This window comes from Rattus norvegicus, chromosome 13, assembly GCF_036323735.1.
Source record: "Rattus norvegicus strain BN/NHsdMcwi chromosome 13, GRCr8, whole genome shotgun sequence".
Taxonomy (NCBI): Eukaryota; Metazoa; Chordata; class Mammalia; order Rodentia; family Muridae; genus Rattus; species Rattus norvegicus.
This window is the reverse complement of record NC_086031.1, coordinates 88,573,981-88,639,002: the sequence shown is the minus strand read 5'-3', so window position 1 is coordinate 88,639,002 and position 65,022 is coordinate 88,573,981. Positions and strand designations below refer to the sequence as shown.

The 65,022-nt window shown below is 39.1% G+C and overlaps 4 protein-coding genes and 1 pseudogene across 8 annotated transcripts; all 5 read right to left on the bottom strand.

Moving 5' to 3' along the window:
* Nucleotides 1-9,363: 9,363 nt before the first annotated feature.
* Or6n2 (olfactory receptor family 6 subfamily N member 2) lies at nucleotides 9,364-29,808 on the bottom strand. 3 transcript variants are annotated; one of them, XM_039090525.2, is made up of 3 exons: nucleotides 29,751-29,808; nucleotides 23,629-23,709; nucleotides 9,364-20,821 (listed from the first exon to the last, which is right to left on the bottom strand). In XM_039090525.2, the coding sequence occupies exons 2-3, from the start codon at nucleotides 23,632-23,634 to the stop codon at nucleotides 19,862-19,864; spliced, it is 966 nt and encodes a 321-aa protein (XP_038946453.1). In that variant the 5' UTR covers nucleotides 23,635-23,709; nucleotides 29,751-29,808; the 3' UTR covers nucleotides 9,364-19,861. The 3 variants fall into 3 exon arrangements, with proteins under 3 accessions (XP_038946453.1, XP_008768004.1, NP_001000082.1); XM_008769782.4 differs by having other exon boundaries at nucleotides 29,716-29,774; NM_001000082.1 differs by lacking the exons at nucleotides 23,629-23,709; nucleotides 29,751-29,808 and having other exon boundaries at nucleotides 19,862-20,815.
* Nucleotides 29,809-30,172: 364 nt separating this feature from the next.
* Nucleotides 30,173-31,111, bottom strand: Or10aa3 (olfactory receptor family 10 subfamily AA member 3). The gene has a single exon (NM_001000913.1). The coding sequence runs from the start codon at nucleotides 31,109-31,111 to the stop codon at nucleotides 30,173-30,175; it is 939 nt and encodes a 312-aa protein (NP_001000913.1).
* On the bottom strand, nucleotides 42,535-43,073 carry Or10aa1b-ps1 (olfactory receptor family 10 subfamily AA member 1B, pseudogene 1; annotated as a pseudogene).
* On the bottom strand, nucleotides 43,772-59,256 carry Olr1585 (olfactory receptor 1585). Of its 3 annotated transcripts, XM_063272528.1 has the most exons (4): nucleotides 59,135-59,256; nucleotides 54,190-54,303; nucleotides 45,345-49,330; nucleotides 43,772-44,715 (listed from the first exon to the last, which is right to left on the bottom strand). In XM_063272528.1, the coding sequence occupies exons 3-4, from the start codon at nucleotides 45,583-45,585 to the stop codon at nucleotides 43,772-43,774; spliced, it is 1,185 nt and encodes a 394-aa protein (XP_063128598.1). In that variant the 5' UTR covers nucleotides 45,586-49,330; nucleotides 54,190-54,303; nucleotides 59,135-59,256. The 3 variants fall into 3 exon arrangements, with proteins under 3 accessions (XP_063128598.1, XP_038946886.1, NP_001001109.1); XM_039090958.2 differs by lacking the exon at nucleotides 54,190-54,303; NM_001001109.1 differs by lacking the exons at nucleotides 45,345-49,330; nucleotides 54,190-54,303; nucleotides 59,135-59,256 and having other exon boundaries at nucleotides 43,772-44,710.
* Nucleotides 58,236-59,180, bottom strand: Or10aa1 (olfactory receptor family 10 subfamily AA member 1). The gene has a single exon (NM_001000081.1). The coding sequence runs from the start codon at nucleotides 59,178-59,180 to the stop codon at nucleotides 58,236-58,238; it is 945 nt and encodes a 314-aa protein (NP_001000081.1).
* Nucleotides 59,257-65,022: the final 5,766 nt, after the last annotated feature.

The following is a 65,022-nucleotide window of genomic DNA, read 5'->3' as shown; positions in this document are numbered from 1 at the left end:
AGTACAACCAATCTTTATATCACATCCCTCTTTATAACTCATTCCTCCTGCTTACTGTAGGCTTCGATTTCATTGTTCAGGGCGCATTTTACCATGATATAATTCTCACTGAATGGGTAAGATCATCATTTACACTGACAGTGTAAACGGTACCACTGGTAAAGGTGCTGATGGTACATCATTACCATTGATAATATAGCAGACCAAAGGATATTCAGTTCTCATTACATTTCCTGGTTTCTATCATCAACGGGTTTGCTTCTTCAAGCTTCTGGCTTCTGAAAAAAATCAATCCTTTCACCCCTATTTGCTTATGTTCTCTCATAAGAACAAATCTAACACCACCTATCTATGAGCCTATCAGTTAGAATTTTGATCTCTTTTGGACACTACTAAAAATTGCACTGGCGATTAATGTGAGATAAATAAATGAATGAGACTCAGATAGACCAAGAGCAAATCCTATAGCTCCTTTCTCTCCTTTTAAATGCCCACTTCCTCAATCCTCCCAATTCACAATCTTAAATGTGTTTTTCTTATTCATGGGTTGTGTAGATAATAAAGAGTTGTGGTCAATATAACTAAATATTATTGAATACTTTCTAAACATTATAATTAGACTAGATGAAGACTCAAGGCATAAGTAAATTTTAGTGACCAATGTCAAGAAACTACTTGACTTTGTATCTTTCACTTTGTATTTTTCCTTTTTTTAGTTGTTTTTCAAAATTGTATGTATTTGTCATGTATGACATGGTGCTGCAAAGTGAAGAAGGACTAGACACAACTATCTAACTTAAGTATTGTGTTAAATAGCTGTCATTTGTGGTGAATGCACTTGCCATCTATTCTCTTGGTATTTCAAAAAATGCAATATTCTGGCATGATGATGTGGTTCAATAGATAAACCCACTTGGTGCCAAGACTGAAGATCTGAGTTTGATCCAGAGTCTCACATGGTAGAAAAAGAAATGTGACTCCTCAGTGTTTTCCTCTGACTTCCACACCCTTGCCATGGCTCACGCATGCACACACAAACACAAACAAATTAATATGATTCAAAAATATAATATAGTGTTATTAACTAAACTCCACCAAACCATCCACAAAACCTTTGTCCCACAATATGTCCTGCCTACAAGATATGCAGAGGTAAAGGTGGAGCAGAAATTAAGGAAATGGTCAACTAATGACTGGCCCAATTTGAGACCCATACCATGAGAGAGCCCACTCCTTACACTATTAAAGGAATTCTTTTATATTCACAGACAGCAACATAGCGTAACTGTCACTTCAGAGGCTTCACCCAGCAAGTGGCTCATAGTGACTCACAGAGACTGAACCATCAACTAAAGAGCAGATATGGGTTGAACCTCGGACCCCTCTTCATATGTAACAGATATGTAGTATGGTCTTCATGTGGGATTCCTAAGAACTTGAGCAGGGCCTGTCTCTGACTCTATTGCTTGCCTTTGTGTCTCTTTCCCATAAATGGACTGCTTTGTCTAGGCTCAGTAAATGTTCCCAGTACTACAGCAACTTGATTGCCAAGGTAGGTTGATATCCATGGGAGGCCTCCCCTTCTCAAAGTAGCAAGGTTTGGGGTAAGAGGTGGTGATGTGAGAGGGAGTTATTGGAAGGAGCCGGAAGGGGGGGGGCTGCCATTAGGAGGTAAAGTAAATAAATAAGTTAAAAATACAATATGCTGTTATTAACTGAACTCACCCTGTTGCCCAAAGAATTAATTAATTCTAAGAAAATAAATAATTACAATGCTTTCCCAAATTATTTTTCAGCATGTAAATGGCATTAATCTCACTAAACTTACTAAACAAGCATGTCTGCATGCGTGCACGCGCGCGCACACACACACACACAAACACACACACACACAAACACACACACACACACATATACACACACTCATCTTAACCTCCCAGGTCATAATACCTATACAATATTTATATAATTCGATCACTCTTGTGGCTTATATAAATTAAAAAAAACATTTAGAGTTTTCCCCTGACACTGCTGATTTTAAATATTCTATCATTTCTCCTAAATTAATCATTTCTAGCACCAATAAACATTGATACAACTTTGGGAGAAGCTCCAGGACCATCATAAATTTGAATTTCACTGAAGTGCTTGAATTTTTAAATATATCATTTATTCTTATCAATGCACAAAGATGAAAATGCTTTCCACACTACCTAGAAGATGGGACGAGGAAAACAGCAGCATAAATCATCACCCCAAAGACAACATCACCTTTGCTGACTCAGACAAGCAAAGACTCTCATTCACTTATGCATGAGGAAATTCGTGTCCTCCAAAAATCCTACAGATGGGCTCAGACTTTTGTCAGCACTCACAGGGCAAGGTGGTCATATGGCAGCCTTCTTTATTACAGAAATGTTTAGATTGATAAAACTCTTCCATCCGCACAAAATCTGACTTTCAAACACTGCTTTTATTCTATGTAGTAACCCTGCTGTTCTGGTTGTGAGTCATGCTTTAAACTTTATCAGCATCATCATGTTCATTGTGATCATAAAAGTTTCAGTGCTGGTGGCTCTCTGAATTCAATTTTGATTCATCTGTTTGTAATGTTCTTCAGTTAAAATTTTGTTCATGCTAAGTACCCTGAGGATCCTTAAATCTTCATTCACCCCAAGGTCATTTCTTTCTTTAGCCATGCAGGGTAAAATTAACTTTTCTTGCTACTCCCAGTAGTCATGACCTGGAGAAATGTTTCAGGGTGGAAGAACTCTTTCTTTGCAAACTTGAAGCCTTGAGTTTGAATGTCCAGCACTCACTTGAAAAGCAAAGTTTGACTGCTAGTTCCTGTAACCTGATCATTGGGAGGCAAAAATAGGTGGTTTCCAAGAGGTCACTGGGCAGCCATCCTAACTTAAATGTGAAACTTGAGTTTAATGACCTTGTTTCAAGGCATTAAGGCAGAGAGTGATAGAGAAAAATACCCAGCACTCCAAAATCCTGCCCTGGCCTCTTGCCCATCTGCATACACAAACACATACAGAGAGAGAGAGAGAGAGAGAGAGAGAGAGAGAGAGAGAGAGAGAGAGAGAGAGAGAGAGAGAGGCAGGTAGAGACAGAGAGAAACAGAAAAGCAAATACAGACAGAGAGATGAGAGGGGGCAGTCCAAAAGTACCTACCCATGGTCCTTTTATTGTGTCCTATTTCAGGAACTGAAATTATTTTTATCCTTGTATTTTATCATCCCAAAGCAGCTTATAGTTTTGTGAAAATGGTTATTTTTATTACCTTTGGGGTTATCACTTTTTTGTGTATCAGCATATACGTATGTTCATGAGTACAAGTGTCCACAGAGGCCAGATGAATCAGACCTCAAAAAGCAGGAGTGACGAACAACGGTGAACCAGCCAGTGTGAGTGCTGAGAACCTCACTCAGGTTCTCTGAATGAACTACAGCTTCTTAACAGCTTATCTCTCTATCCCAGGTGTGAGCTTTTCAAAATTAATAAATAAATTCCATACTTTACTTACCACCTTGGTAATGCTTGGTACAATGTGATTCATCACAGATGTGATGGCCAAAGGAAACTATGATGGCAGCTAAGACGACTGTCTGGCAAAATCTTTCAGGCAAAATCACCTCCTTTGGTGTCAGGGCTGGGGCGAGTGCTATTGGAAATCCTAGCATATTTACAAATTAGCATTGATCGTGGTTAGGTCCTGTCTCACTTCCCATATTCCAAGGAGCTTTTGGCATTAGTGCCTTTCACTGCATTCTCTTCTCCACATGCCTACACTGTTTCTGGCCTATGTCTATGGAGGCTTAAGTCCAAGTAGTTACAACTTAAGAGATCAACTCAATGTCTCCATTTTACAAAGAAACAAGTGGAGATCAAGTAAAAAGAGTGTTAAACTAGGTTAAAACCATACCCAAATTGCTAATCCTGAGATGAGACCCTTCACAGTAACATTTACGAAGGAGACCACATGCCTGGTGTGGTGGCTCACACTTGAAATCCTGGCACATTCTGGACTATAAAATGAGAATCTATATCAAACGGAATGTATGTGTGACAGCATGAATATAAAGTTTTTCAACTGCATTATTGTTCTAAATAATATGTCCATCTCTGGAACCTGAATTATTCCGTACACCTAGTATTTCTGAATATTCTTGTTCTTTTCCTAATGGCCAGCCTAGAGAGAAACATGGTAAAGTGTCTGCCTGACACATTCTTACCTGCAGCTTGAGAATGAGGATAACTTTAGGGCGTGACCCTGGGGCCACCTCTGAGTCTAGAGGTAGATGAGAACTCCCTGATCTCCTCCTATTTTTTTTTCATTGATTTGCCGCATTATGTGTTGCCACTCAGGGCTGCTGCACGAGTTGAGCTTTCTCACTTTGAGAAAACCTGTGGGAGTAAATCAAACCGTAAAACATTCCTCTCCCATGATCTATATTTTTGATTGGGCAGAGGTTTCTGGGCCTTTGGAGCAAACCCCTGAGGTTGCTAAGGTGTTCCTTTGGGAAGAGAACTGTCATCCATGCTGTTCATTACCCTGGAGCTCTTTGCCTCTTACCAGTTCTTTTCTGCAATTATTACCTGTCCAAGTTGTGAAAAGCCTCTCTTATTGCAATGGTTTCCATTAGCGGAAACAATTATCACCATAACGTTCTTGGGTCCCTGGGTAGCATGATTTTAAAGAAGGAAATCATGCACTTCCCCATTACAATATGACTTTTCCAAAATATGACTGAGTTTCCTGATCCATGAGATGTGAAACAGAAATACAAACTGAAAAAATAGATGCTAACAAGGCAGGCCCTAATCAATCTATTGGTAAAACTACCAATAGTCTTTTTCCAGTGTTATCTTGCCCTGAAAATGCCTCTACTGAAGGATTATAGATTTAAATCTAATTGCAACTTTACCTATTCAATTGTTTAATTTCAAACTTTCCCAAAGACTATAGTGTACATATTTCCTCCATAAAGAATTAAGCTTTAAAGATATTGAGTATTCCATTATATATATACATGTATCAAACAATGATGTTTCCTTGTATTTTTTCAACTGAATATATCTATAAAGGATAGGTGTTGTTTTCCTCATGCCAAAGTGATATCCAAGTATGGCAGTGAGTGCAAAAAATTATGAACTCTGAGTTGTATGTGAAGACTTACACAGGTTTTCTACATTCTAATCACAATAATATTTTCAAAGTTTGTTTTATTGGTTATTTTATTATATTTCAAATGTTGCCCCCTTTCTGGTTTCCCCTCTGCAAACCCCTAATCCAATCCTCCATTCCCCTGCCTGGATGAGGGTGTCCCCCCACCCTCCCACTCCTGCCTCACCCCCCTAGAATTCCCCTACTCTGGAGCAACTAGCCTCCACAGGACCAAGACTCTCCCTCCCAGTGATGCTAAATAAGGCATTTGCCTGCTACATATGCGACTGGAGTCATGGGTCCCTCTTTGGTTGCTGGTCCCTGGGAGCTCTGTGGGGTCTGGTTAATTAAGGTTGTTTTGTCCAAGCTGCTGCAATCTCCTTCAGCTCCTTAATTCCTTCTCCTGACTCTTCCATTGGGGTCCCCATGCTCTGTCTGATGGTTAGCTGCGAGTGTCCGCATCTGCATTAGTCAGACTCTGACAGAGTTTCATAGGGGACAGCTATATCAGACTCCTGTCAGCAAGTGCTTTTTGGCATCAGCATCTTGGTGACTACAGATGGGATGGATCCCTAAGTTGGGTGGTCTCTGGATGGCCTTTCCTTCAGTCTTGGCTCCACTCTTTGTCCCTGCATTTCCTTTAGACAGGAACAATTCTGGGTTAAAATTTTTGAAATGTGCCTGCAGAAAGAAACAGGAAAGAGCATATGTCAGCAGCTTGACAGCACACCTAAAAGCTCTAGAACAAAAAGAAGCAAATACACCCAGGAGGAGTAGAAGGCAGGAAATAATCAAACTCAGAGCTGAAATCAACCAAGTAGAAACAAAAAGGACCATAGAAAGAATCAACAGAACCAAAAGTTGGTTCTTTGAGAAAATCAACAAGATAGATAAACCCTTAGCCAGACTAACGAGAGGACACAGAGAGTGCGTCCAAATTAACAAAATCAGAAATGAAAAGGGAGACATAACTACAGATTCAGAGAAAATTCAAAAAATCATCAGATCTTACTATAAAAACCTATATTCAACAAAACTAGAAAATCTTCAGGAAATGGACAATTTCCTAGACAGATACCAGGTATCGAAGTTAAATCAGGAACAGATAAACCAGTTAAACAACCCCATAACTCCTAAGGAAATAGAAGCAGTCATTAAAGGTCTCCCAACCAAAAAGAGCCCAGGTCCAGACGGGTTTAGTGCAGAATTCAATCAAACCTTCATAGAAGACCTCATACCAATATTATCCAAACTATTCCACAAAATTGAAACAGATGGAGCACTACCGAATTCCTTCTACGAAGCCACAATTACTCTTATACCTAAACCACACAAAGACACAACAAAGAAAGAGAACTTCAGACCAATTTCCCTTAGGAATATCGACGCAAAAATACTCAATAAAATTCTGGCAAACCGAATTCAAGAGCACATCAAAACAATCATCCACCATGATCAAGTAGGCTTCATCCCAGGCATGCAGGGATGGTTTACTATACGGAAAACCATCAACGTGATCCATTATATAAACAAACTGAAAGAACAGAACCACATGATCATTTCATTAGATGCTGAGAAAGCATTTGACAAAATTCAACACCCCTTCATGATAAAAGTCCTGGAAAGAACAGGACTTCAAGGCCCATACCTAAACATAGTAAAAGCCATATACAGCAAACCAGTTGCTAACATTAAACTAGATGGAGAGAAACTCGAAGCAATCCCACTAAAATCAGGGACTAGACAAGGCTGCCCACTCTCTCCCTACTTATTCAATATAGTTCTTGAAGTTCTAGCCAGGGCAATAAGACAACAAAAGGAGATCAAGGGGATACAGATCGGAAAAGAAGAAGTCAAAATATCACTATTTGCAGATGACATGATAGTATATTTAAGTGATCCCAAAAGTTCCACCAGAGAACTACTAAAGCTGATAAACAACTTCAGCAAAGTGGCTGGGTATAAAATTAACTCAAATAAATCAGTTGCCTTCCTCTATACAAAAGAGAAACAAGAGAAAGAAATTAGGGAAACGACACCCTTCATAATAGACCCAAATAATATAAAGTACCTCGGTGTGACTTTAACCAAGCAAGTAAAAGATCTGTACAATAAGAACTTCAAGACACTGAGGAAAGAAATTGAAGAAGATCTCAGAAGATGGAAAGATCTCCCATGCTCATGGATTGGCAGGATTAATTTAGTAAAAATGGCCATTTTACCAAAAGCAATCTACAGATTCAATGCAATCCCCATCAAAATACCAATCCAATTCTTCAAAGAGTTAGACAGAACAATTTGCAAATTCATCTGGAATAACAAAAAACCCAGGATAGCTAAAGCTATCCTCAACAATAAAAGGACTTCAGGGGGAATCACTATCCCTGAACTCAAGCAGTATTACAGAGCAATAGTGATAAAAACTGCATGGTATTGGTACAGAGACAGACAGATAGACCAATGGAATAGAATTGAAGACCCAGAAATGAACCCACACACCTATGGTCACTTGATTTTTGACAAAGGAGCCAAAACCATCCAATGGAAAAAAGATAGCATTTTCAGCAAATGGTGCTGGTTCAACTGGAGGGCAACATGTAGAAGAATGCAGATCGATCCATCCTTATCACCCTGTACAAAGCTTAAGTCCAAGTGGATCAAGGACCTCCACATCAAACCAGACACACTCAAACTAATAGAAGAAAAACTAGGGAAGCATCTGGAACACATGGGCACTGGAAAAAATTTCCTGAACAAAACACCAATGGCTTATGCTCTAAAATCAAGAATCGACAAATGGGATCTCATAAAACTGCAAAGCTTCTGTAAGGCAAAGGACACGGTGGTTAGGACAAAACGGCAACCAACAGATTGGGAAAAGATCTTTACCAATCCTACAACAGATAGAGGCCTTATATCCAAAATATACAAAGAACTCAAGAAGTTAGACCGCAGGGAAACAAATAACCCTATTAAAAAATGGGGTTCAGAGCTAAACAAAGAATTCACAGCTGAGGAATGCCGAATGGCTGAGGAACACCTAAAGAAATGTTCAACATCTTTAGTCATAAGGGAAATGCAAATCAAAACAACCCTGAGATTTCACCTCACACCAGTGAGAATGGCTAAGATCAAAGACTCAGGTGACAGCAGATGCTGGCGAGGATGTGGAGAAAGAGGAACACTCCTCCATTGTTGGTGGGGTTGCAGACTGGTAAAACTATTCTGGAAATCAGTCTGGAGGTTCCTCAGAAAATTGGACATTGAACTGCCTGAGGATCCAGCTATACCTCTCTTGGGCATATACCCAAAAGATGCCTCAACATATAAAAGAGACACGTGCTCCACTATGTTCATCGCAGCCTTATTTATAATAGCCAGAAAATGGAAAGAACCCAGATGCCCTTCAACAGAGGAATGGATACAGAAAATGTGGTACATCTACACAATGGAATATTACTCAGCTATCAAAAACAACGAGTTTATGAAATTCGTAGGCAAATGGTTGGAACTGGAAAATATCATCCTGAGTGAGCTAACCCAATCACAGAAAGACATACATGGTATGCACTCACTGATAAGTGGCTATTAGCCCAAATGCTTGAATTACCCTAGATCCCTAGAACAAACGAAACTCAAGACGGATGATCAAAATGTGAATGCTTCACTCCTTCTTTAAATGAGGAAAAAGAATACCCTTGGCAGGGAAGGGAAAGGCAAAGATTAAAACAGAGACTGAAGGAACACCCATTCAGAGCCTGCCCCACATGTGGCCCATACATATACAGCCACCCAATTAGACAAGATGGATGAAGCAAAGAAGTGCAGACCGACAGGAGCCGGATGTAGATCGCTCCTGAGAGACACAGCCAGAATACAGCAAATACAGAGGCGAATGCCAGCAGCAAACCACTGAACTGAGAATAGGACCCCCGTTGAAGGAATCAGAGAAAGAACTGGAAGAGCTTGAAGGGGCTCGAGACCCCAAAAGTATAACAATGCCAAGCAACCAGAGCTTCCATGGACTGAGCCATTACCTAAATACTATACATGGACTGACCCTGGACTCTGACCTCATAGGTAGCAATGAATATCCTAGTAAGAGCACCAGTGGAAGGGGAAGCCCGGGGTCCTGCTAAGACTGAACCCCCAGTGAACTAGACTATGGGGGGAGGGCGGCAATGGGGGGAGGGTTGGGAGGGGAACACCCATAAGGAAGGGGAGGGGGGAGGGGGATATTTGCCCGGAAACCGGGAAAGGGAATAACACTTGAAATGTATATAAGAAATACTCAAGTTAATAAAAAAAAAAAATTTTTTTTTGAAATGGATGGTTAGCCACATCTCACCACCAGGGGTCATGCCTATCCACCAGATATGACTCTACCTCTCCTTTATTGGGTTTTTTGGCTAAAGTCATCTCAATCAAGTACTAGAAACCTCTTGCTTTCCTGTCATCTGGTAATTTCTAGTGGCTATCCCATGTTTCCCATCCCCACTGCTACACATCTCCATTTAATTTCTTGACCCTCTCTGTACTTCTCCCTGTCTCCTCCCACACCTGAAACTCTTCCCCCTTTTTTCCTCCCCCTCCTTTCTCCATCATGGGTCCCTCCCTCCTATGACTACTTTTCCACCTTCTAAGTAGGCCTGGAACATCCTTACGTTGGTCTTCCTTTTTGAGCTTCACGTGGTCTATGAGTTGTTCCCCTTTCTCCACATCCTGGCCATCATCTGATGTCACCTGAGGTTTTGATCATAGCCATTCTGACTGGTGTGAGGTGGAATCTGAGGGTTGCTTTGATGTGCATTTCTCTAATGTCTTAGGATGTTGAACATTTCTTTAGATGCTTCTTGGCCATTAAATATTCCTCGGAGACAGGCAGGTAGATCAGTGGAATGGAATTAAAGACCCAGAAATGGATCCACATGCCTGTGGTCACTTGATCTTTGACAAAGAAACTAAAACCATCCAGTGGAAAAAAAAGACAGCATTTTCAACAAATGGTGCTGGTTCAAGGAGCGGTTGGCATGTAGAAGAATGCAAATTGATCCATTCTTATCTCCTGTGCAAACCTGAAGTCAAGGTGGATCATGTGGACCTCCATATAAAACCAGATATGCTGAATCTAATAGAAGAGAAAGTGGGAAAGAACCTGGAACACATTGGCACAGAAGGAAATTTCCTGAACAGAATACCCATGGCTCAGGCTCTAAGAACAACAATTGACAAATGAGACGTCATAAAATTGAAAATTGTAAGGCAAAGGACACTGTCAATAGGACAAAATGGCAACCTATAGATTGGGAATAGATCTTTACCAACCGTAAATCTGATAGAGGGCTAATATCCAATATATACAAAGAACACAAGAAGGTAGACTCCAGAGAACCAAATTACCCAATTAAAAAATGGGTTACAGTGTCAAATAAAGAATTCTCCACTAAGGAATCTCGAATGGCCAAGATGCATTTTCAAAGTTCTTAATATAAACCTTCTTTTTCTACATCTCCAAACCTCTTACTTGAAGACATTCTCACATTTACTTAAAATGGTTTCTTACCTTTTGCTTGTCCTAGGTATATGTTAAAACTGGTGATACATACTTTTTACTTTGATTTAAATGTTTGGAATTTTTATTTGATCATGACAATTCTCCTTTCCCAGTCTCCCCATTATATTTCAAAGCCATGCCCACTTATTGCATTTATTATGTGTGTATTCATGTATGCACATGTGTCTATTCATAATATAAACTGCTCAATATATATAATGTTACTTGTATGTATGATTTCTGGTCTAACTGTTGGCACTGTACTGCCAATAGGTGTGCTTTTCCCTGGGGAAGACCAAATCTCACTGTCATCTTTCCTTAGTTGCTGATAGTTCTTTGTGTAAGGTATAGGCCTCATGGGCTTTTCTCAGTCTGCTTAGGCATGTCTATTGGTGTCAAGCTTTTTCAGCTTATGTTAGAGCAACTGTATTGGTCATAGCTCTTTATGGTTATACCTTCTGATATCATGAGGAAACACAATCTCACAGAAAAGGACCTGATCCTCTGGCTTTTACAATGCCCTTTGTCTACTCTTCCATATTTCCTGTGTCTTAGGTGTGTGAACATTTTGCAGGTGTATCTAAAACAAATGTATCTAAAGATAGATTGTTATTAGTAGATATGCTGGTTTACTAAAGTCAGGGTGGTAGATTTCTTCCAATTACCATGACTTTATTAACTCCGAATACTTAGTTCTGTTTCCAGTACCAAGTATGGTTTTTCTTTTGTTGATCAGGTCTTGAGTTCAATTACAGACCAATTGGTTACCACCATGACATCTGGCCCACTACTGCACTGTTAGGATTACTAGTCCATACCGGTCTTTTATGTGGTTCATAGGTATTATAGCTGGGTGGGACCTTTGGGTTTTTCATCCTTTGGAAGGATTGTGTTTTCTGGTGTCGTGGAAATTAGTCCTAAGTGGTTAGGGATTCAGATTCATTCTAGCTCAGAAGACTTTGAGCCCAGTGTTTGGAGAACATGATGTCTTCAGCAAGAGAAACTTAACTTCTACCTCTCAGGGCAACCTAGAACAACAGAATTAGGCTATCTATTTTCGGAGTCTGTTGGCAACCCTGGACAGTAATTCAAAAGTAGTTTCCTCACGTCTGAAATTGGGGTTTTTGTTAGGTAGTCTTTGGCTCTTGGAGGGAGATTTTTGAATCAAGGTATTGGATTATATTTTGATTATTATGAAATCAATTTTAATTAGTAATCTACTTTATTCAGATTTTTAAATTCTCTATAAGCCAACTATTAGCTAAGTAACTTTTACCATTTCTTAAGATTTATTTATTTATCTATGATGTGTGTGTGTGTGTGTGTGTGTGTGTGTGTGTGTCTGAACTAAATAGTGTTCAGGTATGTATGCCAGGATACTAGAAGAGGGTATCAAACTCCCTTGGAACTGGGAATCAGTGGGATGCTGGGATCCAAACTCAGGTTCTCATAGATGTATAACAAGCACTCTTAATCACTCGTCCTGCTCTCACCATGTCTCTCATATTTCAATTAAGACATCCACCTACTCCTTACAATCACTTATTTTCTACTACCAAAATGTCCTTAACTGATCATATCCATATCTTCCATTTACTTGACACTATATTTGTACTTCTATTAATAGTTATTTAAAAGCATGAAATTTCCTGGCAAAGATTTTCTGTTTGAACAAACTAGACTCAAGAAAACCATTTTACACACACACACACACACACACACACACACACACACACACGCATGCACACCCATGTGCACACATGTGTGTGGGGGGAGTGGGTGTGTGTGTGTGTGAATTTGTACTCTGTACTTAATATTTAATTTTTTTCAAAGAGGACCTGAAAACCAATGACTCAAAGTATCTTAATCTTTGTGGTTGAGATAGAGTCTAAATGTAGGTCCTTGACAGCAGGCCTAATTGTATTTTCATTGTCTAATCATTTGTTGATTTCTTACTTCCCTTACTAGCATACACTATACAATATGAAAGTGCACTTTTGAGACGCTAAAGTACAACAGTATATGTGTACAGTAGAAAATTCCAGTTAAAGTAGCAACTCAATTCTACATTTGAGAATAAAGCCTAATTGCTTTTTTATGTCAAAAATATTTATTTCAAAGATGAATGAAAGAATTAAAACAGAAATTATGTCGTGAAAGAAATTGGTAGCAAATATACTTTACTTAAAATATGACACTTATGTAATAAAAAGCCTTCATCAAAATCAGAAATCTTTGAATGCTTCAAAGAACACATTCTCCAGAAGGTCAAATGGTTTACAATTATCTACCTGCTATACAAATTGTATCTTGATTATATAAAAAATATATTTGCAACTGAATAATGGAAAGATGAAAATGAATATTATGAGATTGCTCATTGGTTAATATCACCTGATGTTCTTGCAGAAGACACCAGTATGATTACAACACTCACAAAGTGGCACAACACCATCTATGATTACAGTTAAAGAGAAGCTGACACTCTGTTCTGGCCGCATAGTACATCAGCATGCAAGTGGTATGCAGACCTGCATGCAGGCAAAACATCCATACATATAACATAAGAAAAGAAAAGATAAATAATTCAGTAGAATGATAATGAATGAATAATTAAGAGCAAAGGAATGAAATTAAATAAAAGAAGTACTTCATTTATAAAAGAATGTTTTCTTTTGTATTTTGTTGTTTTAAGTAAAATAGATAATACAAATTTCCTATTCCACTATGGTATTAATAAAAAGTTTCATTGTTAACAAAAAATCATCAGTAGTTATAGACAACATATTTGATGATGTAGAAGCCCAAAATGTTGCAAAATCTAGAGAACCAAATGGCTAACTGAATACATTTAGAGTCCTAAACAGACATGGTCAGAGAAGAATTTCTCCATGGCCAAGGTACCAAACACACAAAGAAGGATGACAAGATCTCTCTGCAGGTAAAGGCCCTTACTGTATAGCTGGACACACTGAGTTTGTTCACAAGAATCCATGTGGTGCAATAAAAGAATCAACCCCCAAATGTTATGCTCTGGCCTGTATGTATTTGTCATGGCACACACACACACACACACACACACACACACACACATGCATGCACACACGCACACACATACACATGCACCAAAACAAATGAATGAAATTGTAATAACCTAGGAGAAACTGATAAATTCTAAGCATATATGGCTTACCAAAACTAAATCAAGACATCATTAGCAACTCATGTAGACCCATAATGAGAAACATGATTAAAGCAGAAATTAAAGTTCCTCTATAAACATTATAACTGAACACACTGTCCAATTCTACTAAGCCTTTAAAATATAACACCAATACTTCAAAAATGATCCCACATAGTACAAAAGGGAGGGGCTTTCCCAAGCATTCTAAAAGTCTATATTATTTTAATATCAAAGCTAGATAAGGACAAAATGAAGTAAAAGTAAAAAGAAACTACTGGGCACACATAGATACAAACATTAACAAAACACTTCCATAACAAATGGAAAAAAGGCATTAAGAAAAGTGTGATCATCGCCATGTTTATTTCATCCCAAAGTTGCAAAGTTGGTTCTGCATATGCAAATCTATGAAAGTAATACACTATAAAAATAGACTGAAGGACATAAATCTTCACTGTAGAAAAAATGATTAACTCTCTACTTACATGGAAGCAAGTATTTTTACATATTTTTAAGGAAAGAAAAAATATAATTTTGTACAGGGCAGCCACACACATTAACTCAATGCCATTGTAACAGCATGTACATAAAACACATAAGTTCAACTCAGACCACTTTCCTGCACGGAGGGGCTGTGGTGGGCATTAAGTACAAAAATATTAAAGGGTTTTAGCAATTGATAGCTACTGGGAGAGGGAGCATCAGTTTTCTGCAACAGTGTAAGCCTTGATAAGTCAACTGTACTTCAGTAGAAAGCTACCCATTCAGGAATATATAAGCTTGATGGGTATTAAAAGAAAAAAAACCAGAGAGGATACAAAGTAGGGAGAGGGGATGGATCTGAGAGGAAATGGGAGGAGTGAATTTGATCAAAATATATTATATAATTTTTTACAAAGATCTAACAAAAAGATAAAAGGGGGGAAATACGTTGAGTATTCGGAAAGGGTATCTAAAGTGCTGTCATTTGAAGTGAAATCAATGGGTGGATTGGTTTGTATGTGAGTAGATGTGCATGCATGCCATAGAATACCTGTGGAGGTCAGAGGACAACTTAGAGAGTCAGTTCTTTCCTTCCACCACGGTTGAAGGTATTGAATCGAAGCCAGGAAGTGTGTACCGTAATTGCCTATGTGTGCTAAACAATCAAGCTTTCCCTGAAATTGATATTTGAACCAAAAAATAAGGACAAATGAATTGCATGAAGCGTTAGGGAAGTACAAAGATTCTAAAAGCCAAAATGAGCTTAATTTATAAGAAGGAAGTAGAATATCCCTAAGGAAACACACCCGGGCCCCCTATGGGAAAAATAAAAGATGAAGAACAGGTATTATTAGAGAGAACTGCAAAGAAACATTTCATCTAGCTTTAAAATGTGTGATAAGAAGGCTTTTGGTTTCATCTCATAAGCAATTGCTTTTCTTGGATTTTGGAACGGCGTATTTAGTTTAGATTTAAAATATTAGATTCTTTTAAAGATATACTTTTATCGTATTATGTGTATGAGTGTTTTGTCTGCATGGATATCTGTGGACTATGGGCATGCTTAGTGCCAGTGGAGGCTAGGAGAGGGGGACTGAGTCTCCTGTGACTGGAGTTACAGAAGGTTGTGAATTATGTGGCTTTTAGGAATAATCCCAGGCCTTCTGGAAAAATAGCCAATGGTTTTAATTGCTGAGCTGTCAGGAGCCTCTAGCAAAGGCTAAAAGCTAGCAGGTAATCTTCTAGAGATGTTTTACCATGGAGCTACAATGGAAGAGCCTTTGAGAACCAAATCCCAAAGGACAAAATCTCAGCAAATTTTTCTGCAGCTGACATACATTTCTGTCCTTATAGAATTAATATTATAGCCCCTGGGCATTAGCCCGTCATATTGGGAAGATTTCTGCCTATCAACAAAGATGCACTGTCTTGTAGTGATGCTATATAGATAAATCAATGATTTCTTAATTCGGAAGGACAATTTTATGAGAAATCCAAAAGTTTTCAGGTAATTATCAAGCCCCTTTATGGTAAAGCCTGCTCTGATATGGAACCTGCAATTAGAACTCTGCCAGTCTTCATGCACCACCAAACTACTTGCTTCTGAGATAGAAAGCATGGGTTTATAACTTGGGAACATATTCCTTAAAACTATGACAATTAACCATAGGCCATAAAAAGGAACTAACAATTTATTGTAGGTGCAAGGCCAGATGATAAAATATTTATTGGGTTTATTTATACAAAGCTTCAATGCTAACTTAGTCACAAGAATTATGGTTTTTAACTTTTGAGGAACATGTAGAACTAGGGAAAGAAAATAAATGTCTAGTTAGATAACTACTCTTAACAGAAACACATTCAAACATCTTTGTTGCAAATTTCATTTTCCATGAACTTCTGTAAAAAAAAAGGATGCTTGGGAAAACCAAGTGATCCATTCTTCTAGTAAAAGTACAAAATAACTTGTAAGGAGCACATTTGGACAAGGGTAGAAGGAGAAAGCAATACACAGAATGCAGAGAGAAAGAGGGACAAAGAAAAAGCTGCAGAGGTAGTAGAAAGAGTATGCATGCTTCTCCTTACCATGGGACAGAACAGGTCTTTTCTTAACAACAAGGCAGACTTAGTCTTACTAACAAGGACAAAGCTTTTAACTTTCAGACTAAGATTTAATTCATTTAGCAAGAAAAGTGTAGAAGCTTTTTCTTTCTCTATGCAATAAAGATTGGAGCTCCTTTTTCATCTGGAGTTCTTTCTACACTGATGCTTGTTCTTTTGATATATATATATGTAAGTATGTGTATATGTAGGGAATATGTAAATATGAAATAGATAAATAGTGGGCCCAACAGAAGTACGTGAAGGTGTGTGAGTATGTGCATGGATGTATATATGAATGTATATGAATGTATGCATATTTGCTTGTGTAAAAGTTTTTCTTTCTGTGACCATGCCTCTTTTCCAGGTTCAATAAAGTTTATTGCTCCAAACCTCCTCTTGGCCTGACAAGCAAGGGGAGGAGGGCTTCTGGGTTAAAAGAGAAAGGAGCACTAGCAATTAATTCTTTACTTAATCCTCTCCTGTTTAAAGACAAATGTTAATTCACCCAGAGGCCTGCAACTTCTGGCTCCAGAGTAACTTAGCAATTCTAACTTAATAAGTAGACATTATTCTAGAAAGCAACCTGAAATTTCCCAAGACCACATCCACCCTCCAAACCCCCTGCCCTACAGATGTTCTTTCCATCAGCTGGTTCAGAGAAGACACAGTCCTGCCAAGTCTGGGGCTAACTTCCCAGCACTGATCCATCTCTCCATCCCTTAAAATATCAGATCTTATATGGAAACATATAATGCATTTCAGTTGAGAAAGGTTGGAATTTACACCAGATAGCAATACTAAAGATAATAAGAAACAGATTTTAAAATGTATCTTGAGGAATTGAATTAATCATGTACTAGACATAGGGTAGAGGAAAATTAAGTAAATATGATAACTTAAATTTTATATTACTAACACAGACATGTAAAGGCATCAAGTATCTAAGGTTGAGATTGTAAACATTTTATTTTTCGAATGTCAAGATTTAATTTCCTGGGAAGATATCTAGACAAGGAAATGAGTCATCTCTTACAAAGTCTAGAACTCAAAAGAGATATCAGACATAGGCATCTAAATTTTAAATTATCTTAGCATTGCTAAGAAACATTTGACACTGTAAGAATGAATGAGATTATAGAGACACCATTATATAAAATAAAATATACTAAAAAGGGCTTATTAAAGAAATAAGGAAGTTAGAATATTATCATCAAAGTTGAGACAAACATTTTTAAGAAGTAAAATAATCATGTGTGTTAAGATGTACAGAATGGAGGACGAGACAGGTCTGATGGATTTGCATCAGTAATATATTTGGCAAAATGTTTCTTGGAAGGTCTGGAATAAATCCACATGGGATGGCTTGAAAGTGAACAAAAGGGAAGAAGAGATAAGCATTAGGCCATTTAGTTGGAAAAGGAGAAAAAATGTCAGAAATGTGTAAGAAGAGAGTTTACATGTGTAAAAATATGAATTAATGTACAAAGCTTAAGTACAAGTGGATCAAGGACCTCCACATCAAACCTGATACACTCAAACTAATAGAAGAAAAACTAGGGAAGCATCTGGAACACATGGGCACTGGAAAAAATTTCCTGAACAAAACACCAATGGCTTATGCTCTAAAATCAAGAATCGACAAATGGGATCTCATAAAACTGCAAAGCTTCTGTAAGGCAAAGGACACTGTGGTTAGGACAAATCGGCAACCAACAGATTGGGAAAAGATCTTTACCAATCCTACAACAGATAGAGGCCTTATATCCAAAATATACAAAGAACTCAAGAAGTTAGACCGCAGGGAGACAAATAACCCTATTAAAAATGGGGTTCAGAGCTAAACAAAGAATTCACAGCTGAGGAATGCCGAATGGCTGAGAAACACCTAAAGAAATGTTCAACATCTTTAGTCATAAGGGAAATGCAAATCAAAACAACCCTGAGATTTCACCTCACACCAGTGAGAATGGCTAAGATCAAAAACTCAGGTGACAGCAGATGCTGGCGAGGATGCGGAGAAAGAGGAACACTCCTCCATTGTTGGTGGGATTGCAGACTGGTACAACCATTCTGGAAATCAGTCTGGAGGTTCCTCAGAAAATTGGACATTGAACTGCCTGAGGATCCAGCTATACCTCTCTTGGGCATATACCCAAAAGATGCCCCAACATATAAAAAAGACACGTGCTCCACTATGTTCTTCGCAGCCTTATTTATAATAGCCAGAAGCTGGAAAGAACCCAGATCCCCTTCAACAGAGGAATGGATACAGAAAATGTGGTACATCGACACAATGGAATATTACTCAGCTATCAAAAACAACGGCTTTATGAAATTCGTAGGCAAATGGTTGAAACTGGAAAATATCATCCTGAGTGAGCTAACCCAATCACAGAAAGACATACATGGTATGCACTCACTGATAAGTGGCTATTAGCCCAAATGCTTGAATTACCCTAGATGCCTAGAACAAATGAAACGCAAGACGGATGATCAAAATGTGAATGCTTCACTCCTTCTCTAAAAGGGGAACAAGAATACTCTTGGCAGGGAAGAGAGAGGCAAAGATTAAAACAGAGACTGAAGGAACACCCCTTCAGAGCCTGCCCCACATGTGGCCCATACATATACAGCCACCCAATTAGACAAGATGGATGAAGCAAAGAAGTGCAGACCGACAGGAGCCGGATGTAGATCGCTCCTGAGAGACACAGCCAGAATACAGCAAATACAGAGGCGAATGCCAGCAGCAAACCACTGAACTGAGAATAGGACCCCCGTTGAAGGAATCAGAGAAAGAACTGGAAGAGCTTGAAGGGGCTCGAGACCCCATATGTACAACAATGCCCAGCAACCAGAGCTTCCAGGGACTAAGCCACTACCTAAAGACTATACATGGACTGACCCTGGACTCTGACCTCATAGGTAGCAATGAATATCCTAGTAAGAGCACCAGTGGAAGGGGAAGCTCTGGGTCCTGCTAAGACTGAATCCCCAGTGAACTAGACTGTTGGGGGGAGGGCGGCAATGGGGGGAGGGTTAGGAGGGGAACACCCATAAGGAAGGGGAGGAGGGAGGGGGATGTTTGCCCGGAAACCAAAGAATTATTATTAAGTATTAAATAAATTTAAAAAAAATAAAAAAAATAAAAATGTAAAATACAAAAAGAATATGAATTAAGATACTGAATTTTCTTAATTCTGAGAACACTGGATGAGCAAACAAATAAGTTTTTTGCTCAAGAGAAAGGATATGAAACCCAGAACTTGAGTAATAAGGGAGCGATATTGATTGAGGCCAGTTCAAATATACATAGAACATTCAAGAGGCGAACATTCAGGCCAGAGAGCACCTTTGTACAAAGTCAATGATGAGTTGGACTAGCTTTCTCCACCTTCTTGAAGAAGGTCCTCTTGATGGCCTGAATGAGTTCCTTGTTTCGAAGACTATAGATAATGGGATTAGCCAGAGGTGTTAACACAGAGTAGACTACAGCTAAAGTGCGGTCAAGAGTCAATGAGTAGCTCTTCTTTAGCCGAACGTACATGAAGATGATGCTGCCAAAAAAGATGAGCACCACAATGAGGTGTGAGGCACATGTGGAGAAGGCCTTTCTTCTTCCTGCTGCTGTTTTTATCTTCAGCACAGCACCAATGATTCTCCCGTAAGAGGCCATGATAAAAAGGAAAGTGACAAGGATGATGAAGGCATTGACGGCAAAGTCCACTAGTACATTAGTAGATGTGTCTTTGCAGGCCAGGCTCAAAAGAGGTGGAAAATCACAGAAAATGTGTGGGATTTCATTGTAGTTACAGAAAGGGAGCTGAGAGACAAGGATGACCTCAGAAATAGGACACAGGAAACCACAAGTCCAGCAGCCAGCAGCCATCTTCACACAGAGTGCTGTAGTCATAATTGAAGGGTAGTGGAGGGGTCGGCAGATGGCCAGGTATCGGTCATAGGCCATGGCTGTAAGAAGATAGCATTCAGAAGCCCCAAGGGAATGGAAAAAGTAGGTCTGGAGGAGGCATCCTGTAAAAGAAATAGCCTTCTTCTCACTGAGAAGATTAGCTAGCATTTTAGGGATGGTGGTGGCTGTATACCATAATTCCAAGAAAGAGAGAACACTGACAAAGTGATACATGGGTTTGTGGAGGGCTGCATCCAGGCGGATGACTAGGAAGATGAGCGTATTGCCACCAATAGTGAACAGGTATGCCAACAGCAGCAAGACAAAAAGACAGCCCCCAATGTGCTCCACATTTGGGAAACCGAGGAGCACAAACTCAGTCAGGCTTGAGAAGTTGTGTTGATCCATGAGAGGCTGAAGAGGTCAAGGAATGTTGAAGAATCAAATTAGAAAGATTATCAATCTATATCAGAGCCTTATTTATTGTTATTCATTATAAATTGAACGGTAGCACATCTAAATTACTGCCATTAATGCTAATGCTATTAATACTAAGTAAAAATAACAGCTAGCTCTGATTCCAAATGCGTCAAGTGGGAAAGGCACCTATTTTATACAATGAACACTAACAAAGTTGGAAAGATTGGGACACCTTGCTATCTCATAGCATGAAACTTTTAATTTCTGAATTCCATATTGCTCATTTCTAAGCTATTTGATCTTCTCAAAACATTATTTTTTTCTAGATAATCCATAGTCTTTCTCTCAGCCAGCCTAAAATGATCAGTTAGTATACACTATTGGTACAAGTGTTTTTCTTGTTGTCCACCTCAAATCTATAAATATTCATTGAACAAATATATCTCTGGACTAAGGAATACAAAACACAAGGTACAATCGATGACAGCAGAACCCACACAGCCACTTCACCACAGGTTGCTGCGTGTGTCTGTCACTTTACTCACTATAAAAACATCATAGAGTGACAGGAAGAGGGTGTTTATCAGAGCAGGGTTATTGAAAGGGGATTTTTCAGAAAAGGACAGCATTAAGTCAACTTGTCTAATCAAAGTAAGAATCAATGGCAGAGGGAAAGAAACACTATAGACAAATACTATCTTTCATGGGCTGCAAAATACCTGGAAAGGGCCCTGTGAAGAGGGAAAGAAACACTATAGACAAATACTATCTTTCATGGGCTGCAAAATACCTGGAAAGGGCACTGTGAAATCCACCCAGTGACCTAGGACCTATCTCAAATACGCAAGGTGCTACTAAGGAATCATTACAAAAGAGTGTTACAATCAGTTGTAGACAGATCATCAACACAGCTGAAATGTAGCTCATATGTGAAGAACTTCAGAGATAGAAGAAAAACTGTGTCTTGTGGGTACCTCTAAAAGGAAAGTAAGATGAATAAACAACACATTTAGTAATGGAATGGACATTTAAAATTAAGAATGATAAAGTACCAATAGGTAAAATCTCTGTATTTAAGAAAACTAACAAGATAACACAGATAAAGAATAGATAGCTTGCAGAAAATCCATCAAAAATGCTCTGGACATTCTTATTGATTTCAAGCATAATATGAACAATATACAAAAGAAAGGGAAGGATGTGAGAGTAAAGGGAGGAAGCAAAATAGAAAGAGGGAAAGAACGAAAGAGGAACAAGAGAGGACAGATCACAGTATTACCTTATCTGGGTAAAAATGGTAGCCAGAATCTGTCTCTGTGCCTATCACTGATCATACTGTATTACATAAGGATAATTTAATTCCAGTCATCATAGTAAAAACCTGCTATCTCTTTTCATCTTTTTCACCTTAACCCTCAGAATAATGGTCATCACATTAGAAGTATTAAGTAAAAATTATTTAATCAAACTAATTAAGGATTAGCATACAAGACCCCTTCCCTTTGACATATTTCACTCACTCTAATCCAATCCTTCCCAGCACAAAACCCTCCTGTAGAGATAAACCTTCAAATTTGATATTTTAAAATGTTAAATCTATGCATCACAATTTCTGCTTAAGGGATTCTTTTTCTCTCATAAAGAAACTGTACATTTACCTCTCCAATAACCAAAAAGTGGATGTCAAAACAGTAATTCATGCTTCATTGCATTATAGGAACCTTAACCCCTCTTGACCAGTAGTCTCTGGTTTAACTCTCACCCTTTTCCTTCTTCTGGAATCTACCTCTTTCCTCTCTCACAAATAAGTAAAATGTTAACTCTTTAATGAAACATTTTTGTTTTCCTAGAGAAAAGTATTTATTCCTTCTTCTATATCATCATAACATTCATAATGCCCAATTAGCATAGAGTTGCTACTTTTATAAGTCTATCTTCCGTACAAATTGGGGAGATCCTTGAGAGCAAATACATAACACTTCAGTAATGAATGCTTATTCCCAGTGAATGATGACAATGAAAAGCATAGATTCAGTTTTCTCACATTCTTATTTTTCTATAAACCTTTCCATCTGTACCCACTCAGCATCCCAAGATAAATATATTCAAACAAAATTCCACGATGTTTAAAGACCTGTTTTTTAGTACCTCCAACCTAGACAAATTTAAAAATATATAATTGGTTATCTGTTTTCTAAAGAATTGTGAGATAATTTTCCTTCTCTCTACAAATGACCTTATATAAATCCAAATATATTCATGTCAAAGAATGTCTAGTAAGTATTAGATGCTTTCAGAACTACTCTGAAGACCTCTGAATCCTAAATTATTATACCAAAAATGCATAATACTTTCAGAAAAAAATGAGTAAGGCTTTCTTTAAGTGAAATCTTTCCAAAAACATCCGTGCCTGAGAGCTGTAAGAGCTCATAAGATGTAAGTTGTAGATCCAACAGAAACATGACCCTTAAACCGTCTACACTAGCAAGTACCTTGTCTCCATCATCACAAACTCCACAGAGTAGACAGTAGACAATCTTTCAGTTGAAGTGTAAACTGGTAAGAATGGGTCAAGATGATCTTCAATGCCTATTTAGATCTGATTCTGTAAGTTTTGCAAGACCAGATTTTACTAAGAAAGTTATGTAAGTCATATTTCCCCTGGATCTCACTCCCTGTTCTTAAAACACTATCTTCTTTCAAATCCGTTATTCCATTTCTTTGATCCCTGATCCTTACAGATAGTTAAGCCCAAGTTATCTGGCCAATCCTGATACATCCTCTGTTTCAGCCTTGCCTACCTCCATATGTGCAATAGATGAAGGCTGGATACAGCAATATTTTCTCCTCCTTCGTGACTCTTATCCCCACAGCCATGGTCCCTAGGGTTAACAAAAAAGTTTTAGGTCACTTGGGGCACAGGTTAACAAGAAACCCCTAATTCCTGAGGCAAGTGAAATAAGGCTTAGATTGAGCTCCTTGGAGGATGTGTGAAAATAGAGTACTCACCCCTGAGAGGTAGTTTCAGAAAATCCATCATCTCATTTCCTCTCCCACTTCCCTGTTTGACGTCATAACAAAAAGAAAGTGTAATATTGCCTAATATCTCTCTTTCTCTGAGAAGCCTCACTGATAATGGTTAACCATTTTGAAATAAAAAATAGGTATAGATCCTTAATTTTCCCAATATCATATTTGTTTTCTGAGCTTTTTCTGATTAACAAATAGTTCTCCAAGCACAGGACATGCATGAGCTAATACAATATTCACAATCACGCCACAGTATTGTTATACCTATTAGGCCTATCATACAGAAACTAAAGAAGAGCATCCAATACTATTCCCTGGGTAACACACAGCATTTCAAAAAAAACATAACAAGGGGACCATGTCTGTGTCATGCCTCTCAAAGTGTTGGCAATGATAAACAGAATGGAACAAAGGTCACAAAACCACAAAAGATACCTGTCTCATGATCTCTTTTCTTGATCAGTATTTATTACTATCTATCCTTAGATGGTTATTTATTTGTTTAAATTCTGTATTATATTCAGTAGAAGTGTGTGTCATAATCCCTATATGAGATAAAATAACAAAAGAGACTACGTATTTCAAAATATTTTCCTACTTTTTTCTTTTGTTTTCTCATTTTGTATTTATGCTTTGAAATTTTTCTACAATATATTTTGATAATATTTGCCTGTCTTACTCCTCCCAGAACCATACTACCTTACCCAAAACCACCCAAATACCCAACTTTATGTCCTTTGGATAAAAGTCAAATGCAGTAAATTCTGCATATACTACTAGATTTGTGCCCTCCACTAGAGTGTAGTCAACCCGCTAAGTGAAATGGAAATAGAGCCACATTTTACCATGCACAAAGCTCAAGTCCAAGTGGATCAAGGACCTCAACATAAAACCACATACACTCAATTTAATAGAAAAACAAATAGGAAAGAGCCTTGAACTCATTGACACAGGCAGAAATTTCCTAAAGAGAACTCCAATGGTTCACACTCTAAGATCAAGAATTGGTAAATGGGACCTCATGAAACTGGAAAGTTTCTGTAAGGCAAAGGACATGGTCAATAAGACAAATCGGCAACCTACAGATTGGGTAAAAATCTTGACTAATCCCACATCTGATAGAGGGCTAATATCCAAAATATATAAAACACTCAAGAAGCTTAGTACCAAAATCCAAACAATCTAAACAAAAATGGGGTATAGAACTAAAGTGAGAATTCAAAATAGAGGATCTCAAATGGCTGAGAAGCTCCCAAAGAAATGCTCAAAGTCCTTGGTGATCAGAGAAATGCGAATCAAAACGACCTTGTGATTCTACCTTACACCACTCAGAATGGCTAAGATCAAAACTTCAGGTGACAACACATGTTGGCAAGGGTGTGGAGAAAGAGGAACACTCCTCCATTGCTGGTGGGATTGCAAACTGGTACAACCACTCTGGAAATCAATTTGGAGGCTCCACAGAAAATTGGAAATAGGCATATCTAAAGATCCAGAAATAGCATTCTTGGGAATATACCCCAAAGATCTTCCACCATGCCACAGGGGCACATGTTGCACTATGTTCATAGCAGCCTTATTTGTAATAGTAAGAAGCTGGAAACAACCCAGATGTCCCATAACAGAAGAATGGATACAGAAATGTGGTTCATTCACACAATGGAATACTACTCAGGTATTATGAATTAAGACATCCTGAGTTTTGCAGGCAAGTGGATGGAACTAGAAAATGTCATCCTGAGTGAGGTAACACAGACCCAAAAGGACATGCACGGTATGTTCTCACTAATAAGTGGATATTAATCCCCCCCAAAAGTATAGATTACTCAAGATACAGTCCATAGAACTCAAAAAGGTCAACAAAGTAAAGGGCCCAAGTGAGGATACCTCAGTTCCACTTGGGAGAGAGAAGAAAGCAACCACAAGGGGGAAGGGGGATGGACAGGGGAGGGAAGAGGTAGGGGGGTCATGGAAGAGGGGAATATGATCCGGTATTGGGTGGGGAAAAGACTAAAGCCCTGAGAACCAGCAGAAAGAAAAGAAATAGGTAACCTCGGAAGGAAGGAGGTTGGGAGGACTCTCTAGATTGTGCCAGAGACCTGGGAAGTAAGAAAATCTCAGGACTCAAAGCAAGGGACCCTAGGTGAAAGTAAAGAGAGGGAACTTATTGAATCCACCTCTAGCAGAAAGACAGGGCATCAAGTGAGGGTTGCTCTCCCACAGCCAAAGCTCTGACCCATAATTCTTCCTGTCTGAAAGAAATGCAAGGATGGAAATGGAGAAAAGCCTGAGGAAAAGAAGGACCAGCGATAGCCCCCAAGTGGGTTCCAGCTCAAGTGGAAGCCTCAAGACCTGACACCATTACTGAAGCTATGGGGCATTCACAAAATGGGACCTACCATGACTACTCTCCAAAAGACCCAACAAGCAGCTAATAATCAGATGCAGATATGTGCACCCAACCAAAGAACAGAAGCTGCTGATCACTCTGGTTGAATTAGGGAAAAGCTGGGGGAAGCTAAGGAGGAGGGCAACCCTGTAGTAGGACCAGCAGTCTCAGTTAACCTGGACCTCTGAGATCTCGAAGACACTGAATCACCAACAGGCAGCAACACCAGCCGAGGTGAGACCTCCAACACATATACAGGAGAGGACTCCTGGGTCTGAGTTTTTTCAGAGAAAATGCACCTAGCCCTCAAGAGACTGGATGCCCCAGGATTTTAGAGATCTGGTTGGGTGGGTGGGGTGGGGACATCTTTATGGAGACGGAGGGGGTGGGGTGGGTGGAGGAGTGCAGGGTTAGGATATGGGCTGTGGAACTCTGAGGGGATGGACTGGAAGGGAATAAAATCAGGAGTGTAAAATTGAATAAATAATTTTTTTAAAAAAAGAAAATAAAATAGAGTCTCCCCACTTACAGTTGATATCAATTGCCAATATTTCTTTAGCTAGTGGTAGGAATTCATGGCCTCTCTCCCCACGTAGTAGAATTTTCTCTTGATTGGGCTTGTGAAGGACATGAGCATGCTGTCACAATTACTGTGAGTTGATACAACTGCCTTATTGTGTCTGTAAAATACTAGATATAAGCATTTTGTGCAAATGTGTATATTGAGGGGTGGGAGGAGTCAAGCAGACCTTTTATTAATCCCTGGATATTGTAATGTTTAGTGCTTTTCTTGACATAAGGCAAATATTCAATAGTCATTAGTCAAATGCAGATCCAGATTAGGACAGATTCATCTAGAATAAATTCTAGGGTATTGTGCATTTCTGAATACTTCCTATCTCTATTAATTCATTCAATATCTACATTTCAAACTTTTTTGTGAAAGCATCTCTGCTGTTTGTGTGTCTATTAAATTCTATATCTATTTTGCATAGTACTCTATCTGGCAAATATACACCCAATATATTTAATAAATATAATGTATGTATTATTTGGAAAGTTAATTTATACTTGGTGTGTTCATTTTATAACTAAATATAAAACCATATCTTCCCTCTACTAAAGTTCATTTTGTGAATTTTGTCAATTTTCCAAAGTCTTGAAATTTAGATTCTGTCATCTCTCTACTTGTGCATTTCACTTACTTTATATTATTTTGAATTTAATAAGTATGTTATTTGGCTTTTCATCTACCTTGACACAAAAGCTGTAGATGTACCTGTTGATTAAGTATTGACCACTTTAACAGAACCCTAGTTCCTTGCTTCATGGTCACTAATTAAACATTCATCAGAAAAAGTTATCCAATTTTTTTTTCTGGAGCTGGGGACCGAACCCAGGGCCTTGTGCTTGCTAGGCAAGCACTCTACCACTGAGCTAAATCCCCAACCGAGTTATCCAATTTTTATTACACTTGAACTCCATTTATAGCTTTGTGTTTCTCCCTAATTGTATACATTACATATCCCTAGGACTGGGATCAAAAAGGCAGGAGGAAATAAAATATCAGAAGGTCTGAAAATAATTAAACAGGGCCAAGAAAGGCATGGTATAAAATATAGAGGGATTCAATGTCAGGACTCAGAATCACCAGTGGAGAAGTCACACTGGAGGTCAATGTATCAGTACACAAAAGCATATTGATTTTGCACTAAGATTATAATTTGTTCTCAGATTATAATTGCATTCACAGGATTTCCTAGACTGTAGTAACACAATAGAATATACTTTTGGAAGAGTCAGGAAATTAATTTTCTTCAAGACCAGATAGTAAATATGTTTGACTTGTCAGTTTTCCAGGCTCTATTACAAGTATTCAGCTTTGACTTTGTAACACCAAGCTCTCCATTTTCAATACAGAAAACGATGCCTGTGCCTCTGTTCTGGTAGATATGCATCTACAGAAACAGGCATCTATTATTCAGTTCAAGGACTGTAGGTGAACTAAGGTTTGCAGGTTGGAGATCTAGAAATGCATGCAGAGCTCCTACACAGGTACACACACACACACACACACACACACACAAAACACCCACATGCACAATAGTACATATCATTTTATTTTGAATAACGTTCTCTTCTTAGTGTTCTGAGAATGACCTGACTTGGAATAATCTCTGACAAAACATGTTTGTCTGGAAAGTAATCAGAGCATCCCAAATTCACAGAGGAAAGATTTATTCTTACGCAAGATGTCTATTATTTTTGCTTTAGTATTATCTTTAAATGTTTGTTTTTAGTGATTTTATTGACACATCCTGCCTGACAAAGCACATGTACATGTAATTTCTATGAGTGGATTTGGCAGAGAGAACTCCAAAAAGCTGAAATAAAAGGGTAAATATATTTAAACCTCCTTAAGTCAGAAATAACAAATAGAACCAAGCCACCTCTTTAGAAGGTAATAAACACCAACGGAAAAATGTAAAGCACAACATTTAGATAGTAGTTTGTCATACATGTTTATTCTTTTTCTCAGTAAAGCTATATAAAATACAATTTTCTAAGACCCAGTCACTAGGTAGTTGTGAATGCTACTCAAATTGAGGCAAACATATTAGATATTGATCATACAAGATCAATAGTACCTCTGTTTGTCAGTCTTTCCTCAATGCAGCACTCAGGTTCTTTTGTTATATAATGAACAAAAGAAGTCAGAATGCTACTGCTGGTAATCTTATCATTAATTGAATGCAAAGCTTTACAAATATCATAAGTTGTTAAAATGCTAGGCAAGTTGAAAAATCAATGGTACTCCACATTCACTATGGATCAGAAGGTCATTTCGTGGGAAAGGTGAGTCCATAGAAATCTATGGCTCATGGAAGCCTGCATTTCTTTGAGATTCTCAGGACCACATATGCTCTGGAGAGAAGAAATAAAAGGAGGCAAGGCATAAGGAGAGAGGGGAGGAGAGAAACAGAGAGAGGAATTTGGGGTAGAGAGGAGAGGAAGGTCAGTGATGAGTTGAGGTAGAAGAAAACAAAATCAAAGTACATTGTATGAAATATTCAAATTAAAAATAAAAATACATTAAAACACATAAATCTTGTAAGGAAAGTGGTATCGGGAGATGGGAAGAACTGGAGAGGAGAGAAGGGCGAATAGATATCTTTAAAATAAGTTACATGTATGTACGAGATTGTAAAATTTAAAACAAAATAGAGTTGTAGGCTTCAGGAAAAGAGGGAGATGAACGCATCTTTACTTCTTTACATCTCCGCATGTTTCAAAGTGCCAGTTCTCACAAAGTGGCTGCACCCACAATGTTTCCTGGTTGCATGAATTCAGCGTGCAGGCAGTGATTATATAATTCTTTATACTACCGATTGCCTAGGCGCATTTGTTCCCCATCCCACTCTCTTGCATGTTAGAGGAAACCTCCACTCCATCTCCAAACATCTTTTACCAAAACGTTGCTCAAGAATACCGAACTCCATGTACCTTTGTGTTCTGTTTTCATAGCTCACTGGTCTCCATCACAACATTTGCCAAATGTTCTCTTCCCACAGCTTTAACTAAATTCAAGAGCTTCTGGATCTTTCTCCAAAAATACAATCTGAAATGCAAACCTGTAGCTAGCACAGATTCTAGAAACTAACACAACTCATTTGCTAAGTTCTGTCTGCCTGGAAAAGGGAAACTTCATTTTTCAGTTCCTCTTCCAATGTGTCCTCTTCCTCTCCCACATTGGTATGTTCAAGGACAATATTTCTCCTCTAATATTTTTGATTTGTCTTAATTGAAAACTGCTTGAATTGAAAATTTCACATATTATTGGAACAATTACTTAAAGACTTGGATAAGTATCCAGCTAAATCTTACAATTCTCAAATGGTAACTTATAAACCTAGAGGACTTCACAGTCAACTCAGCACACCCTGAATCCTCTGTGTGACCCTCTTGAAAGCCGCTTTCACTTCCTTATTGCGAAGAGTATAAATGATAGGGTTGAAGAAAGGAGTGAACAAGGTATATACCAAAGCAATAAGCTTGTCTCTGCCCTCAGCCCGAATCTCTGGTGGCCCTACATAGACAATGAAAGCAGAGCCATAGAACAGTGTCACTACAGTGATATGGGAGGAACATGTGGAGAAAGCTTTGGCACGACTGGCAGCTGAAGGCAGCCTTAACACAGCTTTCGCAATACCTCCATAGAGTCCCAGGATGGAAACAAGATTGCATGTAATGATAATACCAATTACTGTAATATAAACCCGAGCATGCCAGCTAGTGTCCACACATGCCAACCGAATTACAGGTTCCAGGTCACAAAGATAGTGGGCTACCTCTTTCAAACAGTAGGGTAAACTGGCAGTGAGACCTGCAGGCACCAGGGCAACTGAAAAGCCAGCCACCCATGTAATCAGAACTAGCTGTATCTTTACCTGTCTGCTCATGAGTGCATGGTAGTGTAATGGGCGACAGATAGCAAGGTAGCGGTCCAGAGCCATGACACTTAACAGGTAGCATTCAGTCATGCCCAAGGAGTGGAAGACATACAGCTGGATGAAGCACGCAGCCGAAGGGATGGGTGAATGCCCATGGAGCAGGGTATGCAGCAAGGTGGCTACTGAGGTGCTGACATACCAGATTTCCAAGAAGGAGAGGACACTGATAAAGAAGTACATGGGAGTGGACAGCCCCGAATCTGCCTGAACCAAGACAATGATGAAGATATTCCCTGCAATTGTGAGGAGATAGATGCACAGGGTCCCAAAGACTGAAAGCTGTTGCAGAGTGCCAGAGGTAGTGAAACCAGCAAGGATGAAGGTCCGGGTCCAGGTGTAGTTAACATGATCCATGATTCCTGGGAATGATAGGAAAAGGCAGTAAATAAGCAGCTTTATGTTTCTACCTCTTGAAACATTTTTTCCAGAAACCATGGAGTAGAACTCATGATCCAAGAAATGATAGATTTTTTTTCTACCCAATCTGTTTCATCTAATCTACAAAACAGGAATTGTGTGGTAAAAGTCAGAAGTGATTTGCTCAGGATCTGTTGGTGACAGTGGCCAAATAGAGTTCTGGTTCTTTAATTCAAAGAACGACTTTTGTTGACTATGGCAGCAGTCTCAGGCTTAGAATTTTTTTTCCTTTTTGCTTTGCTAAATTCAATAAACTAATAAACAAATAAAAAATAGGAAAACTCTCATTCTTCTCCTCCCACCATTCCTAGTTAAATGTCCCCATGATACTTTGAAATAATGGCCCTTAATCTATACTGGATTCAATAACCAGGATATGGTACGAAAAGGATACTCACTTCCTTGAGCAGGTAAGACTCAGAGGGGGTGTTCTGGAATTCATCACGGTTCTCATCAAAGGTTGAAAAGGGAAAAGATGGACAAGACACAAAACTATCTTGGGAGCATATCTCAAAGCTGAAAACTTTAGGACAACCTGAATAATGCAAGAGGATATGTTTTCTGGAAGTATCCAAATGGAAACATACTTCAGAATGCTGTAGTGGGTAGGGAGAAGGGAGAAGTGAAGCCCTTAAGGGATGTGTCTAGAGGTACCAAAGGAGTACAAGTAATGCCTTTTTTTCAGGAATTGTATTTCTACTTTTTTTACCATCAGCTCAAAGTGAATCTTGGTCCAAACCACTGCTTCTTAACTGAAGTTCTATAACTGAAAAAGTTTAAGTTAGAGGTTCCTAAAACTTCTAACATATTAGTATCATGTGATTCTCTAGTTATTGATTGATATGTACTGGATTTCTAATGGGAGTCTATATCAATATCTGTAGAATGTCATGCCCATACTCAAATAGAATTTATTCAGGAAAGGTCAAAGCTGCCCCCTGCTGCTCTTCTTCAGTCACTCTTACCTCTTCCGAGCCACCTCCAACCATTACCTCATTGCTTTGGTTACAACAGAACTAGTCTCATTCCTCTTGGTATCACTTTTATCTCAAGACACTCGTATTTATAGTTCATGCACCTGGAAGCATAGCTCTCCCACAAAGCCCTTACTAAATGTTCCCTGGGGTTACTCTGACTAACTCTCAGTATGGATCCCTTTGGGACAGGAAGTGAGGCCCAGAGAAATGAATCAGATGAGATATGTCTCTTCAATGACTTACCTCTGCAATCTTCACTTTGGTGTTCTAGAATCTAATCCAGGGTTTTTGCCTTCTTTGCAAAGACCATATAATATGACATTAAAGGAACAATCTTGCCCTCATCTCTTGACTCACACATGAGTAATAACAACTTAGGGAAAGAGGAATTGGATTGTCTCTTTGCAATGCCAGGAGATTTGTCATCACTCGGCACTATGCCTTACCACATGACAACTAATCCACATAGAAGCCATTTGTTTTATGCTCAACATCTTACACTATTTCTTCATACTCTCACCTTATAATACAGTAGCCACACGGGTTTCACTGGTCCAACAACTACTTACCAGCTATTTAAAATGATATCTCATACTTTATTTTACTTTTAAAATTATTGATTTATGTGTGTTGCAAATCTCTCTACATGCTTATGTGAAGAAAGCTCCCTAGTGCTCCTAAAATACTGTTCTGGAGGCAATATTCTAAAGCCCCATCAACAGAATTGCTACCAGTACTCAATCTCCACCAACAACATGTTTACCCTGGACATCTTAATGCAACAAATCCTCATTCTCTTCAAAAATGTTTAAATCAATGTCTGAACTTTTTATCTTAGCTGAGTACTATCTTGGAGTAATCATTTGAATAGATTTGAAGTCCAGAAAAATAACTCCATTACCCAGCAAGTAAGAAGCATTTGACTTGTTCATTGATCTAAAGGTACTATCTTTAATGTCAGCGAAAAAGACTGGTACAAATTTAGTAGTTCTTAAATTAAAATCAAGAAAAATTAATAACATAAATTTTTTTAATTTTATTTAATCCTTTTTTTACACTCCAAATTTTATTGTCCTCTTGGTCCACCCACTAACTCTTCACCATTCCATACATCCTCCCATTCCCGTTGTCTCCATGAGGTTGGCCCCTCCCCCAATTCCCCAACCCCACCACCCTCTAAACTTCCTGGGGCCTCCAATCCTTTAAGGGTTAGGTGCATGCTCTCTGACTGAACCCAGACCAAGGAGTCCTCTGCTGTATATGTGTTGGGAGCCTCATCTCAGCTGGTCTAGGCTACCTGGTTGGTGATCCAGTGTCTGAGAGATCTCAGGGGTCCAGGTTCATTGAGACTGCTGGTCCTCCTACAGGGTTGCCCTCCTCCTCAGCTTCCTCCAGCTTTTCCCTAATTCAACCACAGAGGTCAGGAGCTTCTGTTCTTTGGTTGGGTACAAATATCTGCATCCAACTCTTTCAGCTGCTTGTTGGGTCTTACAGAGGGCAGTCATGTTAGGTCCCTTTTTGTGAGTACTCCATAGCCTCAGTAATAGTGTCAGGCCTTGGGGCCTGCCCTTGAGCCAGTTCCCACTTCAGACCTGTCACTGAACCTTCCATCCCTGCTTGATTGTGGTGAATGATGGTTTTGATATGTTCTTAGATTTGGTTTGCAAGAGTTTTATTAAATATTTTTGTATCGGTATTCATTCATAAGTGAGATCAGTCTGAAGTTCTCTTTTTCAGTTGTGTTCTTGTGTGGTTTAGGTACCAGACTAACTGTTGCTTCATGGAATAAAGTAGGTAGTGTTTCTTCTGTTTCTATTTTATGGAATACTTTGAGGGATATTGGTATTACTTTCTCTTTAGAGATCTGGTAGAATTCTGCACTAAATCCATCTGGCCCTGGGCTTTTTTGGTTAGGAAGTTTTTAATGACTTCTAATTCTTTATGGGATATGGGCATTTTTAGACAGTTTACCTGCTCTTGATTTAACTTTGGTATGTGGTATCTGTCTAAGAAATCATCCATTTCATCTAGATTTTCCAATTTTGTTGAGTATAGGCTTTTGTAGTAGGATCTGATGATTTTTTGAATTTCCTCAGTTTCTGTTGTTATGTCTCCCTTTTCATTTCTAATTTTGTTAATTTGGATACTGCCTCGGGGCCCTTTAGTTAGTTTGGCTAGGAGGTTATCTGTCTTGTTGATTCTTTCAAAGAACCAGCTTTTGGTTTTGCTGATTCTTTGTATTGTTCTTTTTCTTTCTATTTGGTTGATTTCAGCCCTGAATTTGACTATTTCCTGCCCTCTACTTCTCTTGGGTATATTTCTTCTTTTTGTTCTAGAGCTCTAAGGTATGCTGTTATGTGGCTAGTATAAGATCTCTTCAGTTTCTTTACCAGAACACTTAATGCTATGAATTTTCCTCTTAGTACTTCTTTCATTGTATCCCATAAGTTTGGGTATGATGTGTCAAAATTTTCATTAAATTCCAGGAAGTCTTTAATTTCTTCATTTCTTCCCTTACCAAGTTATCACTGAGTAGAGAGTTGTTCAGTTTCCATGTATATGTGAGGTTTCTGTTGTTTTCCCTGTTATTGAAGACCAGTCTTAGGCCATCATAATCTGATAGGATGCATGGGATTATTTTAATCTTCTTGTATCAGTTGAAGGTTGTTTTGTGTCCAATTATATGGTTGATTTTTGAGAAAGTACCATGAGGTGCTGAGAAGAAGGTATATTTTTTTGTTTTAGGGTGAAATGTTCTGTAGATATCTACTAAATCCATTTGGCTCATAACCTCTATTAGTTTCACTGTGTCTCTGTTTAATTTCTGTTTCAATGACCTGTCCATTAGTGAGAGTGGGGCATTGAAGTCTCCCACTATTATTTTGTGGTTTTCAATGTGTGTTTTGAGCTTTAGTAAAGTCTCTTTTATGAATGTGGGTGCCTGTGGGACCGTGAAAAGCACCCTGGTTCCCGGTTGAGGAGATTTGAAACCCAGGTGTTCCTGAAAGGATGGTAGGCATTTTGCCTGATTTCCAGGAAACCAGGCCGGTTACTAGTGGCAGCCTACCATAGATTTGTTCTCATCTCTCACATAAGAGCAATGCTTCAAGCCCCTCCACAGGTAAAGGACATAATCACAGGTCATGTAGGCTCCAGACAGATCTCCATTATAATGAGGTACCCAAAGTCCTGGTGGCTTAGCCAATAATCTTTCCTTCCCAGACACTCCTCCCTGCAAATGGTATTTAGTCTCAGGCCCACTTCGAAAGTGGGGTACAGTTTTACTCATTCACTTTCTAGCATGACAAAATATACCTCAAAATCCATGGACTGTCTCTTTTCATCATGATCTGCCATGGAAAGCAACAGAGAAGGCTTTCATCTAGAGAGCTACTATCTAATCTCCTGAAAAAGGCCTCCCTGTTTTCACAGTGGTGACTACCACCAAGCCTGTCACTGCTGTCAAGCCAAAGACTCTTTCTGTGGGACTAGCTGGAGTTTCCCCCTCTTTTCCACTTTGGTCCTGGGCTAGAAACAGCCCTGCTGCCCCTCACTCCATTCTCAGCTCTTCTGTGGCATTCCAGAGAACACGATGGCCCTGGCCTCCTTGCAAAGGAGCTAAAACCATCCAATGGAAGAAAGATAGCATTTTCAACAAGTGATGCTGGTTCAACTGGAGGTCAGCATGTAGAAGAATGCAAATTGATCAATTCTTATCACCATATAAAAAGCTTAAGTCCAAGTGGTTAAAGACCTCCACATAAAACCAAATACACTCAAACTAATAGAAAAAGTGGGGAAGAGTCTCGAACATATGGGCACTGGGGAAAATTTCCTGAACAAAACACCAATGGCTTATGCTCTAAGATCAAGAATCGATAAATGGGACCTCATTAAACTGCAAAGCTTTTGTAAAGCAAAAGACACTGTCATTAGGACAAAACAGCAACCAACAGATTGGAAAAGATCTTTACCAATCCTACATCTGCTAGAGGTATAATATCCAAAATATACAAAGAACTCAAGAAATTAGACTCCAGAGAGCCAAATCACACTATTAAAACATGGGGTACAGAGCTAAACAAAACATTCTCAGCTGAGGATTATTGAATGGCCAAAAAGCACCTAAAAATGTTCAACATCTTAGTCATGAGGGAAATGCAAATCAAAACAACCCTGAGATACCAGCTCACACCAGTCAGAATTGCTAAGATAAAAAACTCAGGTGACCGCAGATGCTGGCGAGGATGTAGAGAAAGAGGAACACTCTTCCATTGTTGGTGGGATTGCAAACTGGTACAACTACTCTGGAAATCAGTCTGGAGGTTCCTCAGAAAATTGGATATAACACTACCTGAGGACCCAGCTATACCTCTTCTGGGCGTATACCCAAAAGATGCTCCATATACAACAAAGACACATGCTCCACTATGTTCATAGCAGCCTTATTTATAATAGCCAGAAGCTGGAAAGAACACAGATGCCCTTCAACAGAGGAATGGATTAAAAAAATGTGGTATATCTATACAATGGAGTACTACTCAGCTATCAAAAACAATGATCATGAAATTCATAGGCAAATGGAATGAACTAGAAAATATCATCCTGAGTGAGGTTACTCAATCACAGAAAAACACACTTGGTGTGCACTCATTGATAAGTGGCTATTAGCCAAAAAGCTCAAATTACCCAAGATGCAATCCACAGAGCACAGGAAGCTCAAGAAGAAGGATGACCAAAATGCAGGTGATCCCACTCCTTCTTTAAAGGGGGAAAATATCCATAGGAGGGATATGGAAGCAAAGTTTAGAGCAGTGACTCAAGGAATGGCCAGTCAGAGCCTGACCCGTGTGTGGTTCACATATATGCAGCCACCAAAACTAGATAAGATTGATGAAGCTAAAAAATGCATGTTAAAAGGGACTGGATATAGATCTCTCCTGAGAGACACATCCAGAGAATGTCCAATACAGAGGTCAATGCCAGCAGCAAACCACCAAACTGAGAATAGGACCCCCTTGGGGGGAATTAGAAGAAGTATTGAAAGAGTTGAAGGATCTTACAACCCCATAAGAGCAACAATGCCAACCAACCAGAGCTTCCAGAGACTAAATCACTACTGAAAGACTATACATGGACTGACTTAGGGCTCCAACTGCATATGTAGCAGAGAATAGCCTTGTTGGGGCACCAGTGGAAGGGAAAGCCCTTTGGTCTTACTAAGGTTGGACCCCCAGTGTAGGAGAATATTGGGAGGGTAATAAGGGAGGATGTATAGGGGGAATACCTGTATGGGGGAGAGAGAAGGGAGGGAATGGGGCTTATGGACAGGAAACTGGGAAATGTAAGTAAAGAAATACATCTAATAAATTTTTTTTTAAAAAAGAATCATGTCACATTAAGTGGAAATGAAATACTTGATCCCTGAAACTGATAAAGCTTCTCATGGAAAGTTTAACACTGGAGACCAAATTAGAACATATACATTGCTTCTAAGTGCTAATAGAACTTCAGGATGGACAGAATCCTGTAGCCTTCTTCCTAAGAAGTACCTGACCATTCACTGGGATAAATACTTCCAGTAGTCCTTCAATACAATGCTCTATTTTCTCCAATCCCAAACTAGAAACCTCGGTTCATCCATACCCTTAAATTAATGATGGGGCAGTCCTCAGAGTGGCAAGGTTAACGCTCTGAACTTATCTTAACTTCACATTTGTCTTAGGCCAGCCATCTCTAAAAAGAATTGTCACCCAACTTTTACATTTAAAAAGTTCTCTCCATTAACTGAGTGGATTACATACAGCATAACCTATGTCTCTTGGATTATTACTTATCAGATACAAACACCTGAGCATATGCTATCTAGCATCAAGTAGAAGAGGAATGTATACTATCAAGTTGTAATCTAGAGCAAATGGTGGCCTCTAAAATGATCTTTTTTTAAAAAAAAATAGTATATTTGGAAAATATAAAGTCAAATGCTTATGGAAAATTAGAAGTGAATAAGTGAATACTTTATAATGTTAGAGACATTGCAGAAGAGTAAAACAAAAGAATTTAAGAGCCAGAGATGGTGGATGAGTACCACAAGCATACTGTGATCTGGATATAGCAGGGCAGATATCCATGTGAACTATTATCAGTTATGACCATCCATAAGACTTGTGTATTATCAAGCCAGACCAAATCTCAGAAGAGAGAGGGGAGGTAGACATGAAGAATTCTCTAAGCTAAAGATCTATTGGTAACTGATATCTTTTGGGAGAGGGAGAATCAATTTTCTTTAAGGGTATAGGCCCTAATTGACCCACCAAGCTTCAGTGGAAGGCCTCATACCTAAGGATATGTGGGCACCACAAGTAGAACTTGATGGGTTCAAGTTTAAAGTGGGGTAGGGGTAAAGAGGACAGAGAGTTAGGTCAGTAGGGAAGTGGAGCACATCTGGAAGGACATGGAGTGTGGGTTGAAAGAAATCTAACTACTTAGTGGGAAACTTTCAATTAGTTAAGAATGATAAGGAAAATATAATGAGTTCGTGAACCATATGAAATACTTTGTTTATTCAACTAAATATTTTATCATGCTATATTTATAAATAACATGTTATTCTTCAATCATGCCCTAAACATTACAAACATGATATCTCATACAGAAAATGTACCTGATAAATAGGAGAATGACAGCTTGTGGTCAAAAATCGTTCTACAAGATAACAGAGCAAGTTTGCATTCAATGTCCATAGTGCTTACTTACTGTACCTTTCTCTGTGACTTGCTGTACTATGGTAGAGACAAAGTACAAATATCCTGGTTGGAGGAATGCTGAACCTACTCCAAGGGGAAAATGAGATGTGCTCACTTTTACTTGTGACCTCTTCTTACTGTCTCTTGTGGTAAAGTTATTATTCGGATCCCATGGTGGGACAGGTGGTAAAGGATTAGCAAGGACATTTAGCTTCATATACCACATTAGACATTTATAAAATGTGACTCCATTTGTAGTTCCTGCCAGAGATGGCCTGAGGGACTCCAATTCCCTGAGCTACTATCTGTTCATTCAAAGAGCACGGAGAGGGGGTGAAGATCCAGTAACATTATACACAATGTATATAAATGTGGTTTGTGTACTTTGAAAAGCACTGTGTAAGAATAGCCTCAACTGCATGGTATAAAGGGAGAGATCCAAAAAGAATAGGACATGACACAGCTGTACAATGAAAGGCAAAGATAGTCTGGATTTTGTGAAAGGCATTTCCTCATGTGAGTTATAGGATACTAATATAATAATGTCTGCCAGGCTTATTTAATTCTTAAAGATCTGTTTATTTATGCACTTATTCAGTCATTCTTCAAGTATAAATTGAGGAAAACCAGTGGTGGTGTATTAATTGTCCCCTCAGGTATACTCAGACTATTTATTGCTCCACAGCAGATGTGTAAGCACCCCTACCCTACCATAGAGCATGAACCCCCATGGAAATGGAGGCCCACAAAGTTAATAACCAAAGTGAGGCAAGCCACTGCTAAGGCAAACAACTCCTAGCAGTTCTTTCATGGAGACGATGCAGAGAACACATTCTTTGAAATCACAATCCGTACCTACATGAAGTTATATGCATAAGGAGGAAAAGGATTAGAGCAGCAAACAATAGCCAGCGGTACAGTATACAGTACCCAGCACTGAAAGAAACAGCAAAGGGTTAATGATCATGTATGAACCCTCCAATTATATAAGGAAGATTTCAGACACATAGCTGTGAAAAAGATGCTTCATTGGGATGCCTTAATTATGCTGCAAAACAGCCCACGGTGTGAGATACATTTAAAGCTAAGCATTCTCCAATTAATAAAGCCTCATGCAAAAATGGGTGTTGGAAATGTTGGATAATAATCAATATGTATACAGTTCCTAAGGTCCTATTAATGTACCCACTTAACGGATTAACAAAATTGAGGCACCGAGATTTTGAATATATTGCTTAAGCTCACAAAGCAAATACATATTATAATTAAGGTTTGAACCCATGAAGAAAATCTCTTTCTTCTTTTCTAATTACCACTATGCAGTAATAAGTTCCATTTGTTTATAGAACATCCATTATTCATTGCAATTTTAAGTTTACTCTTACATATATTTTATACAAAGAAAATGAGAAAATTTACCCCCCCCCCAGTGAGTAGAAAAACAAAGAAAAAAGACAGGAAATTTGACCAATAAATTTCCTTTCTCTAGGCTATTCAGAACATGCTCTGTTTGGCCTGGATCACACTAAGATTGAACTTTTAAAATGTTGCAATCCTGGAATCAAAACATCATCAGCTGGATGGAAAGTGAACAGCAATTCCTCCCAGCCTACCAGAATTCCCACAGGTAAGCCTGACACCTGGGTGCCCTCTGGTTTGATTCTGATTCTTGATGGCAATTCCAGTAATCCTTCTAATTTTTTTGTAAAAATATTGGAATAACAATCACCAATCAGAGAGACAGATCTTCTGAAGTTTTTAAAATATATTTTAGGCTAGATATGCTTGTAAAAGCTCTTGTTCAAGCTTCATATAGACTAAAGGAGTATAGTTTGAGTTTAAGGTCAGCCAGGTGTATGCAGTATATCTCAAGGCAAGCTCAGATACAGGCTCAATTAAAGTCATACACCATGACCTCACCACCCAACACACCACACATATAAACATATATACACACCACATACCATACAAAAATGCTGCACACCAAATACACACACACTCACTTAAACACACACACACACATACACACACACACACACACACACACACACGCCTCATCCCATACACATAAACACACCTGTGTATACATAAAAATAATAATCACCAATCCTGAGGTGGGGAGCATTAAAAATATCTAAATGTTCTTATATTTATTTTGGTACATATATAAGAATAAGGGAACTTCCAGGTTCTTTCCTTTCTTCCCTTTCTATATAGTTCCTGTGTAGAAAACCAACAGTAAACTAACCTGGACCCTTGGGCATTCTCAGAGAATGAACTGCCAATCAAAGAGCATGCATGGACTGGACATAGGCACCTCCTCACATATATAGCAGATGAGCAGCTCTGGCTTCATGTGGGTCCTCAAACAACAAGAGCAGCGGCCATCCCAAAAGCTGTTGCCTATCTGGAATGCATTCCCCTAACTGGTCTGCCTTGTCTGGCTTCAATGGGAATGGATAAACCTAGTCCTGCAAAGATATAATGGGGGGAATACCTAGAGTGGGGGGGGGGACAAGGGAGATATCCAAACTATCAGAAGAGAGGGGAGGAGTATGTGACAGGGACTATGTAAGTGGGGGACCGGAAGAGAGCAGCAGTCAGGACGAAAAGTGAATAAATATATTTTTGTAAAAAGCAAAAACAGAAAAAAGAAAAAAGGAAAGTAGGACATATTCATCCAGGACCTAGGCCCTGCCAAACTTTTAATTCTTTCATTCCAATGACCAGACAATACCTAAGTATATATCTAGTGACTCAGAATTCAGAAATCTCTAAAGCATACAACCTAAAGGGAAGAGTTTTGTCACAAATCTGACACTGCAGAATTGTGTGTGATTTCCCTTTCCTATGAAGCCTGAGATTTTTTTCTACTCCTCCTGTGAAAGATGACCTCAAATTCATTCTATGACTAAAAGGATCTATGATTATGAAAGATCTCAGACAATAAAGTCAGTGCTGCTACTCTTGTCCCACAAGAGACATGAGTGGCCTGAGTTAAGTGATCTGGAGCTGATTTCTATAAGATGACACAAGATTATGGATCTCTACAAGCTGGGAGCTGGCTGATCTACATGAAACACCAGGCATGCTGTCACTGGATTGTTTCCGTCACCCATGTGTTCTATCTTTTAAACTCTGTTGGGATCATGTGTTTGAAATCAGAGTTTGCTGCTAACTTAGGTGGACTTTTCATTTCAGTGCAGCAATGGCTGTTTACTCCATCCCCCATACTTTAGAGATGAGTCATCAAATACCCACTTAGAGATGGTCTGATAATTAAAAAGATAAAACTAAAACCTTGGCGTAGACCAGTTACCAGGGAGATAGTAGGCAGGCAGACAGACAGACAGATAAATAATTATCAAAGTCAAAAATTAAAACATTTTTCCATGCCAGTTTTTAATCTGCTGTGACATTTCTTCATCATAATGTTGAAAAGCATTCAGAGAAAAAAGCCTTTCCCTTATTCTGCTCTACCACTGATTACTCTGTCTAAGAGAGTGAGTGTGTGCAGCATAGTAAGTGCTAAACTGGGTGGTACTCTTATTGGCATTTATTTTGATCCTGCAAAAAGATTAACAAGTCATTTGGTTCTTGCATTTGCCCAGAATGTGGGTAATGCCAAAAGAGATAATTAGGTGTTCCTCAACAAAGTCCTGATCTTGTCACTGACCCTCTTCACAGCCTCCTTCACCTCTTTGTTGCAAAGGGAATAGATGATGGGGTTGAGGAATGGAGTCAGGAGGGCATACACTAAAGCAATAAGCTTGTCGGTGCCCTCAGGTCTGCTCTGCGGTGAACCCACATACACAGTAAAAGCAGAAGCATAGAACAGTGCAACTACTGTTATATGGGAGGAACATGTGGAGAAGGCTTTGGCTCGACTGGCAGCTAAAGGCAGCTTCAGGACAGCTGTCAAAATATTCCCATAGAGTCCCAAGAAGAGGACAAAATTGCATCCAGTGGCCACACTGAGCACAGCCTCATGAATCCGAGCATGCCAACTTGTTCCTACAAATGCCAAGCACATTTGTGGTTCCAGGTCACAAAACTAATGGCCATCTCTTTCAAGCAATACGGTAAACTGGCAGTGAGACTTGCGGGCACCAGGTCAGCTGTAAATCCAGCCACTCACGTGGCACTAGCTAGTCATAGCTATGCGTGTCTGCTCATGAGTGAAGGGATCTGAAAGCATCCATAGGTCTGTCTTTACATCTTTGCAAAGTTCAAAAACCCAGTTTTTCCCAAAGGCTCTGCACCCACAGTATTTCCTGTCTCCCCAGATTCAGAGTGCAGACAGTGATTCTATAAGTTGTGTATACTGCCAGTTGCCTAGGCATGTTTGTTTCCCACCCCATTCTCTTTCATATTAGAGGAAACCTCCACTCCAACTGCCAACATCTTTTATTGCAATGTTGCACAAGAATATTAAACTCCATATACCTTTGTGCTCCGTTTTCATAGCTCACTGGTCTCCATCACAGCATTTGCCCAATGATCTCTTCCCACATCTTTAATGAATTTCGATAGCTTCTGGAACTTTCTCCAGAAAGCCAATCTGAAATGCAAACCCACAGCCAGCCCAGATTCTAGAAATTAAGACATCTCACACTCTTACTAAGTTGTGTCAGCCAGAAAAAGGGAACTTCATTTTCCTTCTTCCTCTTCAAATGTGTCTTCTCCATCTCCCACAGTATTAGGTTCAGGAACTAGAGTTCTCCTACAACCTTTTCTAATTTGTCCTAATCCAAGACTGCTCGAGTTGAAATTTTCACACATTTCTGGGACAACTAGTTAATGGTCTACATAAGTTAAGCAGCTAAATCTTGCGATTCTCAAATGGTGACTTATAAACCTAGAGGACTTCACAGTCAACCCAGCACACCCTTAATCCTCTGTGTGACCCTCTTGAAAGCCGCTTTCACTTCCTTATTGCGAAGAGTATAAATGATAGGGTTGAAGAAAGGGGTGAACAAGGTATATACCAAAGCAATAAGCTTGCCTCTGCCCTCAGCTCGAATCTCTGGTGGCCCTACATAGACAATGAAGGCAGAGCCAAAGAACAGTGTCACTACAGTGATGTGGGAGGAACATGTGGAGAAAGCTTTGGCACGACTGGCAGCTGAAGGCAGCCTTAGCACAGCTTTCACAATACCTCCATAGAGTCCCAAGATGAAAACGAGATTGCATGTATTGATCATGCCAATCACTGCAATATAAACTCGAGCATGCCAGCTAGTGTCCACACATGCCAACTGCATCACTGGTCCCAGGTCGCAGAAATAGTGGGCTACCTCTTTCAAACAATAGGGTAAAGTGGCAGTGAGACCTGCAGGCACCAGGGCAGCTGAAAAGCCAGCCACCCAAGTAATCAGAACTAGCTCTCTCTGTACCTGTCTGCTCATGAGAGAATGGTAGTGCAATGGGCGACAGATGGCAAGGTAGCGGTCCAGAGCCATGACACCTAACAGGTAGCACTCAGTCATGCCCAAGGAGTGGAAGACATACAGCTGGATGAAGCATGCAGCTGAAGGGATGGGTGAATGCCCGTGGAGCAGGGTATGCAGCAAGGTGGGCACTGTGGTGCTGACATACCAGATTTCCAGGAAGGAGAGGACACTGATAAAGAAGTACATGGGAGTGGACAGCCCCGAATCTGCCTGAACCAAGACAATGATGAACAAGTTCCCTGCAAGTGTGAGGAGATAGATGCACAGGGTCCCAAAGACTGCAAGCTGTTGCAGAGTGCCAGAGGTATTGAAACCAGCAAGGATGAAGATCCAGTTCCAGGTGCAATTGACATGATCCATGATTCCTGGGAATGATGGGAAAATGCCGTAAATAAGCAGCTTTATGTTTTTTATATCTAGAGAAGGTTTTTCAAGCCCAAGGAAGTAGAACACGGAAGTCAAGAAAAATCACATATTGCTTACCCAATCCATCCCATTTACTAGATGAAAGAGGAATTGAATACTAGAACTCAGAAGTAACTTACTCAATCTGTTAGTGACAGTGGCGAAATAGAGTTCTTGTTCTTAATTCACAGACCAAAATTGTAGACTATGGCAGCAGACTCAGGCCTAAAATGTTCCCTTTTCTGCTTTGCCAAAACAAACCAACAAATAAAAAAACTACGATAGCAAAATTCTTTTTCTTCTTCTCCTACCATTCCTAGTTAAATTCTCCCATGATCCTTTGAACAAAAACGACCCTTAATATATACTGGATTCAATAACCAGGATGTGGTAGGAAAAAGAGACTCACTTCCTTGAACAGATATGACTTAGAAGGGGTCTCCTGGAACTCATCAAGTTCCTCATCAAAGGGTGAGAGAGAGAAAGATGAACAAGAAACAAGGCTATTTTGACAGCATATCTCAAAGCTGAAAACTTTGGGACAGTATGAATAATCAATAGGCTAAAAGGATATGTTTTCTGGACGTACCCAAATGGGAGACATACTTCAGAATGCTGCAGTAGGTAGGGAGAAGGGAGAAGAACAATGCGAAGCCCTCCAGTGATGTGTCAAGAGGTGCCAAAGGAGTACAACTTCTTTCAGGAGTTGGATTTCTATTTCTTTTAACCACAAGCTCAAAGTGAATCTTGGTCCAAACCACTGCTTCCTCTTTTGTTGGAGTTCTATAACTGAAAAAATTTAGGTTAGAGGTCCCTGAAGCTTCTGACATGGTAATAACATGTGATTCTCTTGTTATTGATTGATGTGTACTCAGTTCCTAATGGAGTGTCTATATTAATATCTGTAGAACTTCACTCCTCTATTCAAATGGAAATTACTAAGGAAAGGTCAAAACTGCCCCCTGATGCTCTTACCTCTCGAGTGCCACCTCCAACCATTACCTTATTGCTTTTGTTACAACAGAACAAGCCTCATTTTTCTTGGTATCACTTTTATCCCAAGACACTCCCTTATTTATAATTCATGCACCTAAAAACATAGCTCTCCCACAAAGTCCTTAATAAATATTCCCTGGGGTTACTATGACTAACTCTCAGTATGGATCCCTTTGGGGCAGGAAGTGAGGCCCAGAGAAATGAGTCAGATGAGATATTTCTCCAATGACTTATCTGCAATCTTCACTTTGGAGTTATGCAATCTAATCCAGGGATACTGCCTGCTTTGCAGCGACCATATGACACGGCATTAAAGAAACAAACCAATCCTCATCTCTTCATTCACACATGAAGAATAACAACTTAGGGAAAGAGGGATTGGATTGCCTCTTTAAATTTCCACTTGCCAGGAGATTTGTCATTATTCAGCACTGTTTGCTTTACTACCTTACAACACAATCCACATAGGAACCTTCTGTTTTTGTACTAAAAATTCCTACATTCTTTCTTCATACTATAACTTCACACTACAGGGTCTACAAACTGCTTACCAGCTATTTAAATTAATATTCCAGAATTTATTATGCTTTTTACATTATTGATTTATATGTATTGTGAATCTGTGTACCTGTTTCTATGTGCTCAAAGACACAGGAGAGCATCAGATCTTCTGGAGCTGAAGTTACTGGTGGTTGTGAGCAGCCAGATATGTGTAATTAGAGCTAGAGTCAGGTCCTCTGTGAGAGTACCAAACATCTTTATCTGCTGAGCAATCTCCCAAGTGCTCCTAAAATCCTGTTCTAAAAGCATTCTAAAGTATTCTAAATTCCCACCAACAGGTTTGCTAATAGTACTCAAACCACTCTACCACCATTTTGACTCTGGACATATTAAGGCAACAAACTTAGGTTTTCAAAAGTATTTGTACTCTCATTTTTTTAAACTTTTTATTTCAGTGTCTGATCTTTTGATCTTTGCTGAGTACTATGTTGAAATTTCATGTGGATTGATTTGGGTTCCTGGTAAATAACAGGATAACTGTAATTACCTACTGAGTGTGAAGGTTTGTTCATTAATCTAAAGGTACTATCTCCTTAATCAGAGAAAAGGACAAGAGCAAATATAGTATTTTCTAAATTAACCTTAAGACAAAGTAATAAAGTCTTATCTTAATATAGAAGTCACACTAACTGGAAATGAAATAAATGATCCCTGACATTGAGCTACCTGTGGAAAGCTTAGCAATGGATACCAAATATAATATATACATTGCTTCTATGCTTCTGCTAATACAGCTTAAGAATGGGCAGATACTATACCCTACTTCCTATGAAATACCTGACCATTCACTTGGGTAAATACTTACAGAAGTCCTTCAATACGATGCTTTATCTTCTCTAGTTCCAAGCAAGAGAACCATGGTTCAACTGTACCCTTAAATTAATAATGGGACAGTCCTCACAGTGTCAAGGTTAATGCTCTGAATTATCTTACCTTCAGTTCACATTTGTCCTTTTGCATTCCTCTTAGGTCATCAACATTAGGAAGAATTTCCACCCAGTTTCCACATTAAAGTGGTCTCTCCATTAACTGAATGGATTATACATACCATAACCTATGTCTCACAGGTTATTACTTATCAGATACAAATACCTGGGAATAAAAATAATAGATGCTCTTTAGCATCAAGCAGAAGAGCAATGTATACAATAAAGTTGAAATCTAGAACAAAGGGTGCCTTTAAAAGTGATATTTATTTTTATTTGATGTTTATGTGTTTACATTTCAAATGTTACCACCTTTCCTGGTTCCTCCCTTTCCCATCCACCTTCCCCTTTCATCTATGAAGATGGTTCCCTTCCCATCCTCCTACCCATCCCACCCCATGCCCTACCATTCTTCTACACTGGGGCATTGAACCTAACAGGACCAAGGGCCTCTCCTCCCATTGATGCCTTACAAGGCCATCCTCTCTTACATATGCAGCTGAAGCCATATCTCCCTCCATGTGTATTCTTTGGATGGTGGTTTAGTACTCGGGAGCTCTGGTTGGTTGATATTGTTGCTATTACTATGGGGTTCAAACTCCTTTAGATCCTTCAGTCCTTTCTCTAACTCCCCCTTTGGGGACCATGTTCTCACTTCAATGGTTGGCTGCCAGCGTCCGCCTACATATTTGTCAGGCTCTGGCAGATCCTCTATGGAGACAGCTATATCAGGCTCCTGTCAGCAAGCACTTCTTGGCATCTGCAATACTGTCTGGGATTGATGTCTGTATATTGGATGGATCTCACAGATGGGGCAGTCTCTCAATGGCCTTTCCTTCAGTCTCTGCTCAACACTTTCCATATTTCCTCCTATGAGTATTTTGTTCCCCTTTCTAAGAAGGTCTGAAGCATCCTCACTTTGGACTTCCATATTCTTGAGGTTCATGTGGCTTATTAATTGTATCTTGGGTATTCTGAGCTGTTGGACTAATATCCACTTATCAGTGAGTGTGTACCATGTGTATTTTTTGTGATGATATTTTCTAGTTCCATTCATTTGCCTAAGAATTTCATGAACTCATTGATTTTAATAGCTGAGTAGTTCTCCATTGTGTAAATGTACCACGTTTTCTGTATTTATTCTTCTGCTGAAGGACATCTAGGTTCTTTCCAGCTTCTAGCTATTATAAATAAGGCTGCTATCAACATAGTGGAGCATGTGTCCTTGTTATATGTTGGAGCATCTTTAGGGTATATACCCAGGAGTAGTATAACTGTATCCTTGGGTAGTGGTATGTCCAGTTTTCTGAGGAACCACCAGAACAATATCCAGAATGGTTGTACCAGCTTGCAATCCCACCAACAATGGAGGAGTGCTTCTCTTTCTCCACATCCTTGCCAGCATCTGTTGTCACCTGAGTTTTTTATTTTAGCCATTCTGACTGGTATGAGTTAGAATCTCAGGGTTGTTTTGATTTGCATTTCCCTCATGACTAAGGATGTTGAACATTTCTTTAGGTGCTTCTCAGTCATTCTATATTCCTCAATGAGAATTCTTTGTTTATCTCTGTACCCCATTTTTAATTGGGTTATTTGGCTCTTTGGAGTCTAACTTCTTGAGTTCTTTGGATATTTTGGATATTAGCCCTCTATCAGATGTAGGATTGATAAATATCTTTTCCCAATCTGTTGGTTGCCATTTTGTCCTATCGACAGTGTCCTTTGCCTTACAGAAGCTTTGCAATTTTATGAGGGCCCATTTGTTGATTCTTGATCTTAGAGCATGAGCCATTAGTGTTCTGTTTAGGAAATTTTCCCCAGTGCCCATGTGCTCAAGGCTCTTCCCCACTTTCTCCTATAGTAGTTTCAATGTATCTGGTTTTATGTGGAGGTCTTTGATCTACTTGGATGTGAATTTGTACAAGGAGATAAGAATGGTTCAATTTGTGTTCTTCTACATGCTGACATCCAGTTGAACCAGCACCCTTTGTTGAAAATGCTCTTTTATCCATTGGGGAGTATTAGCTCCTTTCTCAATGTTCAAATGACAATCGGTATGTGGTTCACTCCCTTAAGGTAGCAGGTAGAAACCCTAAAAGAGGAAACACAAAAAAATCTCTTAAAGAATTACAGGAAAACACAACCAAACAGGTAAAGGAATTGAACAAAATCATCCAGGATCTAAAAATGGAAATAGAAACAATAAAGAAATCACAAAGGGAGAAAACCCTGGAGATAGAAGACCTAGGAAACAGGTCAGGAGTTATAGACACAAGCATCACCAACAGAATATATAAGATAGAAGAGAGACTCTCATGGGCAGAAGATACCATAGAAAACATTGGTGACACAATAGTCAAAGAAAATGCATAACGCAAAAAGTTCCTAACCCAAAACATTCAGGAATCCAGGAGACAATGAGAAGATCAAATCTAAGGATAATAGGTATAGAAGAGAGTAAAGATTTCCAACTTAAAGGGCCAGTAACTATCTTCAACAAAATTATAGAAGAAAACTTTGTTAAACTAAATAAAGAGATGCCCATGAACATATAAGAAGCCTACAGAACTCCAAATAGATTGTACCAGAAAAGAAATTCCTCCTTTCATAAAATAGAATACCTAATGCACAAAGAATATGAGTAAAGAGAAAAAGGTAAAGTAACATATAAATGCAGACCTATCAGAATTACCACAGACTTCTCAAAAGAGACTGTGAAAGCTGGAAGATCCTAGGCAGATGTCATACAAACCCTAAGAAAACACATATGCCTGCCAAGTTTACTGTATCCAGAAGAACTCTCAATTACTGTAGATGGAGAAACCAAGGTATTTCATGACTAAACCAAATTTACACAATATTTTCCCAGAGATCTAGCCCTACAAAGGATAATAACTGGAAAACTCCAACACACAGAGGGAAAGTACACCCTAGAAAGAGCAAGAAATTAATCTTTCAACAAACCCCAGAGAAGATAGCTATACAAACATAATTCCATCTCAAAAAAAAGAAAGAAAGAAAGAAAGAAAGAAAGAAAGAAAGAAAGAAAGAAAGAAAGACACAGTCACTATGCCTTAATATCTCTTAACATCAATGGACTCATTTCCTCAATAAATATATATATACTAACAACACACTGGATACATAACCAGCACTCAACAAAATATTGCATGCAGGAAACACACCTCAATAACAAAGACAGACACTTAGAGTAAAAGGCTAGAAAAAAATCTTCCAAGCAAATGGTCACATAAACTAATCTGGATTAGTCATTCCAATATCCAATAAAATCAACTTTCAACCAAAAGTTATCAAAAGAGATAATGAAGGATACTTCATACTCATCAAAGTAAAAATCTATCAAGATGAACTCTCAGTTCTGAACCTCTATGCTCCAAATACAATGACATTCACATTCATAAAAGAAACTACTAAAGCTCAAAGCAGACATTGTACCAAACATAACAGTGGGAGGCTTCAACACCCAACTCTCATCAATGGACAGATCATGGAAACAGAAACTAACAGTAGTTGTGAACCAAATAGATTTAACAGATATTTATAGAACATTTCATCCTAAAACAAGAGAACATACCTTCTTCTCAGCACCTCGTGGTACCTTCTCCAAAACTGAACATATACTTGGTCACAAAAAAGCCTCATGTGATACAAGAAGACTGAAATAATCCCATGCATCCTATCAGATCACCATGGACTAAGGCTGGTCTTCAATAACAACAGCAGAAAACCCACGTATACATGGAAGCTGAATAAAACTCTGCTCAATGATAACTTGGTCAAGGAAGCAATAAAGAAAGAGATTAAAGACTTTTTAGAGTTTAATGAAAATGAAGGCGCAACATACCCCAAATTATGGAAAACAGTGAAAGCAGTGCTAAGAGAAAAACTCATAGTTCTGAGTGCCTCCAAAAACAAACTGGAGAGAGCATACACTAACAGCTTGACAGCACACCTGAAAGTTCTAGAACAAAAAGAAGCAAATATATCCAAGAGGAGTAGAAGGCCGGAAATAATCAAACTCATAGCTAAAATCAACCAAGTCAAAACAAAAAGAACCATACAAAGAATCAATACAACCAGGAGCTGGTTATTTAAGAAAATCAATAAGATAGGTGAACCCTGAGCCAGACTAACCAAAGGGCACAGAGAAAGTACCCAAATTAAGAAAATCAGAAATAAAAGAAGAGACATAACAACAGAAACTGAGGAAATTTAAAAGAATTATCAGATCCTACTATAAAAGCCTGTACTTATCAAAACTGGAATATTTTGATGAAATGGACAATTTTTCTAAACAGATTCCAGATATGAAACTTAAATCATGATCAGAAAAGCCATCTAAACTGCCCGAAAACCCCTACAGAAATAGAAGCTGTCATTAAAATTCTTCCAAACAAACAAACAAACAAAAAAAGCCCAGGACTACATGGGTTTAGTGCAGAATTCTATCAGACCTTTAAAGAAGACATAATACCAATAATCTACAAATTATTCCACAAAATAGAAACAGAAGGAACACTCACTACCCAATTCACTCTTTGAAGCGACAATTATACTTATACCTAAACCACACAAAAACCCTACAAAGGAAGACAACTTCAGACTAATTTCCCTTATGAATATCAATGAAAAAATAGTCAATAAAATCCTTGCAAACTGAATCCAAGAACGTATCAAAATGATCATTCAAAATGATCAAGTAGGCTGCATCCCTGGGATGCAGGGGTTGTTCAATATACAGAAATCCATCAATATAATCCACTATATAAATAAACAGAAAACAAATACTGCATGATTATCTCATTAGATACTGAGAAATAATTAAAAAACATTCAACACCCCTTCGTGGTAAAAAGTCCTCAACAATAAAAGAACTTCTGGGAAAATCACCCTCCCTGACCTCAACCTGTATTACAGAGCAATGGTAAAACTGTATGGTATTGGTACAGAGACAGACAGGTAGATCAATGGAATAGAATCGAAGACCCAGAAATGAACCTGTGATAACTTGATCTTTGACAAAGGAGCTAAAGGCATGCAGTGGAAATAAGATAGCATTGTCAACAAATGGTGCTGGTGCAACTGGAGGTCAGCAACCACCAGACTGGGAAAAGATCTTTACCAATCCTACATCTGATAGAGGGCTAATATCAACATATACAAAGAACTCAAGAAGTTAAACTCCAGAGAATGATGCACCAATATACAACAAAGACACGTGCTCCACTATGTTCGTAGCAGCCTTATTTATAACAGCCAGAAGCTAGAAGGAACCCAGATGTGCTTCAACAGAAGAATGGATACAGAAAATGTGGTACATCTACACAAAGGATGTACTACTCTGCAATTAAAAACAATTGACTTCATGAAATTCTTAGGCAAGTGGATGGAACTAGAAAATATCATCCTGAGTGAGGTAACCCAATCACAAAAGAACACACATAGCATGCACTCACTGATAAGTGGATATTAGCCCAAAAGCTCAAATTAAAGAAGATACAATCCACAGACCACATGAAGCTCAAGAAGGAAGACAATGGTGCAGATGCTTCAGTCCTTCTTAGAAGTGGACTCTGACCCCATAGGTAGCAATGAATATCCTAGTAAGAGCACCAGTGGAAGGGGAAGCCCTGGGTCCTGCTAAGACTGAACCCCCAGTGAACTAGTCTATGGGGGGAGGGTGGCAATGGGGGGAGGGTTGGGAGGGGAACACCCATAAGGAAGGGGAGGGGGGAGGGGGATGTTTGCCCGGAAACCGGGAAAGGGAATAACACTCGAAATGTATATAAGAAATACTCAAGTTAATAAAAAAAAAAAAGAAGTGGGAACCAAATATTCATAGGAAGAAATATAGAAACAAAGTTTGGAGTACAGACTGAAGGAAAGGCCACTCCAAGCCTGCCCCACCTGGGGATCCAGCACACATATGTACAGCCACCAAACCTAGACAAAATGGATGAAGCCAAGAAGGGCATGCCGACAGGATCCTGATATAGCTGTCTCCTGAGAGGCTCTGCTAGAGCCTGAGAACTACAGAGGCGGATTCTGGCAACCAGCCATTGAATTGAGAACGGGATTCCCAATGGGGGTGTTAGAGAAAGGACTGAAAGAGCTGAAGGGTTTTGCAACCCCATAGGAAGAACAACAATATCAACCATGCAGTCCCTCCAGAGCTTCCAGGGACTAAACCACCATCCCATAGCACATAGGGATAGATCTATGGCACCAGCTGCACATGTAGCAGAGGAGGGCCTTGTAGGCTTTCAATGGGAGGAGAGTCCTTTGGTCCTGTGAAGGGTCAATGCCACAGTGTTGGCGAATGTCACAGTTGGGAGGTGGGAGGGAGTGGGTGGATGGGTGAGGGAGCACCCTCATAGAAGCACGGGAAGGAGATGGGATAGCAGGTTTCTGAAGGGAAAACCAGGAAATGGGATAACATTTAAAATGTAAATAAAACAATATCCAATATAAAATAATATCCACTATAAATTCTTCTGTCATCATCATGAGATGTGATTTTTAATCCAAATCTTTCTTCTCAGATGTGTCGGGTGTGTTTGTGTATCCACTTGCTGTGTTGGGAGAGCTAGGATCGGATGATGCCAAGTAGCCTTGGTTTCTGTTGTTGAGGTTCTTGCTTGCCTCTCTCCATCTGTTTATCTTTGGTGTTGCTTGGTCTTACTCTGTCTGACTGGAGCTTGCCCCTCCTGTGGGCCTGTGAGTCCACAATCTTAGGAGTGAGAGTACTCCTGGGAGACCTGCTCTTTCCAGACAGGTCTTGGCTAAGAAGGGCTGTAGGACAGCCTTAGCTCCAGGGTGCAGATGGAGACTGCAAGGATCCTGTTCCAGGCTTCTCTGTGGTTCTTGTGCCCTCCGTACTCCTGGCAGGTCTCTCTTTGGTCATTTAATGGAGCAAAAGAGGGGTCTCACCTGTGGGCTTAGGAGTGAGAGAACTCCTGGGAGAGTAGCTCTCTCTGGGCAGGATTTGTGGCTGGAGTTCTATGGGACATCCTTAGCTCTGTGCACAAGTGGAGCCTTGAAGATCTATTTTTTAAAAATAACATAGAACATAATATATACAAAATTTCGCTGGATCATTAAAAATCCTTGAAAACAAAGTCAAATGCCTATAAAAACTTAGAAGTGAGTACGTGAATATTTTATAAGGTTAGGGGTGTTGCAGAAGAGGAAAAAGAAAGAACTGAAGAGTCAGAGATAGTGGGTGAGTACAAGCAAATTGTGTACTGGATGTAACAGGCCAGATATCAATATGAACTTCCACCAGTTATGACAGCATCCATAAAACTTGTATATTATCAAGGAAGACTGTGTATTATCAAGTAAGACTTTTGTGTCTTAACAAGCCAGACCAAATCTCAGCATGGAGAGGGGGGGGAGACATGAAGCCCTTCTCTAAGCCGAGGAGCCATTGGTAACTGATATTTTTAGGGAGAGGGAGACTCGGTCTTCTTTAAGGGTATAGGCCCTCATAGGTCCACCAAGCTGCAATGGAAGCCCACATACCTAAGGATATGTGGGCACAACAAGTAGGGCTTCATGGGTTTCAACTGAAAGTGGGGCTGGGAGTAAAGAAGACACAGAGTTAGGACAGTAGGTCAGTAGGGAAGTAGAATAAATATCTACTTTATTAGATAAAGTAGATCTGGAAGGACCTGGGGATAGGGGTTGAAGGATATCAAAATAGTTATTTGGAAACTTTCAATTAGCTAAGAAAGATGAGGAAAATATTATGAATTTATTTATTATAGTTAACTATTCCTCTAAACATTTTAGCATGCTACATTTACAAATAACACGTAATCTTAAAATCATGTCCTAAACATAAAAAAATGGTATTTCATACAGCTAAAATGTAACTGACACATAGAAAAATGACATATTGTGGTCAAAGGTACTGAGCAAATTTGCACTTTTGTTTGTGACTTACTGAACTGTGGTAGAGATAAAGCACAAATATCCTGCATGGACGAATGCTGAGCCTACTCCAAAGGGAGTGTGAGATGTGCTCATTTTTAGTTGTGACCTCTTCTTATTGTCTATTCTAATAAAGTCCTTATTCAGATCCCATTGTGGGAGAAGTGGCAAAGTATTAGCGAGGACATTTAGCTTCATACACCATACTAGACATTTATAAAATGTGATTCCATTTGTAGAAATACACTTCCTGCCAGAGATGGCCTGAGGGACTCTAATTCCCTCAAGTACTATCTGTCCATTCAAAGGACAAGGAGAGGGGATGAAGATCCAGTAACCTTTTACACAATGTATGTAAATGTGGTTTGTGTACTTCGAAAAGCACTGTGTAAGAATTGCCTTGACTGTATGGTATAAAGGAAAAGATCCAAAGAGGTTAGGAGATTACACAGCAGTACAATGAAAGGCAAAGCTAGTTTGGAGTTATGAGTGAATTTTTAAAAGGCATTTCCCCCTATCGAGTTATAGGATCATAATCTAATGTCTGCCACGGTCAATTAATTCTTAAAGATCTGTTTATTTACACACTTGTTCATTCAATCTTCAAATATAAATAAATGAAAACCAATGGTGTTGTATTAATTGTCCCCTCAGGTATACTCAAGACTATTTGTTGCTCCACAGTAGATGTGTAAGAACCACTACCCTACCATAGAGCATGAACCCCATGGAAATGGAGGCCCACAAAGTTAATAACCAAAGTGAGGCAAGCCACTGCTAAGACAAACAACTCCTAGCAGTTCTTTCATGGAGACGATGCAGAGAACACATTCTTTGAAATCACGATCAGTACCTACATGAAGTTATATGCATAAGGAGGAAAAGGATTAGAGCCCCAAACAATAGCCAGCAGAACAGAGTATAGTACCCGGCACTGAAAGAAACAGCAAAGGGTTAATGATCATGTATGAACCCTCCAATTATATAAGGAAGATTTCAGACACATAGCTGTGAAAAAGATGCTTCATTGGGATGCCTTAACTATGCTGCAAAACAGCCCACAGTGTGAAATACATTTAAAGCTAAGCATTCTCCAATTAATAAAGCCTCATGCAAAAATGGGTGTTGGAAATGTTGGATAATAGTCAATATGTATGTAGTTGCTAAGGTCTATTAATGTACCCACTTAACAGATTAACAAAATTGAGGAACCAAGATTTTAAATATATTGCTTAAGCTCACAAAGCAAGTAAATATTAGAATTGCAGTCTGAAGCCATGAAGAATCTCCTACTTCTTTTCTAATTACCACTATGCAGTAATAAGTTCCATTTGCTTACTGAACATTCACTATCCATTTCAATTTTAAAATGTTCTGTTATAAATATTTTAAGTAAAAGTGAAGTCAGAAAGCTGATTTTTATCTCAGTTAAGTAGAAAAAATGAACCGGGAATTTGATCAATGCTTTGTCTTTTTGTGCAATATTCAGAACATGCTCTTCTGGGCCTGTGTCATACCTCACAGTACACTTTTGAAAGTATCACAATACTAGAATTGAAACTTCTTCAACTAGAAGAAGTTAGAGAATCAATTCCTGCTAGTCAACTTGTATTTCACACATAGATGAGTTAGTCTGGCCAAGATCATCCAAACATCTGGATGACATCTAGATTGAACCTTGTTCTTGATGGCAATTCCAGTAATCCTTCAATTTTTTTTTGTAAAATATTGGAACAATAATCACCAATCAGAGGGATGGATATTCTGAAGGTTTTAAAGTATATTTCAATTAGATATACTTGTAAAGCTGTTGTTCGAAATTCGTGCAGACTGAGGGAATATATTTTAAGTTACAGTCAGACAGGCAGATGTAGTAAACCTCAAGCCAAGCTGGGATTCAGGCTCAATTAAACTCACACAATATAAGCATACACCACACACCTCAAAACACATATATCACATATACACACACCACATACCACACTCATACACAAATACTACACACCACAAACAACACACACACACACACACACACACCATACAGCACAAATAGACACACCTGTGTATACATAAAACCAATAATTAACAATCCCGATGTGAGAAGCATCAAAAAATTCTAAATGCTTTAATTTTGTAGTGGGACATACATAAGAATGAAAAAAGTAACACACTTCTCCCAGGTCCTAGGCTCTGCAAAGGTTTTAATTTTGTTATCCCAGTTACCAGACAATCCCTAATTGTGTATTAGGTGACTCAGAATTCACAAATCTCTAAAGCTTAGAGGTTAAAGGCAACAGTAGTGTTATGCATTGAGCAGACAATGGAATGCAAAACTGCAGATTTGCAAGGCATTTCCCTTTCCCATGAAGCCTGATTATGGGTCTCTACCAGCTGGGAGCTGTCATCCGCTCTTCATGAAACTCCACACATGTTGCCACAGGATAGTTTCTGTCACCCATGTTTTCTATCTTTTAAACTCTTTGTTGGGATTCTGTGTTGAAATCAGAGTTTGCTGCCAACTTAGGGTGGACTTTTCATTTCAGTGCAGCAATGGCTGGCATGGTTTACTCCATCCCCCACACTTTAGAGATGTATAAATTGTGAGCCATCAGTTATCCACCTAGGGATGGTCTGACAATTAAAAAGATAAAACTAAAACCTTGGCAGAGACAAGTGACCAGGCAGCTAGATAGATAGATAGATAGATAGATAGATAGATAGATAGATAGATAGATAGACAGATAGAAAGACAGACAGACAATTATCAAAGTCACAAATTAAATAAAACATTTTTCCATGCCAGTTTTTAATCTGCTGTGACATTTCTTCATCATAATGTTGAAAAGCATTCAGAGAAAAAAAACTTTCCCTCACTCTGCTTTACCTCTGATTACTCTGTCTAAGAGAGTGAGTGTGTGCAGCATAGTAAGTGCTAAACTGGGTGGTACTCTTATTGGCATTTATTTTGATCCTGCAAAAAGATTAACAAGTCATTTGGTTCTCGCATTTACCCAGAATGTGGGTAATGCCAAAAGAGCTAATTAGGTGTCCCTCAACAAAGTCCTGATCTTGTCACTGACCCTCTTCACAGCCTCCTTCACCTCTTTGTTGCGAAGGGAATAGATGATGGGGTTGAGGAATGGAGTCAGGAGGGCATACACTAAAGCAATAAGCTTGTCGGTGCCCTCAGGTCTGCTCTGAGGTGAACCCACATACACAGTAAAAGCAGAAGCATAGAACAGTGCAACTACTGTCATGTGGGAGGAACATGTGGAGAAGGCTTTGGCTCGACTGGCAGCTGAAGGCAGCTTCAGGACAGCTGTCAGAATATTCCCATAGAGTCCCAAGATGAGGAGAAAATTGCATCCAGTGGCCACACCAATCACTGCCCCATGAACCTGAGCATGCCAGCTTGAGCCCACACATGCCAACCGCATTAGTGGTGCCAGGTCACAAAAGTAATGGGCTATCTCTTTCAAGCAATACGGTAAACTGGCAGTGAGACCTGCAGGCACCAAGGCGGCTGAGAAGCCAGCCACCCAAGTGGCACCTGCAAGCCACAGCTGTACCTGTCTGCTCATGAGAGAATGGTAGTGCAGCGGGCGACAGATAGCAAGGTAGCGGTCCAGAGCCATGACACCTAACAGGTAGCATTCAGTCATGCCCAAGGAGTGGAAGACATACAGCTGGGTGAAGCACGCAGCCGAAGGGATGGGTGAATGCCCGTGGAGCAGGGTCTGTAGCAAGGTGGGCACTGTGGTGCTGACGTACCAGATTTCCAGGAAGGAGAGGACACTGATAAAGAAGTACATGGGAGTGGACAGCCCCGAATCTGACTGAACCAAGACAATGATGAACAAGTTCCCTGCAAGTGTGAGGAGATAGATGCACAGGGTCCCCAGGAAGGCAAGGGGTCGGAGGGTGCCCGAGGTAGTGAAACCTGCAAGGATGAAGGTCCGGGACCAGGTGTAGTTGACATGATCCATCATTTCCAGGAGGAGGGGGAGTTAAGGTCCAAGACGAACTACTTCCGGATCCACCATCTCTTCATGAAATATTCCTAGGGCCAAGAACAAAGCTTTGAATATGGCTGTTTTGATATTATCTAATGAAATCCCTATTATATGATAATAGAACTGCAGTCTCCTCCCTCCCCCAGCAAAGTGAAACGATTGGCTGAATGCCATAACATCAGTAGGTGGCTGGGCTGGAACTAGAAATGAAGACTCCTGGTTTATCCTTGTGCATATTCTAGTACTGAACTCTTGAGAGTCCACCAACCCTGTTCTCCCTTATCCCATTATCAGTAAATGGAAAGGGAACTTTTCTACTCCAATCTCTCCTATGACCTCCATGTTTCCTGGGGACTCTGCATCTGGTTTACAATAATAAAATAACTAGGAGTAGTGTCAAAACTGTTCTAAAGGAAGTTTTGACATCTAAATGTAGTAACAGTGACCTTTTTTAGAAAGTCTTACTCTTCCTTGACTATTCTGATAGGGAAAGATTAGGTGATCTATGCACGATAATGATGCAGATACTCTAAGACTAGTCCCTAAAATATCATGCCCATGAAATACAGTGATTATTCACCACCAGGCCCATGATATCCTATGATTACTCACTTCAGCCCCACAACATCCTAATTATTCACCCTCATATCCATGATATCTAATGATTATTCACTCTCAGGCACACCATATCTACTGATTGTTCACCCAACATTCATACCATACCTTCTGAAAGTTGATCTTCGTGAGAGAAAGATGACATGAATTTTCAAAGAAGAAAAGCATGAGTCAGAATCGCCAGGCAGGAAAGACTTTGCAGCAGCCCCAAACTGGCTGCATGCCCTCGCTCGGATACACGGCAGCTGTATACTCTGAACTAGGGTTTTTGTTTTTATTTTATTTAACCAACTTCCTTTTCCCTAAAATGAAGAAGAGGAACAAGATTCGGCTGTTGGTTTCTAAAACTGTTAGCAGTTCTAATTCGCCTAGGTTATTGGGAAATGATTGTGAGTTTTATGGGCATCAAAACCAATGCTGCTTCAGTTTTCCTTCCATAACCCAAGAGCACTCACCGGCAAAGGTCAAAATCCAAGCGATTGCCTAATTCCTTTCTGGTAAATACTCTCTTCCACCTTCATCTCTTACCTGACCATTTGGTGGCATTAGTACCTATAGCCTTACACCAATTCCTATCTCTGTCTACTTATATGAAATGATCCTAGAAAGGCTGCTTTCTCAGAGGCTCCTTGTTGCGTGTTCCCTGGAGCTGTGAGTCTGATGAGCTCTCAGAATCCCTCTGGAGCAAGCCGTTGGGCAGAGAGAAGTGAAACAAACCAGTTCTATTCCTCAGATAATTTCTCTTCATCTTGCTACCAGGGTTGATGCCTTTGTCATGAAATCCATACTTCAGTAAGAGACAACTAATAAATAGTAAGGCTGTGGGGAATAATTTCAAAGGAATAGATGAACAATTGTTTAAAATAATTTTACAGAGAATCTTCCTTCCCCTTTGGTGCCTTTATCTCTCATTATTATTATTATTATCATTATTATTATTATTATTATTATTATTATTATTATTTTTACTTTACATTCCAACACTGTCCCCACTACTTCAGGTCCCCCACCTCAAGCAGTGTTTACTCCTGTCTCCTGCTCTCCTTCTCCTCTAGAGGGTGGAGCTCCTCCCCCACTGTTCAGTAGCATCCAAACCGGGGCACATCAAATCTTTCAGGGCTAGGCACATCCTCTCCTACTGAGGCCAGGCAAGGCAACCCAGTTAGAGAAACATATTCCCCAGACAGGCAACATATTTACAACAAATTGCCCTCAAAATATCCTTTTTATCAGCATATTTGTTCATAGCATTATTTCCTAAAGGCAAAAATGTAAACCAAAGTTTAAAGTGATATAATATGCATATTAATAATCCGTGGAGATAAGTACCATGGGAATGAGTCTATACTCTTTAATCAAATGTATATGAACCACTTTCTGGTTTTCATACCTTGTACTCATGGAAAGATGGTATAAAGAACAGTGTTTCCTCAAAAAGTTTAACTTGTATTATGAAACATGAACTTTAAATGGAGACTTAAATAAAACAAGAATATGTAAACATGTGAAATAGTATGAAACCAACTCAAGATAGGGTGTGTTCTATTGGAAACGACATTGTGATATTTCTTCAATTTTTTTTTCCCGTTGACCAAGATCTGGAAGTTTACAAACATATGTGATTGGGAAGGTGTCAATTGAGCAGGTATTTTCAATTCCTTATAGGAATATAAAATAATACTCATTTTTTCAAAGACCAGGTGAACCCAGGTTATTCTACTTCATGGAATTCATCTGCATATGTTCGTGTGTATCTGCGAATACATATACACACATACAAATATATTTCTGTTTAGTCTTAATTGTAAGTATAAGAGATCAGAAGCAACTCAGGAGCTCCTCAATAGGGGGCTAGTTAAAGAAAAAAAATGATCTTTTTTATCAAAATGAGAACACGCTTCCAGGAATGAAAGGAAAAGAACTTCCAGAACGTATACAAACACTTACATTAGTTTGCTTTCCAGTTGTAAAAACACAATTAACCTCTTTTTGATGAATATGGTGTGGGTCAAAGCACAGAAAGGGGGAAACTAGGTTTGGGAGTTGGAGAAACACTCATATTATGTCCTGTGAATTACTTTGATTATTAAAAATGATAGTTATATCATCTACTGGAACAGTTGCACTCACCTTAAACATTCACCTAGGTGTGACAGCATTGTGTCCTGCTCTACCAATCAACAATGAGCACACATTTGCTTGCATTTTTGGGGGATTGCTGAACACTCCATAGGAAGACTTTAGGTTTTTTGGCCTCATGATCAAGTATAACCCCTGAAAAATGGATTAATTTGCTCCAGAGATGTCAGCATTTCTTTTAGGTATCACCAAGGTGCTCTTGGGGTAATGTTCTGTTCTCCTCCCAACTACTTCTCAATATAGATGGGTCGAGCTAAGTGCAACTAGGAAGACACAAAGACAAAGTTATGGTAGCTGTTTCACATAGGCAAGAAGAATGACAGGATGCTCCAAGGTGTCACTGAACACCTTGGTTCAAAGACAATGGCTGAGTTGAATTATTACAAGTTTGACTGACCTACCTGCACATGATAAATGTGAATCATGTGAAAACAAGGCAAGAACCTCCATTGTGGAATTTGTATGTAAAAGGTTTCAAGTAGTGTCTTTCTCACATAGACATTTATTTCCCCGTGTGTTTTACATGTATCAAATACTTTAACACAAGAATTCTCTCAGCTTATCTACTGTCCTCATTTCACAAGAGGGAAAGACAAGCATCAAAGGGGGGAAGTGACAAATTCAAAGATATTGAGGAGAAAAACTATTAGAAATAATGATAAAACCATGGAAAATGGTGTGGAAATCCCATTTCTAAGCACTGTCTGTCATGCGTCTGGAAGAATGGGGGTCTGTTACCAGATAGAAACCCTTTTAAGTGCCCACATCACATTCAGTTACTTTTTATGTTTTATTCTTTTAATCTTTAGTTTAAATTTATTATTAGGTTTTATGGATAAGGAAATATACTTCAGAAAAGGCCTTCTTTGCTCAGAATTTTAGAACTAAAAGGAGAAAAAAATCTAAATACATGGAGACCTATTTTCCTCTCTTTGCCATCGTCAGAAAATACCCTTCTAGACCCACCTCAGGTGTTTTCCTTTTGAAAGCAGAGTGGAGATGGGAAGAGAACTCAGACAGCAGAGTGCTTGCCTGGCACATTTAAGGTCGTAAGTTCAAAACTGTGTTGCAATCACAGAACCAAACTTTCTTAAACTGGAAAGAGTCTGAAAAGACATCCACACCCAGAACATGTTTTGCAGGGAATGAAAGAGGCATGAATGTTGCAATCGAGCGGCTGAGATTGCCAAAACGAATCTAAGGATGAATGTGTGTGCGTGTGTGTAAATGTGTGTCTCTTTGTATACATGAAGTTCAGCCCAGAATTCCTTCCATATTTACTTTTAATAATTGTCATGGTCTTTTCTTAGAAAGACTGTGTAAAGGAATGTAAAACTGGACAGTAGTCTAGATAGGTGGATCAGTGAGTGTTAGCCTCTGCCACTAAGACTGAAAACACGAAGAGTTTTAAGTCTCCAAGCCTTACCTGACAGGAGATAACCAACTTGTGAACTTTGTTCTTTGATTTCTACATGTACTTAGATGCACATGTACAAGGATCATGCACTTCCCAGTGTGCACCCAGGCACAAACACACGTATACACAAACAAACATACAAATGAAATAAACTTTTATAAAAAACAAGTGGACATCTCCTGGCATAATACAGAAATTAAAACTATTATTGACCAAATATAAATTAATTTTATAAGAGTACTCAAGACTCACAGAGTAGTCTATCTCTGCCAAGTTCTAACTAAGGAGCTGTGCATCCTTAGACTTTTATATTTCCTCCTTGGTTTTCAGTTCAATCATCAGAAAAGGGATGGAGGCGGAGGAAGTCATCTTAGAGGAGAAAGTGCTGAGGAAACCAAGTGGGCATAAAGTAGGAAGGAGTCTTTAAAGTCCAACTTCTAATTTCTATTCTTGTATGTTTTCACTTCATATTTATAATGTCCATATGTGTTCCTTCATATGTGATTTGTTCATTTGTCTTTTTAAAGTTCAGGAAGTTAGTATTTTCTGGGGAGTTTTATCTTAGTTTTATGTAGGGCAGATGGGTTCACATCTTGCTAAGGATATGCACCAATGCAGGAAAACAGGACACGTGCCTACCTAGTCACATTTTGATTAAAAAAAACCATAATTCATTGTTATCAGAGAAAGAGTCAGTGAGACTAAGACCTTAGGTATGTGGCCTCAGGTCTAGACAATGGCACTGACTGAATCCTCAGTGGTAATGGTCAGAGGATGTAGAAGTTGATGGGCTCTGCATCTTCTGAATCCAGTGTTTTTAAAGACCACACTTATCTATGCTCTTCACTGTGGATCTCACTCCTGTCTTTCTATATTCTATCCAGGATATCCTTCTCCCACTCTCATAACCAGCCCATTACCACAAGAGGCATCATTCCTCTCTAATCTTATAATAATTATGGGGTCTTTCTAAGGCTCTGTGTCCTGGTGAGTACAATTGTTCCTATCCCATAAAAATGAGTATTTCTCTCCAACTGCAAAGTTGATGGTTATAAATACATAGATTCTGGTTAAATTCATAGTGACTGGTCTAAGTGGGATTAAAAATTGGACGATCATTACAAATATCATTTCTTCTAACCTTAGTTTAAAAATTCTGCTAGGTTAGTCAGTGTCTAGTATAGGTAAGTAACTGGAGCCTCTGGTGTGTCTTTGAAGAATGAAGAGTGATGTATGTGTATCAGGACCTGTCTTGTTTCACTGAAGTGCCACTAAAATAAGTGTTGGTGAGCAAAACATAAGTAGCAACAATGATGCTCAGGGACTATAGAGGTCCTAGACATGGAAAGAGGATACCAGAATGCATGTGCCTCTCTGCTCAAAAGCTCGGTAATACATGTAAGGATCATGAAAATATTTGAGCTGAGTGTTTAAAGCAACCATTCACACTTGATATTAGCCAATTCACTATTCTCCTTTTTCAGTAGATCTTAAGCAGTTGCCTTGATCATCCCTATCTTTAGCCAGCCCAGCCATTTGTTTCCATATCCAGTTTTCAAGACAAGGAACTTTAACCCCCACTGTTGGCTACTGATATAACACATCCTGTTGGAGCACATCTCTCGCAGGGAAGTGGAAGGGATG

Bases quoted from the DNA above. Each gene is read 5' to 3' on its own strand.
- Or10aa3 (NM_001000913.1), bottom strand. From the start codon at position 31,111: ATGGATCATGTTAACTACACCTGGACCCGGACCTTCATCCTTGCTGGT.
- Olr1585 (XM_063272528.1), bottom strand. From the start codon at position 45,585: ATGTCAGAAGCTTCAGGGACCTCTAACCTAAATTTTTTCAGTTATAGA. The intron at 44,716-45,344 runs GTACGTCCAGAA...CATCATTCCCAG, and splicing joins GAAGTATGTCTCCCATTTGG to GAATCATGGATCATGTCAAT.
- Or10aa1 (NM_001000081.1), bottom strand. From the start codon at position 59,180: ATGGATCATGTCAACTACACCTGGTCCCGGACCTTCATCCTTGCAGGT.